This window comes from Pangasianodon hypophthalmus, chromosome 3, assembly GCF_027358585.1.
Source record: "Pangasianodon hypophthalmus isolate fPanHyp1 chromosome 3, fPanHyp1.pri, whole genome shotgun sequence".
Taxonomy (NCBI): Eukaryota; Metazoa; Chordata; class Actinopteri; order Siluriformes; family Pangasiidae; genus Pangasianodon; species Pangasianodon hypophthalmus.
Window position 1 is genome coordinate 31,067,334 of NC_069712.1, and position 62,395 is coordinate 31,129,728.

The window sequence follows — 62,395 nt, forward strand, 5'->3', positions numbered from 1 at the left end:
TCTGATTACAGAGTACTCGTGTGACAGAGACTCCGGGCGACCGGTGATGCAATCCCCGAAGAGAAAGCCACCATTCATTAGACAGGTCTAATGTGATTGAAAGCACTTGTGCAAATAAACAGGCCGCTTCGAGTCGACGGGGAGGAATCCCACAGTCCACAGGCCTGCACCAGACAGTGACTAATTCAGCTCAGCCCTTTTGTCGTATTAATCCCACGCAGCGGCGTTTGCTGGTCCTTATAAATTGCATCTAATAGGCTTCAAATCACGGCCTAATTAAAACTGCATTAACTGTAATGAATCGGAAAAACGGAGAGCCCAATTTATTGAAAGCTGTGTTTAGACAAGAGGGCGCTTCGATAATACATGACGCAATCCCGGCTCTTCGGGATCATCTCCTCTTTCTAATGCAAACCTCCTGTGTCTGTGTGTGTGTGTGTGTGTGTGTGAGAGAGAGAGAGAGAGAGAGAGAGAATTCAAGAGCCACAAAGAGGAAAAGAGAGAAAGAGTGTGTAAGTGTCATCCCCGTTCGGGCCCTAATCATTACAAGCTTTGTTAGAGGTCAACTTAGCAACATTAAGACATCTTTAGCATCAGGAAAACACAGATGGAGCTTGAGCGTGCCAATCAGCATCACAGGTGCTCATAATTGTCCGCCTAATTGCTTCATTATTCCTCTCAGGTCCCCGGTCTCGCCTCGGCATCTGCGGTTCCATCACATCAGCGTTCGGCGGATCCCTCAGCAGCGTCGATGAGACGCCTCTCCGGAGTTTTAACATGTATCTGCATGTTGCCCTTATTTCCCCCGAGGACCTCCCTTTTATTTATTCCTCTTGACTCGACTCAAATCGACTCGACTCTAAAACCCCCCCCAAAAGCCCCCCATACTTCTTTTCAGAAATTCCCATGGTGCAGGGAATGATCACGACGCTTAGGCCAAATTTGTTGTCGGATATCTTATTAGGAAAATAGAGAGCGCTGAGTATCAGAGACGGGAAAATCCCACATCAATTATATCCGTTAAAAGTGCTGCGTGGTGTAGTGTGTGTGAATTAGGGCAGGCGACAGCTCATGGAAAAGACCCGAGTCTTCCTAGGAGAGTTCCTAAACAGACCGAAGGTGGCAGGGAATCACACGTCTCAAGTGGGTTCAGCTCAGCAGAGATGGTGGAGAAGAAAAAAACATTGTGATTTTTGGTCAGTGAAGCAGCTGACAGGTAGCGAGGTGTGTGTTTCAACTGACTTTGTCATGTGGGTAGTAAAGCAGTCACTACTGAGCCTGGATAGTATTGAGTGCATTAAAAAGAACAACTCATTTTCCATCACTAACTTATAACAAAGGTAATAAGTCTCAGGATTAATATTTGGAAATTAAGAATAGACACGGGGAAAATAAAAGGAAAATAAAATCTATTATGAGGAAAGGTGATGCACTGAGCCAATAAATAAATAAATAAATAAATAAATAAATAAATAGAAATTAGATAATTGTTTTGGTTTGTTTATTTCTGGTCACCAGTGCTATGCTATTCTGTGCATTTGATAGGTGTTGTGCAAGATAAAGCTATGAACTGTCATGTACGATAAAGTTACAAACCACCTTGTATGATAAAGTTACAATCCGCTGTGTACGATCAACTTACGAACCATTTTCTACGATAACGTTACAAACCGTCTTGTATGATAATGTTACAATCCGCTGTGTGCGATAAAGTTATGAACTGTTGTCTATGCGAAAGTAACAAACCGCTGTGTACGATAAAGTTACGAACCGTTTTCTATGATAACGTTACAAACCACCTTGTATGATAATGTTACAATCCGCTGTGTACGATAAACTTACGAACCATTTTCTACGATAACGTTACAAACCATCTTGTATGATAATGTTACAATCCGCTGTGTGCGATAAAGTTATGAACTGTTGTCTATGCGAAAGTAACAAACCGCTGTGTACGATAAAGTTACGAACCATTTTCTACGATAACGTTACAAACCACCTTGTATGATAAAGTTACAATCTGCTGTGTACGATAAAGTTACGAACCATTTTCTACGATAACGTTACGAACCGTCTTGTATGATAATGTTACAATCCACTGTGTGCGATAAAGTTACGAACTGTTGTCTATGCTAAAGTAACAAACCACTGTGTACGATAAAGTTACGAACCGTTTTCTACGATAATGTTACAAACCGTCTTGTATGATAAAGTTACAATCTGCTGTGTGCGATAAAGTTATGAACTGTTGTCTATGCTAAAGTAACAAACCGCTGTGTACGATAAAGTTACGAACCGTTTTCTACGATAAAGTTACAAACCATCTTGTATGATAATGTTACAATCCGCTGTGTGCGATAAAGTTACGAACCATTTTCTATGCTAAAGTAACAAACCGATGTGTACGATAAAGTTACGAACCGTTTTCTACGATAACGTTACAAACCGTCTTGTATGATAAAGTTACAATTTGCTGTGTGCGATAAAGTTATGAACTGTTGTCTATGCTAAAGTAACAAACCGCTGTGTACGATAAAGTTACGAACCGTTTTCTACGATAAAGTTACAAACCGTCTTGTATGATAATGTTACAATCTGCTGTGTGCGATAAAGTTACGAACCATTTTCTATGCTAAAGTAACAAACCGCTGTGTACGATAAAGTTACGAACCGTTTTCTACGATAAAGTTACAAACCGTCTTGTATGATAAAGTTACAATCCGCTGTGTGCGATAAATTTACGAACTGTTGTCTATGCTAAAGTAACAAACCGCTGTGTACGATAAAGTTACGAACCGTTTTCTACGATAAAGTTACAAACCATCTTGTATGATAAAGTTACAATCCGCTGTGTACGATCAACTTACGAACCATTTTCTACGATAACGTTACAAACCATCTTGTATGATAAAGTTACAACTGCTGTGTACGTTAAAGTTACGAACTGTTGTCTATGATAAAGTAACAAACCGATGTGTACGATAAAGTTACGAACCGTTTTCTGTGATAAAGTTACAAACCGTCTTGTATGATAAAGTTATAACCACTGTGTACGATAAAGTTACAAACTGTTGTCTATGATTAAGTTACAAACTGCTGTGTACGATAAAGTTACAACCAATGTGTATGATAAAGTTACGAACCATCATGTACGATAGAGTTATGAACTGCTGTGTACGATAAGGCTACAAACAGTCATTAATGATAAAGTTACGAACCACTGTGTCTGATAAAGTTACGAACTGTTGTGTAGCTTCCGAATGTTTTTAAACATCACCACTCAAACCCAAAAGCCCAACTCATAGAAAGAAGTGTTTTCCAGCACTCTGCCTCACAAATCAGGCCTGTGAGCACCAGCTTTGCCTCCTGAGATCTTCCCTTATAACAACAGCATCCTGAGAAGATCTCAGCCCCAGAAATCAGGTGAGAAAAAAGGTGAAATAATACGAGGCGAGATCCCCGTGCAGCCCTAACTAACCTTCTGCCCACCCACAGAGTCAATGAGGCAGTCATGTATGCACGTTCATGCTCCTCAAGTCTGGGCTTGTGCAGTGCAGGACTGGACCAATTATCTCAGGCCGAGTGGGAATACACACACACACACACACACACACACCACAGATGTACACAGACTACACCCATGACCCATGAACCCCTGCTGAAAAACGCCTCCATGTATCAATCACATGCCTTTTGTTTGACTGCAGGATCAAAATATGGCTTGTTTGAGGTTTTTATACTTCACACACAGATGACAAACGCATTTTGGTTACTGAATGACTCCCTTATTGAGCAGAACCATTCAAGAATGACCCAAATTAAAAATCCATCCGCAGCAGGATAGTCAAGAGTATACTGTTTAACTTTTTTTTGAGCATGTCCAGCCTTCTTCTTCTTTCTTAAAGGATTACTGCCTTAAATTAGGGCTGTACGTTACCTTTTTAAGCATTGGTTTATGAAAATAAAATATTGTAGCACTGAGATAAAAAGTGCATAATAATATTAGTAAAGGGTGATAATCCTCACAAGTGGTAAATGGTACAAAAAAAAAAAAAAAATATATATATATATATATATATATATATATATATATATATATAAATAAATATATATATATATTAAATATATATTAATATATATATATATATATATATATATATATATATATATATATATATATATATATATATATATATATATATCCTACCCCAAATTGTTTTTATTGGGAAAAATATTTATGTCTCAGGATCAGCATTACCATGCCAAAGTGAATTATTTTCCTATAACACCATTTCCCAAAGTGTTTGATTCCTCTTATACCACAGCAATTTGCATTTTTAATTCATTAAAGAACAACACATTGCATGTTTTATCCATTTATACATATATTACATTTAATGATGTGGAATGTCTATGAAACAAGTTAGTTCCTGTTATTACTTATATTATAGCAGTTGTAAACAATCGTTCCATCATTTTCTCTCGAAATTAATAAAAAAAATAAAAATTATATATATATATATATATATATATATATATATATATATATATATGTATACATATACATATATATATATATATATATATATATATATATATATATATATATATATATATATAGAGAGAGAGAGAGAGAAAGAGAGAAACAATTATATAATAACATCTGCTAATCTGCTATCTATAGAAAATTAAACAACATCTTCTGACCAATCAGAATAGAGAATTCAGCAGCGCTGTTGATTTTTTAGCTATATATGATATGACACGATTGTTCCATGATTGTTGGTTTTTTAAAATTTTTTTATTTGACTTCAATGTTATAGATTTAGCTTTATCCAAAAATCTGAAAAATTGCAAGACCACGTTGAGATCATCTGACTTCCTTCAGGAGGGAAGCTCCTCAGGGAAGCTGTTCTGTTGTTGAACATGTTTATCCACGGATCAGTCAGGGTTAAACCATCCTGACGCTTGTTTTTATTTGTTCCCAGCAGTACTTTGACAAACCTGTTGCCTGTTCAAACCGTTAAACTCATCCTTAATCAATCCGACTCTCCTGTGAGGCCTAAGCGCACAAATCTGCTGTCCAATTTTGACGACACTGTCTCGTAAACAACGAGTTCCACTTCCTCATGCAGATCCAAATTAGCTACAGATGTGTGTGTTAGTGTGTGTGTTAGTGTGTGTGGGGATCATCCTGCGGGAAGGAAAGAGTTAATTAAATTACCGTCTGTTTTGAAAAAGCACTGGATGTTCGGCTCGCCTCGCCAGATGATGATGGGCATGTCTACACCTGTCCCAGCTTCCTTCTGGTGCACTGGAGCTAGCGAGTGTCACACACACTCAGGTGCGTTTCCACAGCGGGGCCCTTTCACACACATTTACCGTGACGGGGGACGCGCGATCACAACACGCCGAGCGTCATTTAGAGCAGCGAACATGACTGCTACTCCGGAAAGCTGCCAGAGGAACTGGAAAATCATTTAGTATGGTTACTGTATATTTTACTGGAAATTTTTAAATAAGGCCATCTGTGCTGATCTAAAGCTGTGACGTAAATTCTTAAATCAAATAAATATGCACCACACAAAAAGGGGAGGGGCTTGTAGCATATAATGGACAGATCCATCATTTTTTGTCTCAAACTGTTTTTGCCTCAAAACTGTAATTGTTAATGAACTGTACATAAAACAATGTATGAATGAATGCCATTAAATCGTCCTACTAGCAAGCAACAAGTTGCTCTTGTCTCTCGTGGGCGTGTACCAACCTCTACTGTTGTTGATTGTAGGCGTGGCCTGTCCAGATGTCTCTTGAGAAACTGTACTAGCCAAAATAGATAGCAGCTAACTACAGTATAAACGATTTCTACACACCACTTTTGTTTAAAATTGTTTAGGTTTGACTACATGCTAGGCTTCGTTCTATCTTTGTTGATAGATTAGCAAAGTTGGCTTAGCTACTACTACTACTAGCTACGTAATCTCACCAAAAGCACCAACAATCACAGCTACCTCCTTCCAAACACTATTTTTTGTTGTAATATCTCTATAAACATGATGTACAGGAACTGTTCATGGGCTGAGTTTAAGAAACAACCTCAAACACACAGGTTTTTGTATTGAAATTAGTGACCTCTGTCTTTCTGAGGTAGAACTGCACGCAGGATTCAAAATAAAGAAGTATTTCGTGAATGAGTCAGGCTAAATTACGAACAACTTTATATACTACTTTAGTGAAACAACAATCTTAAGATACAGTGAACCAATTTCTAAGCCTTATGTCACTCCTGATTGGTCAAGGTGTGGGTTTGGGGGCGGAGTTTTACCCACTGGACCTTGATTTAATGAGAAACGGAAGGAAAAGGAAGGTGATGTGGCTGAATTTTGTCAGATTTTAATGAAATGAAGTGTGTATGATTGATAATCTTGTCCTAAACAATAACAATAACCTTTAACAGATCAAATCAAATATTATCACTGTCTCTCCTAAGAATTTTTAGTGAGATATGGTACTCATAGAGGTTCTTCACTAAGAGCATGGTTTTATGGATGATTTACAAGTTATTTTAAACATTTTTTATTTGAAATAAAAATATTTCATCTTCCCTGCAACTTTTTTTTTGGGAAATGATTTGTTTTCATCGAGCAATTAAACGCCTATTTGATCTTTATTTTATTTTACGTTATTGCCCAAAGTGTTAGAACAAATTAAAGTAGCTCTCCATGAACAAACCCATCCTTGGGATTGGATGGAGATGTCACGTCCATAGCTAAGAAAAAATCCTTCATCCTGGGTTTGGAGGGAGGGAAGAGAGACAATTTGAAAAACTCTATTGACGCCAATTATTAATTTCAATTCATGTAACCCCACTTAGTCCCGCAGTTTAATTAATGAGCCTCGTTATCATGTGGGTTTAGACATAATGGACAATTGCTGAGTGTTTACCATGCAGGAGCCGAATCCCACCTCACCTCCTCGTTTTTTTTTTTTCCAATGTACTGCCAGCAAAGCGAGGGATTAACCGTGTTTGTCATTCTTCCCGCAGCTGTTTTCTAATGCAAAACATGGAGCTGAAGGAGGAAAAGTATTGTGTGGCGATAAAATTGGAAGCGCTGGTTTGAAACAGCTACCATGGTCAGAGGAACGGGCTAAGCTCAGCTTCACCTAATCCACGCTGTAATTCCTGATCTAATTAGTAAAGAGGGACGGTGAAAAGAGAGGGAAAGAGAGATTAGTTCTGTGAAAACACGGCTTGAGAAACTCCTGCAAACAGCGTGAGTGTTGTGTGAGAGACTTATATATTTATATGCATGATGCTTCACTCAGCTGTTGTTCTATACAGTTTTGTGTAATTTATATATAATCCGGCGAATTTGAAATAAATTGCACCATAAGAGCTTGAAATCCACTTTAGCAAAGCAGAAATTTTAATCCTTGATGAAGGCATCACTTCCACTTACGGTGACGAATCGTAAGATAAAAGCACGAGGAACAGACATCAGTTTTCATATTTCATTTCTGTTTGCATTTTTCTAGATTTTTAAATAACATAAATGATGTTACACTGATACCAGAATACTTGTAATAGACACAATGTTTCTCTTTGTTTCCTCAGCCACAGATGACCTAAGAATATTTCAGCCTTTTTTTTTTTTGAAGCAAGAAATAATCAGAAAAACAAACAAACAAACAAACAAAAAAAACAAACAAAAAATCCAGAAATGTGTGGAGGCTGTGATTACTAAGTGTGAAGAGTTGGGTGCACAAACTTTTGCACACACAACAGTGTGTTAAACTCAGTAAGTAGAAATTTTGATTTTGATATATATATGAAGATGAAGAATAATAAGAAGAAAGAAGAAGAAGAAAATAAATAAATTAATAAATGAACAACATTTAACAAAGTATCTATCCATCTACAATCTACAATAAATAAATCTACAATATTTTACGACCTAAATATGCATCTATGAGCTGAAATCCCATTCCCAGGGGTAAATAAACGATAATAAATGGTCTATAATGCTCAGGTTCTGTACTAGTGAAGGTTATGAGTTCAAATCCCAGGACTGAAATTGTAGATGTTATAAAATATCAGTGCAATGCAGTGAAAAATATACTTCAGACACCTTCCTGTGGGTTTTAGTACAAAGCCTCCATTTTGTATATGCTAAAATATAGTAAAATATTGAATATTTGGATCTGTCTAGCATCCAGTGTGTTTTATTCCAGCTGTATTAGTTGCTGTCTCTCACTGAATGGAGTATTGGAGTTCTATCAAACCTGGAATTAACATATTTCAAAGGCAGAGCTGGTTAAAATAAAGGAGAGTCACAAAAACAGGATTAATGCAACAGCTTAAAACACTTTACCGGAGCGTAATCATACGTTGACCCACTTAGCTCTGTGTAATGTTTTCTCTGGCATCAAACTCATTCTTTTTTCATGAAGCAATGCTCTACATGCACAAATACGATCATCAGTGTTCACAGGTTCATTACACTGAATGTGTGTATTTGTGCTGTGCTGTAGAAAAAGAGAGCCCTGTGTTTTTGGATGGATGATTTGTTTTCTGTAAGCGAACATTTGATGGAGAAATGCAGTTTTGTCAAAATAACGTGACAGGAAGAAACAGTGAGTCATTTCAGACGATGAGTCGAATTCTACGTTTGAGCTACTTAAAAATGATCCAATTCAACGTCATCCATCAGTTAGACAGGACAAATTTCTCACAATTCCAAAACCAGGGTTTTGACAGTAACGTGTTGGTTTGTGGAAACGAGTTCCTTCGCTCATCAGTGGACGTTTAATAACATTTAGCTTGCGGCAGTAACAGGAGGCCCTGGAGGGTCGGATGGACGCTTCTTGAACGTTCCAAACACTTGAGTGGAGAAGAGGAGGTGTGCTCAGAAGTGCCATGTGAAAGATTTCAATCCTACGCGCTTTGTACCGTCTCACTTTCCTCAAACATTTGAAGTGGAGAACGCTAATCCTGTCTTTGTCACCAAGGCTGACTCAGGTGCTCTTATCTTCGGATGTTTTCTGATGAACGCTTTCGTTCGGAACGGCTATTCAGTTCATAAAAGTGTGCTTGTGTTGTTTAAAAATGGTTCTGAAATAAATATTTATATGGGAAAAACCCACTTGTGTTTTAGAGCCATCTTATTTAAGAGATATTTCATTTTTTTAACATTTATGGAAGGAGTCTCCAGTGTCAGCACTTTGTAACAGTAAGTTTTCCACCACAGGAAAGTCTTCAGTGATAACCGGATGTTCCACAACAAAGTTTAAATGTAACTATAAATGGATAAAAACGTATGACACATTGCTCTTAAATAAACCAAAGTTGTAATCATTTGCAAATTGCTGTGGCATATAAGGAATGACGTGCTGTTATCATAAAATAATCAACAATCCGCTTCAACACACCACCCCGTCGTTGATTATTTTCCTATTACAGCATGCTCCCAGGTGATTTATTCCCTACTTTTTTATTGTAGTTTTAGTTATTTTAATTTAGTTTTATATTAGTAGATCTTTTTTGTTTTATTGTGTTTCTGATGAAGAAATGTTCCATCATATCAACATAATCTCATGATATTAAGAAGTATAGAGTGGCTTAGAGGAGAGAGGACAAAGTTAATAGTTTTAGCTTTTCTTATCAATTTATTCATATCAGAGCCAATAAAATTGCTTTGGCTTGTTAGAATTTCTTATGAATTTTGCAGAAAATGCAGAAAACGACGACATAAGAAAAGCCACGAATGTTAACCTCGACCGTAACCTTCATAATGATTCATAAGAACTGAGTAGCAATTTTTTCCCTAAAAAGTCCTAGAAAGGACATATCTGTTTAGATTACGTGTACTGAAACCCTGCAGCTTGCACAATAGGCTGAAACATTTATCTAAATGAAGACTGAAAGAAGAGTGTGTTAAGGTCGAGGTGGACCCGTGTGTGTGTGTTAATAACACATGCGAGGCACAGCGGCATTGTTCTTGCATGAGGATAACAGCAGATATTAACAGGACACACAGGAGTTCCTATCAGTAGAGCGAGAAGCCGGGACGCCACGGGGCGCACAGCCCATTTAGTCCACTTATCTAAAGTCTCTAATTACTGACGTTTATTTGATAAACAGAAAAGGAAGAATGCAGAAGATGGTTCAGCAGGAGCTGAAGGGGATTAATCTGAACTTCTTAAACAGAGAGAGAGAGAGGGAAACATCTTTACTGCAATCCCTGATGTGCTTCTTTAATCATGAAGTAATTAGGAGCAGTTTCATTTGGCACTTTCCGAGATTGGCAGGAATAAAAGGGGAAAGACTATCACTCTTTTACACAGATGTGATGTGTTATTGCACTTAAAGTATTGAGGGAATTAACTCTTTTTATCAGAGGCCAAAAAATGGAATTTGCGCCTGTTTTGGGGTGCCCGTGTTCAGCATCGAACTGATTTGTGACGTCACACTCCACAGTAGTGGTGAATGGCTCAAACGAAAGCAGATACTCAGGGTTTCACTGATTTGCAGTCTTACATAAGTATTTCTTTTTTTAACCTAACCTACTAGGTTTAAATATTATAATTTTATCATGGCAGTTGTATATGGTGTTTTACTATCAAAAAAAACTTTGTCCGTTTTAGCTCTGTACCAATGTTACTGTGGAGAGCTGTGAACTGTTTGCCCAGCAGGGGGCTCACACCCCTCCCATTTCCCATCGCCCTGCTCACCAGCAGCTAAACACAGAGTCACAATACTCTACACACAGAAACCCAACAGTGTCCTGACTAATCTTATACAGACTTGTGGTGAAAATGTCCGATAAGTCAATAAGTGGAACACCAGTGTACCACTAGAAAGTGTTAAAGAAAATGCCAGACTTTAAGGGCTGATTTATATGTATGGCTGTGTGCAGCTGTTGTGGCACATCTGTATACAGCTGTTAATGAACTTGTATGTAATGTGAATGTGTACACTAGGGGGCAGTGTCTCATGAATCAAACCAGGATCCTGTATTTGACTTACCTCAGAAGTAGGAAGTCGGAACTCTGAATTATTTTCGATCTCCTTGCGTTCAAGGTACAAAATGGGGAGCAAAACATGGATGTGTGTATATTTTGTGTATATTTTCCTCTTCAAAACAGTGAACTGTATAGTCAGTGTTATAGATTTAACAAGTGAATATATCTGTATGTTGATTGGTGTAAAGTAAATGCTTGATTTGACGTCACTTGCTGAACTCGGAGTTAAAGAGAGCAGGACCTCCGAGTTGAGGAGTTGCTTTTCCAAAACTAACAATTACCAGTTACGACCTCTAATAGAATGCAGCATAAAAATGAACAAAAACATCAATGTAGTTTAAATGTAGTTGAGAGATTTGAGAAGTAAAATTATGTTATGCTGAAATTTGTCTCACTTTGCCTGAACTCATGCACAGCACTCCTGAATTCTTGATTCTGATTGGTCAGAAGGTGTTGAGTAAATTTCTATAACAGCAGCTTTGTCAGTAGCACAGCTGTTTATAATATGTTATAGTTTTTTATATTAAGGATTAAGTTTTCTATAAGGAGACATTTATTTACCATTTATGGAAGGAGTCTCCAGTGTCCGTGCCTTGGTTCGACTGTTGATAGCTGCTGATAAGAGAAACAAACTTCCACAGCATTAAACTGAACTATAAACTGTTTAAAAGCATGCAGTGTCTTCCCTTAATAAAGAAAAGTAGTAATTGCTGCCAAATTACTGTGGTATGAGGAAAAAAATCAGTGCTGGGGTGGCAACAGTCACCCTGTCATTGATTATTTTCCTATAACAGCATAATGCCAAGTGTTGTATTCCTTTACTCGTCATGTCACACCTCTTCTAGCAACTGATCCTGACTTTTTTCCAGGCCATTTCCAGGCATTACAGGCCACAAGGATGTCAAAAAAAGAATATTCTATCAGCAAGCATTTTCAAATAAAATAATTCAAGAAAAAAGCGCACTTGCTCTTGTGTTTTGAAGTCATCATTCCCTCTTTCTCCATTCTCCTCCCCACCCCTCTCTCGTTCCGCAGCAGCTAAAATAAAGAGCCGGTTTCACAGGCAATCTCGGCCTTGTTTGTGTAAGGTAATTACTACTCGTCCTCCCGTCACGACGGTTCTGATGATGCATGAAAATAACCATTGCCCTACTTCAATCAGAGCCTAGAAAAGAAAAGAGAGAGAGAGAGACAGAGAGAAAGATGGGGGTTGGAAACAAGGGATGAAAGACGGAGAGAAAGAGAAGGAGAGAGAATCAGTCTCTGATTAATTAGCTGGAGTTTGGTAATCAGTTTAATAAGGCTGAAGTTGCCGGTGAGAGGTCCCCTTTGGCCTGGGCCTCACTAAGCTGAGCACGTTCTCCCATCGAGTAAACACACAGCACCCGATTTACATAAACAGTTGCTTTTTTTCCCTTTCTGTCTCTCGGTATGTGTGCGTTTGAGTGTCTCTACTTCACCGAGCCAGCCTTAAAGCCTCACGCCAACTCTTAAGTCGCTCGCAACGAGGGGGCAAGGCAAATTCATGAATTTTTCAGGGGATTTATAGACTAATTAAATCCGGGAATTGCTAGTGCTGCTGCCTGCATGCACAACAGCATGACGTCAGATAGTTAGCATTCAGCTAGCATTCAGCTCATTCAGATCATTAGCATTCAGTTGAACCTCTTGCTTCATGAGTTTAGCTTTGAACTGGTCATTTTTAACAGCAGGTTATTCTTAGCTATTAATATCTGTTCATACAGTCATATACAGTTTGTCAAGCTCAGAAAATTCATCAAAGGGTTTATTTCTCATGGTCCCTAACTTCTTATGGTATGCTGACTCATGAGTAAATTCTGAATGGTTAAAGTTAGGTCGAGGTGTGTATTCACTGTTTATAACTTTTCATAATTAGTATTATGAAATACACTTATAGCTTTATGTTACAATATATCTAAAATTTGCAATAAGGTAATAATCTAAATCAAAGGCAATATACTGTATGACAACTGCTAATAATATTTACAGTTACAATTCAAAAAGAATAAACGTGAATATTACTAAGAACTAAGAAAATCCAGACGCCGTTAGGATGTGAAAGAGGTTGAAAGCAGTAATAACGGTAAAAGGTGGCTACAAGAAACTATTAATGTCTTGACATACACTATTTAACTCTTTTGCTAATAAAGAAACATTTGTGAAATGTATTAGAACAAGCGCATTAATATAAGCCTGTGTTATTTGACTGCAATTTATTTTAAATAATTTAGTATATGATTATAACTCTTTCGCAATTGCATAATAGATGTCATTTATCATGCTAGTGAACCATAGTGACCATTTTCATTTGTTTAAAATATGTTAATATAGAACTAGAGTCAAACAAAGGGTGTAACACAGAAACATAATGATAGAGAGAGAGAGAGAGAGAGAGAGAGAGAGAGAATTTTTTAAAATAACTTTTGAGGCTCAAATAAAAAATCTGATCTCAATAAATATATTTTAATGCATGACTTCACGCAAATATTCATTTAAGCTATATATATATATTGTGTGTTGCCCATTTTTATACTTAAATTACTTAAATAAATTAATAAAAGACATAAACAGAATGATCCTGATATTGATTGAAGTGCATGGCCCACACCGGCCGACATGATATTATTTCATGCAAGTTATGAATTAACAACAGAGAGCGAGAGAGAAGAAGAAACTTCTTCCACAAACTTAAGGCGCTGAAGCTTCGATAAGCGTCTGCGTAACCAGCATGGCTCATGATGGTACACTGTTACAACACAGGGAAATAATTTAAGCTGTGTTAAGTGGCCTTTTGTAATTCAAATGATAAATTATGCCTGGCAGAGGGTTTAGAACGGCTTTGACAAAGCGATGCCATTGTTTGTGCCGGGACGAGGTTTTAGGCAGCCCCGAATTGAGGGAATTACTTTAGAGAGTTCCTCAAAGTTCCTCAGGGTTTTGGAGACAAATTGGTTCGGCGCTCGCTGAGCACGCTCGAAAAGTCAGCTCTGCCCTCCACATAAATGCTTCGACACACAGCTAATGCTCAAGATGTAGACCCTCATGCATAAAGTCTTGTCTTTCCTAGATTCCACTTTTTGGTTGAAGTTCGTTAAGGTTGTGACACTACAGTATAAGTGGCGTTTTTGGTTTAAGGTGAGGTCATACCAGGTTCATCCCACAATGTGGTTAACATTAGCTGATTTCTAATCAAGCTAATTCCTTGCCATACTAGGACGTCTTGTGTTCTTTGCTTATAAGTCAATAAATAAAGAAAAAAGGGGGTTACGTGTCATCCATCGCTCATGCGAGTGCACGCTCTTTTTACAGTATGACTAAGAAAACAAATCGAGTTAATGTTCATTACATCACCTAAAATCATTACGTGATGCAAATCCTGCTGCAGGCTGTTTGGAGTGTTCGGCGTTCGACGGCGAGACGAGGGCATCGTCTTGATGGGGTCGTGACCCCGGAGCTCTTGGTGAATCATCTGCCTCGGGTGTGTTTATACAGCCAGTGGGGTGCAGCGTCTCGGCCATTTGTTGTGATCAGTGAGCCATGCCTACGCTCGGAGTTTAAAGGAAAGTAGACGCTGGCCTTTCTGTGCACGCCGGTTTGTCTTGTGTGCAGTTAAAACCAAGTTCTGGAGACTAATTCTGAATGATGCTCCCTTACCATTAGGATGCTGTGTCCTGATCTTTGTTCCTACTTATTTAAGGGCTTCACATGATTCAGTATCACTTCCTCAGATCTTCAGTTCATTTTTTTCCCCTCTCACAGGTAAATCTGGAAAATGCGGACTCACATAATCATGGATAAATTGGCCAAGCAAAAAATGTCAGTAACTGAAATGGCACTCTCATTTTAAATGCTAATAATGAACTACTTGCTGGCTTTGCTCTTTCCAAGGATATGACTTTTGTAAGCCTTACCACACTGAACCATGTCTCCATGATGATGAGAAATGAAAGTGGATTAATTAATCATTCCTTTTGATAAAGTTTATTAAGCTGTCGCTCTATGAAGATGGGAAAGCTTTACGAGTGCACATTCGCCAATTTTGTTCTTCGAAACGTTTATTTTATTTAAAGATAAACTAGTTTTAATAGTTTTGAAAGTTCATTTTCTTCCAGTTATTTTTAGAAGAATAGTAAGTTCTGTCTGGAATGATGAACCATTATGTGGTATCTATCTAACTCGACCTCTTTAGATCGGAATAATGCTGACCAACAGGTGATCAATTAAAGAGAAACCCAAGTGTGTTACCACGACAAGCTACCAGAACTGTTCTTCTAAAAAATATTTCCTCAGTTGGTGTTTTGATGATGAAGGTAGAGAGCACTGTGTAACACATTGCTCCAAAATCCAAAAGCCTGAGAACTGCTACATCATTTTCATCTTAATCAAACCATTCAGTGTGCCCTGTTGTGTGGGCGGAGTCATCCTGTCAGAGACCACGCCCATCAGGATAGAAATGTTTCATCATCGGATAAAGGTGATCAGTCACTAAATTAATTTGCAGTGACTCTTGCCAAACTAAATTCTCTCCTGAACGTTCCACAACATTAAATGTAACTATAAACAGATCAAATCTGCAGTGTTGTTCTTTAATTAAGCAACACAACCGTACATTTCTATGTAACCATAATTAATAAGCCAGCCCAGTGTTTTCTTGACACAGTCGTAATGCAAAAAGACTCGGCACAGCGCGAGTGCATTAAATAGAAATAGCGCTAGCAACACTTCTATATAAAGCTCTGGCCTTTTGCAGCCTTTTTCACACATTTTCATCAATAACTTCTTCCATATGGATTCGTTTTCGCCACTTTGAAACCATGGAACGGCACCAACACAAATATTTAAACTGCATTTTCCTTAGAGGAGAGGGTAATTTGCGGGTGTAATGAATGTGCTTTATTTCGTCCAAGAATCTTTTGTCTTGATGCAATTATTTAATGAGCAGCTGGCGTCAGAATAAATGACGTTCCTGTTCTGCAGATCTTGACAAACAAGTCCTGTCTAGTGACCTGCTAGGCTTTCAAATCCAGTGGTTAGACGAATTAATTTGCAGAACATACACTGCCTTGCATAAGAATCGGTTGCTCCACTGACTAATCCCCTCTTTACCCGGTCACTGACTTCTGGTAGACGGTGTCCTCTATAGCAGTCGTGCCATTTTCTTTCCAGTTTTTAATAATGCATCTAATGGCACGCCACTGGATGTTCAAAGTTTGGAATATTTTTTATAATTCACTGATTGATACTTTTTCCAGAACTTCGTCCCAGACTTGTTTTGATAGCTCCTTGGTCTTCACGAAGCTATCTATCCTTCCAGAACAGGTGTATTTATATTGTGACACTATAATTGCACACAGTTGAACTCCATTCTACTAATGATGTGAATTCTGAATGCAACTGCTTGCAAAAGAACTAATTCAAAGCAAGGGCGTGAATACTTATGCAAACTTAATTTTTTTTTATTTGCAAACTATATTGATTTTTCTCCTTCATGTCAATATTATGGCATATTTTGTGTAGATCCATGAAATAATCCAAATGTATTCCATTTCAGATTGAATTCCAGGTTGTAACACTACAGAATGGGAAACGCTCAGGGGGGGTCGAATACTTACGCAAGCCACTGTATGGCAGAATGAAGAAAGTTGTTTAACAAGGCAAGGAAAATGCGAAAGTGCTTACAAACTCTCGTTTCCACTCATAGAGAGATTGACCATATGTGCAATATTCGAACCCAACTATGAAGTCATAGGTTTTCAGATACACTTTACAATTCCTGACTTTTCCATGTTTCACATGTTCACTTTACAAGACATTTGTATTTAAAATTTGGCAGACGCTTTTATCCAAATTAACTTATAAGCGATAAAGATTACAACCCAACCAGACTAAGAGCTTTGCTTTAAGGTCCAACTCTGGTTCTCTTGCAATCAAGGGATTTGAACTCCCAGCATTCCGGTCACTAGCACAGAAAGCTTAACTGCTGATAAGGCTCATGAGGTCTGGTTAAATTGTAATTTCACATGTTGAATTTATCGAGAACTCCCTCGGTTTGTTTTAATAATATCATGTACGGGTTTTATGTTATTATTCCTAACAACACCCACTTTTTCCCTTCTAAATGCTTCAGCATGTGCACAGGGAGTTGCTTGGGATCAGGCCTTCAGTTAAAAAAAAAAAAAAGCTATGGAGGACATTACTAAAAAAAAAAAAAAAAAAAAACACCTCATTAATACCACTCGGCTCGAAGTGCAGTCTCATTTAAACAAATGATATTAAGACACCTGAATCACCGAGGACGGCCGTGTTGTCTGGAATGTTCCACCAATGTGAAATGATTAATGTACGCCATCCTAGACAAATGTTTTGTAGATATTCATTCCTTCCATATACAGTAGCTCAGAAATTCTCCAGCTCCTATTTTACAGCAGAAATTACTGTAAATGATGAACAGGTTGGTTTTTTTCTTTTTTTTTAAAAAAAAAAAACAAACTTAAAAACCCAAGACAAGCTCGCTGCAATGAAAAGAAGTATCTCAGACATTATGTCTAGTCAAGAAAGTTGACATTAGCAGAGCAATTAGCTGTTAGAAATGCAAACAATTTGGATGATGTCATTCCAGTGGGAGTTTTAATACCATGCTAAACACATGGAAAAGCGTGTAATCCATGTAATTTGCCAATAATTGGGCTTCCACTCAAAAAAGAACAGACTGATGCTGTTATACGAGTATGAAATCTTACTAATCGGTCTAAATTCCATGAAAATCTGTAAGAGAAGTTTACAATTAGTGTAGACTGAACACTTTGTCTCAAGGGTGTTGTGAAATAGAGCATATGCAGCTAATGAGTGTTATTTTAAAAACACACTAGTTGCATAAGGATGAATTCTGAGGGTGGGGAGTCTGTCTTTCAACAGATGAAGCTGAAAAAGATGACAGAAATATAACTCACAGTAGGAAGATTTTCCAGTTCTGCATTCTGACTTGAAAGCATTTGCATGTTGTCTTTCCTGGCAAATAAGACGGCAGTCATTATTACCGCGCTCCTTCTTGTCAGCACCAGATGACATCTTTATTATGATTAATAGCCTGATAGTTTTAGCACAAATAGCAGCTTGTCTAAAATGTTCGAAATGACGCCAGTTTCTAGATTCTGCGTTTTACGTGCTTGGTTAGAGATATCTGAAAGTTCCACAAATTTCCATACAGACATTGACACAAATGCTTTTCAGTCAAGAGGTTAATTGGTTTGTGCATCTGGAGGAACATTTTGTTAAAACCCTACAACAGAGGGTTTGACCTTTTGCCAATTCCTACAAGACATGAATGCAGTATGAACCCCCCTTGCCCTCTACATTTTTAGGAAATAACGGTTCCTCAAGGGTTCCTTGGATGTGTAACTGTTCTTTGTTTCACAAAGGTGTTCTACTTGGAAACCTCATCGATACACTGTAGAAACCAACTAGTGTAGGGTTCTACATATACTATATACACCTGACCATCACACCCATATGTGCTTGTTGAACATCCCATTCCAGATTTATTCCCTCTTTGCTGTTATAATAACCTCCACTCTTCTAGGAAAGCTTTCCACTAGATGTTGGAGCGTAGATGTTGGGGATTTGCGCATTCAGCCACAAGAGCATTAGTGAGGTCAGGCGCTGATGTCAGACAAGAAGGTCTGGGGTGCCATCGGCGTTCCTGTTCATGCCACAGGTGTTCATTGGGCTTGAGGTCAGGGCTCTGTGCAGACCACTCGAGTTTTTCCACTCCAACCTTGGCAAACCTTGTATTCATGGAGCTTGCTTTGTGCACAGGGGCACTGTCATGTTGGAACCGGTTCAGCCTCTTAGTTCCAGGGAAGGGGAATTCTAATGCTACAGTTGTAATGTAGCTAGAATTGCAAAGTCTACAAAGACACCCTATACAATTACTATTGTGTACTTCCAACTTTGTGGCAACAGTTTGGAGAAGGCCCGTGAAAGGCTGTCATGGTCAGGTGTCCACAAATGTTTTACCATATAGTGTAGATGCTGAGTGACACAGTGGTACAGTGGACAGAGTTCCAGTTTCAAGTTAGCACCTGTGTGTAAGTTTGCATACTCTCCCCATATTCTATGATAAATTGCTCAAGGTGTGAATGTGTGTATGCATGGTGACCTACGATGGGTGTATCTAGGGTGTATTCCCACCTCATACCCAGCCACCCAGATCAGGATAAATGAATATATGAATGAATGAATATATACTGTAGAGTCATTTAAGGGTTTCACCAAAGAAACCTTTTGGACTCTAGAGATTATGATTTGACCGTTTTTTTAAGAGCATAGATGTTTTGGTGCTAAGGGTTGGTTCAGTTCTTTTAGAGACTAAAAAAGCTAGTTATCTTGGTAACAGTCACTAACAACTACTAAATATAAATTACACATTTAGCAAAAAAAAGGGTGTCTTTGACTTGTACCTCTGGGGAACCCTTAAGGATTCTATGCTAGGGTTTTCTTTTTACAGATGGTTCGAAGTAGAACCCCTTTAGGAAGCAAAGAACACCATCCAAAATCCCTGCCCTTTTCCAAAGAACCCTTGAGGAACCCAAGTATAGACTTCACTTTACAGTTAAATAGAACTTGCTGCCGTTATGTACCAAGATTTAATGCAAGCAGCTGACACATTAGCTGAGAAAAATAAACAGTGATTTACGTGTTGCGGCAACACTCAAGACGTGTCACGTACGTCTAAAACAGCGCTGCCAAGTTACCCTCTTATTAACAAACGCTAACGAAGCTTAATTAACCCATTTACACTGGCGCACTGACAGCTTTTCTAAAGTGCTGGCATGGATCCATATTAGTCGCAATCAAAACAGACCATCAGCGGCGCTTCCTCATATGATCTCTTCCCAAGACGCATTAAAGGAGCAAACGGGACAAGTCATCCCACCAGGATGCCAATTATGTTATACAAGATGGTCTGTCTGACAAGGAAAGCTTTTTCTCTCACATTCTTTTTCTCGCTTCTTTAGCGAGCTGTCTCTGGACCTGACAGAATGGTGCGTGTGGCTTCAGGCTAAACTGAGCGGTTTGTTCCACAGTTGTCAAACTGATCTCGCAGCATGGGGAGTTGAAAAACTTTAAAATTGCTGCGTGAAGTGTTATTTGAGACACTCCAACATTCGGACTTCCGCATATCCAAAGAGTATAATTGGATTAGCTTTCAGGATGGCCTTATTTCACCTCTCCTCTTGGTGAGTAGCAAAACACAAGCCATGCACGAGAATCTTTCTGTTCATAAAAAGCTAAACAGGACAGATAGAGATCTTCTCCTACCATGTTCAGCTGACCTATGAATAGCAGGTCAGAAAAGGTGCTGTGGCTTCATAGGTCTTGGGGAGATATAGTGGAAAGCTACCTTGTGGGTAAGTATTTGTATACATCTTCCAAGCATATTGTGGGCATTTTAAAAGTAAGGAATAAAACACTTGGGGCGTGCTCTTATATGAAAATAATCAATGATAGTAGTGTCATGTGGCCCAACGCAAAGCAGAACCCAAAGTTGATACCAGCACATCACAAATATGAATTTATAGCAGAGCAATTTCCCAACAATTACATTATTTATTTATTAAAGAACGATGTGCATTTTTTTATCCATTTATAGTTACATTTAATATTGCGGATACAAGTTAGTTCCTGTTCTCTCTTACATCATATGAACAGTCGTTTATTCACTTCCTCTCGAAGTCAGTGCATACTTTCCAATTATAAAAAAAGATAAGAGTCACTATGTTACCTCTGAAAGCGCTGACACTGGAGACTCCTTCCCAAAAATGCTACATAAATGCCTTCTCACAGAACGCGTAAATGTATACCATGAGATCATGCAGAATTTCAGAAGTACGGTCATTTTTTTTTTTTTTTTTTTGGAAAATGTTACCACCATTCAATCTCAAGCTGTCTACCTCAACCATCCCTCCTTTCGAGTTTAATCTTGGGTATCCGTTGCATCATGGGTAAAGGCCAGCTCTGTAAATGCAATCTCTATTTCTACAGACACGCACACATGTACACACACACACACACACACACACACACGCTTTGCACGCTCTCCCGCTACATAACCTCCCCGTTTATTCCTGCTCAAACCTCCTTACAGCCAACAAATTTCATTTTGCCCAGGCAAATCCTATTGCACATTATCCACTACATTGCATTAGGGCCCTAATCTCCTCTTTTTTTCCTCTTCCTCTGCTCCATACCGCCATGAAAGAACAGAGAGCTGCTGATTAACCCACTTATTATGGTAACTATACACGGCACACAGACTTAATTAGGAAGAAAACAGTATAACGGAAGTCAAAATGAACATTTAGACCACAATGCTAATGTTAAGGTTAAGTCGTTTATTTAACTAACCATGTACAGGTTTTCACTGCCATTGGAAATACCATAGAAAAGCAAATTAATTCAAATATATTTAAAAAAAATTCTTATTTCTCCTGAAACATCACATGTAGCCCATGTTGCTTTTGGTTTCCCACCTTTTCTTTGCTTCAAAGCTGGAACGAAAACAAGAAATATTTTAATAAATTTATGAAACACATACACATTCTCTTTAAAACTCTACTTAATGGTGCAGAGGATTTCATCATCATAGTTTAAAACCCAATCAATTTGTCTAGAAATTTGGTTAAATAATACATTTTTTAAATATTTTGTAGCTAAAATGATATAGAAGTATAGAGTCAGATATTAATTTAATTCTTACATTAAACAGAAAAGTTAAAAGAACAAAAAAACAAGATGAAAGTGCTAAATGAGAACTGCTTGGGTGTGGCCTAATATTCTAATCAGGATGTTTGATTGACATTCTTCTTGACATCTGAGATTCCCACACAAGCATAAATTAAATTAAACATAATAACAAAAACTGGGGATCTGGGATTATTCAATCCTTTTGAATTATAGAATATGAATATGAATATGAACACTTGCTTGCTGGGTTAAATTTTGCTTACTAGCTACTTCCGCTTATTAGGTGACTCGAAGAGACTGTTTAAGCGTGAAGGAAGGAAACATATAGTTTTGATAAAAGCTAGACATTAGGGAAGAGTGAAATTATCCTTGTGATTGGTTTACACAACTTCAAGTTTACGAAACAAAGATTAGCCCCGCCTACTTTATATGGAAAAGGGGAGAAATTGGAAAGTTGCCACACAAATAGGACGAACATAAATGGCCATAAAGTGACAGACCCCCATGCGATCTGTTTCCTCTTTTTCCGTGCTGCCCGTGAATCCTCCTCTTCCCGTCTGGCTCGGGCGAAGTCGCGGCAGTCGGCAGCTTGAGCGATTTTCACAGCCAGCTGTTGAACGGGACAGAAGACGAACTCCATTAGCGCCTCGACCCTCTCCTGTTTCACCTCAAACCATACTGGATCCAGTGTGTAAATAAATCCTTACAGATATTGCTCATATGGCTGACGCAAAAGCTCTGCCTTTCGTCTTAGCTGTGCATAATTATCGTCTCGTCCCTATAATCACTTCATCTAAAGAAGTGCAGGGTGTGAAATTAGAAAAAAAATGAAAGTGACAGTGTGTATAGAGTATACTAAAGAGACAGAGAGGGAAAAATAAAAACCCACAAGGTTTCGGAAACAAAAGGAGAATCACGCCCTGTTCCGTCTTCTGAAATGGGCTTATTATTGAACCCTGAGGAACTTTGATAAACACGTTGAATAAATCGCAAAACCTTTTTCCCTTCGCTCTTTATTTCTCTTTTTTCCCTTGGAAAGGGTGGAGAGCGTGTGTGACGGGAGGGAGGTAATTCCTTCTAATACTGCTGAACACCATCAGCGAGAACGAAAAAAAAAAATAAAGAATTTCTAGAGTTGAAAAACCTGGAGAGAGGACACGAGAAACAGAAAGAGAGAGAGAGAGAGAGAAAGAGAGAGAGAGAAATGTTTTAATTATAATTAAGTGGGATAAACTTTATTAGAAAGCCTGAAAGTAAAATATCTCCTAATGCATGCCGGGATTAGGAAGGTCAGAGCGAGCAGGCAGGAGAAATTAAACTCTAAAGGCTTTTTATCGCCACATTTCAGGAACCAAGGGTGTAAAATGTTCTAATTTGGGATACATTAAAAGCCATAAAGGTCTTTCAAAAAGATTAATGCTACTTTGCTCGGATTTAAGATAAGGCCTTTAGCGGGCTGAGAGAGCGCCGCTCTAGCTGGGCCCTTGAGCCATTCATCTATACAGTCGCTTGGAAGATTTGTTTAAAAAAAAAAAAAACGCACCCGCAGAACCTGAAGCTAACACACTATGACAGTTTTTTAATTCCTTGCCATCTTTTTTTTCTCTCCTCGAGGTTTTAAGAGGCATAAATCATGTTTTCTAGTCGTGCTAAGCCATAACGGGCGATCGGGCTCGCGTGTACGAGAGATCCAGCAGGAGATAACTTACACCAGGGTGAGTGCGATCGGGACGGTATTAAATTGTCTAGCTTTCAAATTGGTGGAAAAGAAAAATAAAGCTGTAGGGTAAGAGATAGAAATGGGACAAGGGTTCTGAAAAAAAAAAGAAAGAAAAAAAAAAACAACATGAAAACCATCACCAATTCCTCTGGACCTGTCCTATTTCACACACTCAGCCACATTGGTGACTATGTTTAAGGCACTAGGATTACCAAGGAGACAAAGCTGATCAAAGACACACACAAAAAAGGCCCTCAAATGTCTGATTAATCAAGCTTCGCAAACAGCTTATTTCTTTTTAGCCCCGCATGCACGTAGGAAAATGAGATTGGGTGAGCGGCACATTGTGCAGATTTGTTCATTCTTATCGGGACAAAGCCGGCGGCGGCTTATTTCATGGATCGCTGGAGCAGGTGTCGCCTCCTCTTGCAGACGAAATTAGCAAAAAAAAAAAAAAAAAAAAAAAAAGTCGCCTCAAATTAGCCTCTCGTATTTGCAGTAATGTGACATTATTTTGATCCACTTTTGAGGATTTCCCGGCGTCTCTGAGCACCAAATCCTTTCACATGAGGGAGAACGCCAGTGCCAGAAATGTAAATAATTAAATAAATAAGAGCGTAAAAAAAGGAGGAAAAGGAATAATATACATGACACAAACACTCGTGCTCTTTGTTCTATCCTTCATTTCTGTGCGAATGGCGTTCAGGGAACACTTCCCGTCTCATTCCTTTCTTCTCCCCGTCTTTAAGGCATTGTGCCGTGTGTGCAGCAAAACCCGCCGCCGCCTTTATTCACTGCCGGGTTTATTTAGAGGGATTAGTGACGTGACCTTTGAAAGGCCTGAGAAGAGCAGGTTCCTGCCGTTCTGCCAAGCAGCTGCAGTCTAACACACGCCACTAGGTGGGTTTATGGAGAAAAGGGACTTCCAGTGAGGCTTCTATCCATTTTCATTTCAAGAAACCGTGAATAAAAAAAATGGCAGAAATTCAATACTATGCCTCACGATCTTCTCAAATAGTAAATAAAATAAAATAAATAAATAAATAATCGCAGAAATAGTACAAGTTCAACGTAGTACACAATGTTTGAGATGAAATGAGTAGATATTCTAAATTATTTAAAGATTTTCTACTGTAATGTTTTTCTAGGTTTATAATATATTTCTATATTCTTCTGATTCCTTTGTCATCAAGACCTAAATAAATAAATAAATCCCCCCAATCATTTAGCTCCATTTTCGAGGCTGCTGTATGCTAAAGATGCCCAAACAAAGCCCAAAACACTGCAATACACTCCTTAGGGTACCATTATAATGCAAATAAAAATCCTGACTGTTTGGAAATGCTGCCAAACACACACACACACACACACACACACGCGCTTATAAAGCAAGTGTTGAACACTGCATAAATCTTCTAAAAAGGATGTTTTTAGAGGAAAATGGTCTAAAATCCATTCATAAATTTACTCCCCTCTGTGAAGCACCTTCCAATTAAAGCGTGTGAGAGGTGGATTAGCGAGACTAGCATGGCTCCAGGTGGCTGAATCGGTGGGCTGAGCCGCTCGGCTGCGCTTGACGTGTGGGCGATTAATGACCGGACTAATTCCCTTATCACGCCACCTTAATGCCGAAATAATATGACTTTAGTCGACTCTGGAAAACAGGAGCGTTCAGAACCGGCATGAATCTCAGATCAGCCTGCTCGCTTGGCCTTTTCTAGAGCTGGTGAGATTATGGTGAAAAGTTGTTTTATGGAGGAAAAGTCAAGCACTGTGGAAAGAAATGCTGCTTAGATATAGAAGAAACGTATAAACAGTATAGCCATAGAAATTTCCTCAAGGCCCTCTGACCAATCAGAAGGGAGAATTCAACAGCACTGTGGTAGAAGAAAGTGTCACAGAGAGCCGACATTATTTTATAATAACGTACTAAACCTGTCTTGCGTCTCAGTCTGTTATAATAAATGTTGTCATTATAATAAATGTTGCTTTTGTAGACAGAGAGGCGAAATCACTGGTCGAAACCTCATCTTTATGAACATTACATTATTCTGTATTATCCTGCACTCCTCTACTGAAACGTAAGACTCGATGTCGACCCCTCCGGCGATGATCAAACCGCTAAAAAGTCTCATCTTTGTTCCCAATTTATCATCAAATGAACTTTTATTATATCTCGGGAAGACTCGCGTTACATTTCAGCCCATTAATTTTTGAAAGCAGGTTTAAAAACCCCGGCCCTAAGCTTTTATCAAATTGCTACGGAATCTCATTTGGATTATTGTATCTTATTAATTACTCCATAGACAAAGCATACTTTTCAATGTAGAATTTTTTTCTGTGCTGTTTAATTAATTAGCATGTTTTCTCTATTAATTAAAGCTTTTTTTTAAATTAAAGCCCACAGCAAAACACATATATAATTTGTTTGTAATTAGCCCTTAATTGGTGGTAGTGGAAGCTTAGCACCCTCGGTTTCTTTCTTTCCTTTTTTTTCCCTTCCTCCTTTCCTGATGTGCCATTTTATTGCCAGTCAGTCATTAATTAAACTGTTTTTTCTAATTAGCTTATAAAACTGTTGATGGCACATTATTGTAAGTGCGAGTTCAAAGCTCGCTAATAAGCCTCGCCTAGTCAGAAGAGGGAAGATAATGGGATGCGTACGAAGCAGAGGAACTTTCAGACTTTTTTTTTTCTCGCCAGTTCCCTGAAGATGACAGCCTTGTGTATCTGGAATCAGATTATTGAGCCTGAAACACAGACAAGAGCGTTACAACCATGGCTTTTTTTTTTTTTTCGTCCTCCAGATCCCCCTCTGAGAGACTTCCTCTTTTCTTGTAATGCTGTTTGTCAAGTTGGTGTTGAGATTATATGAATCCCTCATCTCCTCCTCCTCCAGGGCTCATATTGTGGATCGTTCGACGTGCCCAAGAACATGAGATTGGATTTTCAAAAATACTGGCACACTTTTGTAAAAAAAAAACTCCAACACAATCTCGTGATCTCTGATGATACATTAATGCATCCCTTCAAATATGTTATCGTTTCCACGGTAACAGCTCATGCATAACAACTTGTATTGTGGACACTCCATGTAATCTACTATAAAAAACTGTGTTGTTAAACAAAGGAAATCATATATTCATTGATTTGATGAAAATTGCTGTTACGAGATGCTTATGGTTTATGAAATATTTAAGGAAGGAGTCTCCAGTGCTAGTGTTTCTTAATGGCTAAAAAAAGTTTTCCATGCACACATTTTTTTTCTGGTTTCTCAGTAACATGACAAGCTGCGTTTATTTTATTTATGTTTTTTGTCATTATCTTTAAGAGGGAGCAAAAAAGAAAGGCTTTCTCTATGAGTGTTTATAGCTACAATAATGTATGTAAGAACAGGAAGTCTCATGGATGTTCCAGAACATTAAAATATAACTATAATCATTTATAAAGTGCAACATTTCATTCCTTAAAAAATGAAAAATTGGTGGAATTTGCAAATTGCAGTGTTATAAGTGGATCACATTGAGCCATATCACAATACCCTGTTGTTGATTATTTTACTACACTATTACTACACTATATGGCCAAAAGTTTGTGGACACCTGACACGGACTGTTGCGTGCTATTCCTTACTTCTCATGTCGTCTCACTCACTGATTTGTTGGCTCTGCTATCAGCTTGAGTAGAGGTGGAATGGGAAAATTTGCCATTTGGATCAAGAACGAAGATCAGCTTCTGCTTCATTTAAGTCACTTTGATTAAAAATGTTGACTGAGGTTAAGTGAAACCTCTCAGACGCAGTGGAACATCATACATTCATTCGGCTTTCTTTCGGATCCTTGACAGAACACTTCCTGCTCAAACAGCAACTATAAAAGCCGTGTAGTACCACACGGTTAAACCACAGGAAGTGCATTGATCCCAAACTGTTTCTCATTGTCAAGAATTCTGATAATCCTGATCACGTTTGCGATAAGACAGATTTTAACTTATATCAGTAAGTGAACAGGTTTTACGTCAATAACCGTGGAAAAGATGCAGATATTAAAAACACAAGCATGTCCTAGCCTGAAAATCTGCTTTTTTTTAGTACTGAAGCTGCATCACATGAAGTCTCTTGACACTGGGTGAGCTAGTTATATTTAGCAGCCACTTAATGTTATGCTAATTAGTGAAATTAATTGCTCTTTATGAAACTTAAAGCTGTGTCACAGAATGTGCAGTAATGAAAGAATGGAGACACGTGTGTTCCTTAATTGGAACGAGCGCAGCGCTTAATCTAGCAAACTAATACAGCTGAGTGAATTAAGGGCTGGGAGCTATTCTCACAACGCCACGACTCAGGAGGATTCACACGAGGGAAAAACATCAACAACGGAACAACTTGCTGCTGAACTTCTGCATGCACTGCAGAATATGTAACACAACAGGGAATGCAGGTATAGGAAAATAATCAACAGCTGGGAGGAGTGAAGTGGTTAGTGTCCAAAAACAGCATGTCCCAAAGTGTTTTATTCCTCTTATACACATACAGCAATTTCCCAATATTATAATTTATTATTAACTAAACAACATCATACTGTTTATCCATTTATAGTTACATTTAATGGCGTGAAAGAACAACATTTAGTTTTGATCTGTTTATAGTTACATGTAATGCTGTAAAAGAATAATGTGGTACTTTTTAGCCGTTTAGAGTTACATTTAATATTGTGGAAGAATGACATCTTTTCATCAGTTTCTAACAATGTAATATTGTGGAAGAATGACGTGGTACTTTTTATCCATTTATAGTCACATGTAATATTATAAAAGAATAACATGTGGTACTTTTTATCCATTTACAGTTACATTTAATGTTGTGGAAGAATGGCATCTTTTCATTGGTTTACAGTAATGTAATATTGTGGAAGAATGACGTGGTACTTTTTATCCATTTACAGTTACATTTAATGTTGTGGAAGAATGACATGTACCTTTTATCCATTTATAGCTATGTTTAAGAATGACTTGGTACTTTTTATCCATTTATAGATATATTAAATGTTGTGGATGAATGACGTGGTACTTTTTATCCATTTATAGATATATTTAATGCTGTGGATGAATGACATGGTACTTTTTATCCATTTACAGTTACATTTAATGTTGTGGAAGAATGACATGTACCTTTTATCCATTTATTGTTATGTTTAAGAATGTCGTTTGGTACATTTTATCCATTTATAGATATATTTAATGCTGTGGATGGAGCTGAATGGAGCATTCACTATCACTGCCGTATAGCTGCTTATTATATAACCTGTAAACCTTTTGTACATTCATAGAGGTTTTGTGTGATGAATTTTAACATTCAAAAGGAAACAAGACTTTAGGACTTAAAGCTCTTCCATGAACAGTCTCAAAGAAACCTGCCTTATGTCTTTTTATACTTGGACAAAGATGAAAGAACCATGAGAAATTTGAAAAAGGCTTCACACAGACAGATTAAAGACACAGAACGTTATTAATTGACTAAAGAGGCTACACAAGAGTTCGGAAATTTCAATCATCTCTTCAAAGTGCACTAAGATATACAGGCTTGTTTGAGGATGAACAGGTTGTGTTTGAAATTGCACCAGGAATAATCCGTATATAAATATATAATCCAACAATAAAACACCACGAGACTTCAGCTATCTCTGTGTTTCACTCACGGCTAAGCACCTTATTGTCATGGTATAGAAATATAATACAGAATGCATGATACCTCAGATACATACATTATTAAGACCTTGAAATGGAGACTCGCCTCAGTCGGGATTAGTGATTATTTCGTGTCACTGAGGTGTTTGGAGGACTGTTTAGGCTCGACGACAAAGTGCACAGAGAGCTGTGATAATCGACGCTAGCCGGATTAGAAATTAATGCGTAAAATGCTTCACTAACGCCCACACCGGCCCCGAGGACCAGACAACACATTTCTCTTTGTTTATCTCTGGCTCATGGCTGGGCGTGACGCTGGACTGAACCATCGTAAACAAAAGAGTAGAAGAATCCACAAAGGTTCAGATTAAACCATTAGCCACAATGGATACGCTCTTAGCATAAAAAGGTTCTTCAATGGTTCTTTAGGGCAGTGCTGGAAACCACAACCCAGCATTTTCAAAATGATGTTCATTGGATTTCTTATAGTTAGTAGCCTATTTTACTAGAACCAAATGGCTTTAATCCGAATCTCAGTAACTCAAAAACAAGCAGTCTATACATACCGTCAATGACCTAATGTGTTCTGGAGGTGGAAAGCTCTCTGGCTCCAACAAATAGCTAGAAAATGATTCTACACATTTGAGCCTAATATTTGAATAGCTCATAAAATAAATCTGTACTGACAGAGTACATGGAATACAGCTAAAGGGGTTCGTGTTTGCAAAAAAGGGGTCTGAGAGTCCCTGCTTTAAGGGCTTGTGGGATAACTTCTTATAAGTTCTTAGCTTCCTAAAAAGGTTCTACTTCAAATCTGTCCTGATACAGAAACACTCTGTTAAAGAATTCTACATAGAACCTTTGAAGAACTGAAGAACCCTTCATGGTTCAACATTTAGTGATATAGCGATCGGTACACAGTCAACATTGCTGTAATATTTACAGCAAAATGTTTTTTCAATTAATTTACAACAAAGTAGTTTAATCATTTAAAATAAATGGTGAGTATTCTTGGATGTTCTTGCAAATTTCTGGAAATCTGCCTTTCCTAAAGATTTTCAACTGCTGCTGAACAGGATATAGTAATAATAATTATTATTCATGGTACTTTTACGATATTATTTATGTTATTGAAGAGCTAGGCCACTTGTTACAATAGGATATGCTGTATGTTAACATGAAGGTGAGATCATCACCTAAATTAGCTCGTCTGCTGCATAAGATGGTGAAGATTTCACTGAAAAATACGTCAGGTTTTATTATTCTGTTCACTGCGCCAAGATGACGTGATCCACTTGACACATGCGTAACAAGAAAATGCTATTTTATTTAATGTTCTCTAAAATAACATAAAAAATAACAAAAATCAAATATATTCAGTAATTTTTGGTATATTGTTTTGTATTTTATTTTTCAAAACAGAAATGTTTTTCTTAAGAATTTTATTGTTTCGCTACTATAAATAATACTGTTATAATTATTTATTTTACGGTAATTTACTAGGAACTGTACTGTCACTGATTGCTGTGAAGATTATAGATAGATTTACAATAAGGAATTGAAGTTACTGTAAAACAAACGGTCGTGCGGTAGCTTTCTTGCCCTGGAAATTTATAGGAGGTGAATTTTGCAATTTGTAGCATGTAATTTTTACAGTATTTTACCTATTTTTCAACACTAGAAAAAATTGTCAGTTTGGTACACACAACTTTGACCCTACAAAGTTATAAAATACTGATTTAAAAAGATGATATTTAATACTAAGCTACCAGTTTAACTGGTCATTTTGAAACTGAGGAGTACTAGTCATAGCTGGAGCTCAAGGCTCGAAAAATGTCCTTGTATTCCTATAGCCTTGAATATAAATTAGGTTCGGCTAGCGTGGCTAACAGCGTTATTCATGTAAAATTCATCAAATTAGCGTTTTAAAACTGCTGTGAATTTTAGTCGAGCTAGCAGTAACCCAGATGAGCGCAGTGCATGCCAGGCTGCTGTCAGGACCAGGACTCGAGAGTGTGTGAAAGTCTGCTCGAATCTAAACGTGCTGTAAGAAGCTTTCAGAGGTAGCGTAGTTGTGGTGTGTCAATCGCATGAGAAAAGCCACTTACTTTGGCTTGCATGTCTTACACACCAATTTTTGCCGTGTTAACTAATACTGTAAGAGAATACCAGATTTACAGCTTACAATTATGCCTAGGTTAGTGATGAAGATGATTCTATCAACCAAACTGTCATACAAATCCAACAAAATGGTTATTTTTATAATACAGGTGAAAAAAATTTCACATTTCAGCCTGATAAGGTTTGATGAGGAAATTGGTCTGTGGTTAAGGTCGTGAGTTCAAATCCCAGGACTGCCCGAGAGCCATGCTGACTCCTTGAACAAAACCCTTCACCCGCAACTCCGCGGCAACATGATTGGACTGTATCGTGCCTAAAGCTCAAACCAAATGAATAAATGTAAATATAGACCAGATACACTTCTGCACTTTGGTATTTCAATGACAATATTACGAACCTGAAGACAGCACTTTCTCTAGGTGATTACTCTGTACTTGCGATGCTTTCCATGTAAACATTAATGTCTAGATCTAGTTTGAAAAGAATAGATAAGACCTTCCGTGATACGCTGGAGATAAGCTTAAGCAGTAACGCTAGGGATTATTCTCATAAACAGCACCTGAGAGGAAAATTGCCCGAATCGTGAACATGTTGTCTGCATTCTGGAGTTATTTAATGCTTGTTCTCACGGTAGCATGGCTGTTAGGGGCATATTTATCACATCGCTTTGAACAAAAATAAACCGCAATGGGAATTTATTCATGCGGAGCAAATAGTGGCATTTTCACTCTTTACTGGAGGAAACACAAGCTGTAATTGATTACGGGTGAACTTCCTATTCAAGGTTAACGAGATTAGCGCTGCTCCGCCCAATTAAGCTGGTTAAATTCTTAGTGTATGGGAGCGTGATCTGAGATTGTCGCAGCCAAAAACTGGAGCAAATTTGGCTTAGTTAGTAAATTGTCCTCAGAAAGCTGAAGAAAAGTGACATTAGGATGCATTAGATTGGGGCAACGTGTATCACCAGTGCAACCGATCAAAAATACTGATACCGATTCAGCGTTTAAGGTCAGCATTGGTCCTAATATCAGTACATCTCTAATAGTTCAACCTCAGCATGGCCACTAAACGTCTGCACATAGTTAGAGACTTTTATTCTGAAATTGAATCGCTACATCCGCGACGGAATCAAAGCCTTAACGTACAAAACAGAACATTGCATTTTGAGACGCATCTGAATCAAAAGTTCTGAGACATAAAACTACTTCTTACTCCGAGTACAGAGTCCAGGAGCGAAGAACATCTTTTTAACTGCAATTACACGTATGCGAGTGTTACATTTTCTGCCAAATTAGCTCCGAACCGCTTGATCCCGCTCACCTTCCCTAAGAGGTGCCGTTTTCAAAACTGCAGGCGGTGTGTTAAGTTCTGAGCGCACTTCAAAGGCGCAAACTCGCACCTCAAATATTAAAAAAATTTAAAGAGAGCATTGTTACTGCTGTTAAAAAGACAAACCGAAAGTGCTGTAGACTTCAAAAAAAAAAAACTGGGAGAGGGCTTTCTATTAACTCCAATAGAAAAGGGCTTCAGGACGTCCGGCCCACGTACAAAAGGGAGTGTATGGTGTGTGTATGTGTGTGTGTGTGTGTGAGGTTGTTTCTTCTGTGTCTTTGCGGGCAAAATGGCCGCCGACCCATTAGCTCAATTCGTCGCGCTCAGAGCGATGTCTTATCGGCGTGACGTACCTCACGAGTAGCCAGCCGGTCGCTCAGCTCCTCCGCCTTCCCATAATCCCCTTCGGCGATGGCTCGCTCCATGTTCTTTTCCAGGCCTGACTGGAGATGAGAAAAGCATGGAGGGGGTGAAGGAAAATGAAGTTATTTTCAAATAGAAATAGAAGAGGAGAAAGCGCAGAGGAAAAAAAATATCAAAGACTAACTTAAAAAGCGCCTCAGGCTCTTTTTTTTTAATAGGACTTCCATTACAACAAATATGGAGATTTTTCGTCTCACAAATGAAAATTGTTACTCGATTAAATGCAGAATCCTTCAGAAACGCTACAGATTATCAGCGGCATACACTGGTCTTTAATTACGCATTTCCATTCCACATCAAACACAGAAGTATCTTTGATGAAAAAAAACTGAAAGGCAGTAAATAAACTAAACATCTGCAAAAAACCTTTTTTCAGAGAGAGCTTATAATTCCATACTGCAATTTAAATCAAACCAAATACTCATAGTTGTTGTTGGAATGGAAATGTTTAAGAACGTATTTCCTTCATGAATATGCAAAAAAAAAAGAGGAAAAACCCGCAGAACACCTCACAATTTAATTATACAAGATATTTACATTTTTACAGAATTCCAACTCGGCTTCAAACATTATCACTCTGCTTAGGTGACAAATTTAAAATGAACCAAATTGAGAAAAATACATTGCCCAAAACGTTTGCCCAATTGTACCTTTGGCGAAGGCCGGCTACTGGCAGGGGGCTGGAATCTATCATTGGTGCCGAAATACTGGGTCAGTTCTTCCCATTGCTTCACCCGAACCTCCTCACCATCCCTGAGAAACGACACCAGAATGACAACTTAATGGTTTTCACTCATCTTTCTTCATTACTGTTCAGCAAAATAGCTTTGTTCGATGACAATGCTGAACTGGTTATGTAAGGGTAACACTTAATGTTAAGGATTATTCATAAATAACAAGGTTTATGCTTTAAAGTTAAGTACATTTATACCCTTTTTATAGTAACAACTTACACAAGAACTTGTGGACGCCCCACAAAGTCTAATGCTAATAATACCTGAAGTGATTTGAGTTTCTGTCTAAGCTGTGTTTTTTTCCCACTTCAAAAGTACATAAGTACTAAATCCAATCTCTTGAACTTTAAATCTAACATCAGTGCACATGTATTTTATAGTCAGGTATACGGCTGGAGGTCAGGGCAAACTCTTTAACAGGTCAGCGAACCTGCCCATGATCTCACACCTGCATCAGGAGGTACAGGGCGAGCAGTTCACACACATATCACGTCAGCATGGTGCTTAAGTTTGCTACTGTAGCTACATCCTGGTGTTGTGGCTCTTCGTTAGCACTTGGTTGGTGTGTTTTTTTTAGAAGTGGAGGGACGAGGTGACCGCTAGATCACGCTCATGTTCAACGTGCTTTATTGAAGTGACAAACAGCATTACAGTCATTTTGCCGAAAGACCATCCAAACCAAACATGGAAAACGGCTTAGCCAGGATGCGATATTATTCAGAACGTGAATGTTAATGTGGCACAAATGAGCATTTACTCAACCTTTTCTCTTCTGCATCACTCGCCTGCTTCAGAGTGCCACCTGTTCACATGAAAGAAAAATAAAACAACACTTCATATAGTACATCACAGTGCATATTCTATCAAGATTTATCACACGTGTATTGCCATCATGTCCTTTTATAATCTGATGTTGAACTGGATTCTAGTAAATCCATGAAGAAAATCTAAAAGGAAAATGAGCATTACCTTTTCTGTGCCGTTTTTTCCCTCGTTTTCTTGTTGGGGGTTGATCCATTTTCTGAATCACTCTTTCCTTCTGCAGGTCTTTAAATTTCTTCAATAAAATATATGTGTTGAGATACAGAAACATACAGAGTTGAACTCTTTTATTTGCTCAGTATACAAAAATATTAAGAGTTTGTGTCAGATATTTTAAATCTCTACTACTGACCTAATGAGCACCTTCAATCAGTGGTACCCTCACTATACAGAAATTGGGAGAAAGCTTCGAAATGATTTATGCCTGCCTTCTCTAACTCTTCAAGACTCTTAAAGATCATAACATCATCTTTATAACATAATAATTAGCTTGATTCTGAAAAAAAAAATTATATAAAAGTAATAGGCAAATGAAAGCCAATATTTAAGATTATCAAACACTCATTAAAAAAATAAATAAATAAAAAATTGCATGAATGTCACCCAGTCTGCAATGTGACTCCTCCTCCTGCTGAACTGCTATAAAATCAGCAAGCATTTTGCATATTGAACCTGATTGGCTCTTAGATTTTATGATGTAATAACACTTGCTTGTAGTTTGCTTAAATTTGTCATTTTCAAGAGTCAGAACACTCATTAATTTAAAGAATTAGGCTAAATCATAAAAACAGTGGTTTAATGAAGTTTAGAGTGACTGTCAGCTTTTGTTTTCAGGACTTTTTCAAAAATTATTATTATTTTTTAAAAAACGTATCATCCAGCCCTAGTTTTAGCACCTGTAAATCAGGATTTAAGACTTAATATGTGTATGATGCCTCTTGCAGATAAGTCAACATAAACATTTATTTATGCTTTCAAAAAATAAACATTATGCTGTAGATATAAATGTGATGTGAGTTATATAGATCAGTACACACTTGCCACAGATCTTGAGACACTCCTGGCAAACAGCTGTCAGGAGGAGATGATGACGATGATGATGATGATGATGATGATAAGTCATTCTGTACATTCTGCTCGCTCTCAGCAGGACATTTCTCAGTTTCAGTGGCAATTAGTTTGTTCTGCTTCTCCTGAGTGTTCTCTTCTTCCTCATCAGGACTCAAATCAGCCTCACTGAGTCCCTTCGGAAGGAAACCGCTATACATGCCACGCTCTGTCTAGCTCTAAGCTTTATTTTCAGTTGTTTTGATTAATTTCACTTTACATAAGATTATTTTCGGGTTTATAAATATATCCGGTTTCAGTTTACATGACTAACATCATCTATTTTGGCAATATTTTGACATAAAGTTAATATTTAGTATAGTCATGATGCGGCTTTAGAAATAGCCATTGTTATTGTTCATACTTCCGCATTTGGCGAAAGAGGCTGACGTTGATTGGCCCAGCTTGCTGCAGCAACAACAAAGCTGATTGGTCAGATAGAGTTTCCATCGCGACAAGCACCTCCTTAACGGCGGAAGCTCAAATGGCTTCTTATTGGATATGTAGTGCATTAGTTAAGTCGTAGAAGCCATTATTTCATGCGCTACGTAGTGCACTTTTATAGGGAGTTAAGCAGACATTTGGGATTTAGCCAATATTTATTAATATTAATTTGACATGCTGATCTTAAACTAGTTCAGCCTTTTCTTTTCTTACTTACAGGCAGCAGTACGCTTCTAAATCAGACTGTTAAGCGAATTAAAATGTAATAAAAAACTTTGCATAAAAATAACTGAATTAAAATATATAATAAACATAAATAAAAATAAAAATAACTGAATTAAAATATATAATAAACATAAACCTGGAGAGTGAACAGCAAACTACTTAAAATAATAATAAAAATGTTCAAGATTAAATTAAACCATCAAAAGTGACCTGTTGATAATTAGTTCACAAATATATGCTCTATATATTATGTATATTAAACATTATTATGATAAATAAATAAATAAATAAATAAAACACCTTTGCATTTTTAAACTAATTTAATCTAAACTAATAAATTAAATTAGTTTACCTGTGAACAAATTATTTATATATATATATATATATATATATATATATATATATATATATATATATATATATATATATATAAACTTTTCAAAATTAAACACATCACATTAGACCTATAGACCTTATTATGATTATACTTTTTTCCAAAAGGATTTTATTTATATTAACAATACAAAAGTAATAATAATAAAAATAATAATAATAAAACACTATAAGTCATATATATATATATATATATATATATATATATATATATATATATATATATATATATATATATATATATATACACAACAAGATATATATATAGTGTGTGTGTGTGTGTGTATATATATCTTGTTGAAAGCATGTGTAGGTCTTTTCTAGCCCTTCATAATGAAAATAGATGCTGAAGTAAAACTCATCCGTCCCTGTGTGTGTTGACTGGTTGGGTTTATTCCCCCAGCTGAGTGTCGCTCATTATCATTCCCATGATTAGCATGTTAATCTTTTATGGCCTGTGGCGCTGCAAGCTGAAAACAGCTGCTTAAATTGCTTATTTATATCAAATGACATCAGTGTTGTTTTTTCCCTCTCGCTAAATGGGTTGTGGGCTTTGTGCCTAATTGCAAAACCTATTGACTTAAACGATTTGTTTACCCTGCTCTGATACAGGAATAAAATACCCATGTGTATTGTTTTGTAGTAATGTAGACAGTTTATAGACAATATAGACAAGGAGACATCATGCATCAGCTCTACTTACAGCAAATTAATGGTATGATTAAACTGTACAACCTAATATTGCAGTTTTTAAACATATAAACAACCTCTTGTTTTGAATCTGTGTACCTACTTTTAATCTGTGTATAGATTTGTCTAAATGACGCTTGTTCTCGGAAGGTAAAGCATCACCTACACCAAAGATGAGCAGGAGCAAAGCACTATTTTGCTTCAGAGCTGGTTGGTTGCCCATGGGCACTGTGGATTTGACACTAGAGTGCTGATGAATCTCATCTATTTAATGTGTTTATGCCCACTAAGCCTACAAAGCTTATTGCTGCTCAATGGAGTGTCGCAAATGTCCCTAACCGCTCTCTCTCTCTCTCTCTCTCTCTCTTATCATTCATGATGTTGGTTAGGATTTTTTTTATCCATGTAGGAAACAGACAAGCAGATTTTCTTTGCAAAAACACAATAAATCACAACTAAAATCAGTAACAAGGCTGATATGTGTGATTCTTAAATTATAGTAAGCAAAAGCACCCTTGAGTTTGGCCTGCTTTATCCGAATAGCAGCACTAGTGACTTCAAACGGCACGTACGAATTAAATCATCAAGTCATTAAAGTATAATGGCTCCAAAACCGCTCGACATGACTGCCTTGATAAGTAGTCAGCTCTGACAGGTGAGTCTGGAAAATAAATAACACGAGAATGGCATGATGGAATTATGCGCCTCACTATTAACATGGACTATTAAAATGTATGAGAGGCCTCGTCTCACACAATTCCAAATTATCCACACTGTCAGAGCAAAGCCACAAGCCAGTGCTCTCATGCCAGAGCAAGATCTCAGCTTCGAATCATAGAACTGCTCGTATTTCAGCTTGGGTTGCTGCTGGTTTTGGACCTTCTGGCTCGATGTGACCAGGAGTGGACAAATCAGTAACAAAGGGAGTCTAGGATAAGCAGTCTACGTGTCTGGTCTACTAGTTTTTCATTCGTAATTGCAAGTAGGTTCTATAGGCTGCTGATCTAAATATCATCAGTGTTTTCTTTCGATCTCTCAATATTTCACCTACTAGAGAAAAAAAACCCTTCTGACTGTTGACTTTTGCAATGTAACTATCATACACTTCCGAATCCCGCCACCTGCTGCACTACACACATCAGCTGTGCCGTGCTCTGTACAACATTAATATATTTACTATAGAAAATTTACAGACTTGTAATTCAAACATTCACTCATTTTCCTTAGCACTTAATTAGCTAACTAGCTGTTAAATTTCATTAGCTACCATGCTATCCTAGAGGAAAATGGGACAAGGACATTCGAGCTTTCACTTAGCTGGAAGTCTAGCTGGTAAATGGATTTATTTGTTCACCCCGACAAGAATTTTTCAAATGACACGCAGGTCATTTACCTTATTTTTTCCTTTATTTGCCAGACTTACTAACAGACACACATGGTTAGCGTAGAAGTGTAACGATACACCAGCCTGAGCTGAGCAGATTTCTTGGAGTATGCAGATTTTTAAAGAATAAAAGTATAGAGCAAAATTGAAGAAAAAGTAAGGCCTATTTCTGCATTGTTTTTGATAAGCTGAAACTACAAAAAAAAACAGTTTCATCATAAGTGTAATTTATATAATTATTCTCTTTGTACGTAGTTGAACAGCTAAACTGGAGGCTGTAAACTTCTATTCCTGTTAGCAATAGTGCCTTGTTGTTCCAGGGATAATCTAAAGAAGACAACTCCAGACATTCAGTATATATATATATATATCTCACCTCTATATTAATATGGCGTTTGAGGTTTACTGACAGGCATGAAGGCTTTTGTGTTCATGTAGAATGTAAAAGAAAAACCGTCCCCAATTCACTCTGAACACCGGCCACAATGTGACACTCTGTCAGAGTAAATATGGTCTAATAAATGAATTAGCTCCATAAATAATGCCTGTAATGACATTTTAACGGACAATAAGTCTGAGCGTTGTCAGGAAAAAAAGCGTGTTGATGTATGAGTTTCATGCCTCAGCAGTTCCTCAAAATGAATCGGCTCGGGAAGATAGCGGGGGCCATCGCGACGAGCCCATTTCCCTGGAATTATCGACTTGTTGTCAATTTGCACAGCGGAATTACACATGCAAATTGCGCTGCCTGCACAAACACCACTTTGCCGATGATAAAAACAAATTAACAGAGGCTATAGAACGAGGATTTATTTCACTCACGCGCCCGGGTCAAGCAAGACACGCGTTTGACGATTGTGTGTACCCAATTTTGGTGTAATTATATCTGCAAATTATTCTTTGTAATCTTATTATTTCTTGCCCCAACCTTCTCCTTATGCTCATAATTAGCATCATGCGCTTCCCGCTTTAAAAACAATCCAACCGTCTGGATCGGCCTTGCCTGGCTAATCTGATTTGTGTTGTTCTCCTTGCTCTGATGCTGAAGTGCATAGCTCAAAGGGCCAAAGGTCAAGGGTTATTAAAAGATGTAGAACACCAGAGTCCAATGCAGTCAAACCACAATGGCCTTGTAATACGCTTCATCATATTCAGAAGCCAAACGAAGAGTCCGTCGCCCTCCGAGTCGGCCATTAGATATCTCATTTACTTTGTACACACTTGGCTAATCTGCTCTAATGAATTCTGCCACCCCGAGCCAGATCCAGATGACTTAAAAAATTATTACCCTTCCCTCGGATGTGCCGTTTTTTTTTTTTTTTCTCATTTCGAGGCTCCACTCCGCCGCCTGTCACACTGAGATACTCATAATTAGGGGTTTAAGATGATTAGTTTATCGCGCCGCACTTACCGCCTCTTATCCGCCAAGGCCCCAAAAACTTAATAAGCGGCTCTGAGTTTTAAACTCGGAAATGACCAAGAAATGGCAGGAAAGAATGAACTGGAGCCCGAGCCAAAGAAAAGGGCCTCTGCAAGACAACAGTAATTCAACTGTGAAATAGAAACGCAGCAGCTGGTAATCAATAAGGAAAATAATTTGCTATAAAAGGCAGAGGAGGTGATGTAGCATGCACAATGTCATCTCTGAACCTTAAACGTTCATGCATGCTGTCATCCAGTTGTCCAGATGTTACACGTGTAATTAAATTGGTATTAAGTGTAGTGGGCAGTGGTATCAGTCTGCGAAATGTAGCAATATAGGCAGGATTTAAAGCACTTAAGCAAATTTAACTTAGATCAGAAATGAAGCTGACATTTTTTATATCAAATGTTATATATATTTATACCCAGCCCTGTATTTCAGCAACTCAGTAAATACAAATCACAGTTTTAATTAATGTGCTCCTTTTAAGACATTATTGTTTCCATAGTAACAGCGTCACATTATCACAAGCCTAATAATAAACAGATTAAAAACACATTATTTAACAAAGAAACGTATAATCATGGATGAAGAAGCTTTCTGTAAGGACATGTTTATTCATCATTTAGGGAAGGAGTCTCCAGTGTAAGAGCTTCGGAATACTCAGTTAAGTTTTATAACACAGGATAAGGAAAGTCTTCAGGACCAAATGTCTACATTTTCCAGTCTCTGCGTAACATTTTTATTAAAAAGAAGGCTGATAAGGGAACGACTGTTTAAAGCTTATATAAGTGATAAAAGGATCTAAGTTGTTTCCACAACATTAAGTATAATGATAAATGGAAACGGTATGAAGCGTTGTTCATTAATTAATAAAAAATATTGTTAGCGTTATCAAGCTGCTATGGTATAAGAGGAGTAAAACACTTCGGGATGTGCTGTTATTGGAAAATAATCATCTTCAGGGTGGTAACAGTAAATCCGCTTGACATTGGGCCACAAAACACCACTCCATTATTGATTATTTTCCTACAACGGTACACCACAAAGTGTTTTATTCTTTACATAAACAAGTCTCAGTATTAATTAGCATTTATCCACCGAGTCATTATGCAGTATACAGTGTGTTAAACTTTATATGTCGTTGTCAGTTTGGCGAAGTTCTCCAACTGTCTGTAAGTAACTGTAATCACAGCTGGATGGATATTGTAATTAGTAATACCTTTAAATTGACACATTTATTCTCTTTTAGGTGCAGGACTCCAGCATGCTCTGTCCCCAATTATCTGTTTTTGCTCCTTTATTTTAATCTTGTTAGTTTCGTCTTTCGGACCTTCTTCCTGGAGGCTGGTAGATGAGTGTGAAATTTAGCTCGGCCTGAATTTAGCTCATTTCCGATCAGACAAGAGCAGGTTTTAATTGCTTGATGGCCAGTGGAGATGAAACACACCTCACACTTCCAACTCCACTTCCAGACCTTAATTTTAAACCAGGTGACAGCAGGTAGCCATTCTTTTAGTCCCTTTAACTTTCACACTATTTTTTCCACACCGTTCATCTGAAGAATTTTTAAATATTAATAGCACGGCCCCGCCTTAAATGAAAATATGAACAGCAGGAGATAGGTATCATTAAAGATGAAAGAGGATCGCAAATTGAATTGGCCTCCGAGACTTCGCTTAATACATGACATGTGGAAGTCCACACCAACTTTAAAAGGAGTTTTTATAAGACTCTTCCTCACCTTAAATTTCTCATTTTCACAGAGGGAATGCTTTGCGTCTGGCTGTTAATTTGTGTGCACGGCCCTGTAATCATTCCATTACCTTCCCTGGCATAAAATGATGCCTTTGAATAATGGGAAATATTACCTGATGAATTCATTTAGGAGATAAGATCGGGGGTAAGGGGCTTAAATGCCATCTTAAATTACATGCAGGCATCAGGAAACTTTCAGCTCGTCTCATTTGCATTAGCAAAGCGTCGGGTTCTCCTCCGTTTGAGAGTCACACACCTTTCCTCAGAAGATTGGATGAGCACTTCCAATAAATCTAATACTGTGTAAATTGTGCAACTAGAAGGCATTCGCACCCAGAGTAATTTTGTTGTCCATGACTTCTATGCAGTACTCATTGCTTTTTATTAGTGACAACGTGGCACACTGAAATGCAATCACTGTCCAGTCACTGTGGTTGTGAGAAGGAAATTACTGCATCTTGGATCTTAATCTTAAGCAAAAGAAGAAAAAAAGGATAAATTGATGTACATAATACATGCACTTGCTTTCAAGAGTTTCAAGCATTTCACATTTTTTCAACCCATTGAATCCAGCTACTATTTTTTAAAATACAAATATTAACACTGGTTTAATATACTATGGCCTTTTTTTTAGTTATTTTTTTCCCCTTAGTTTTGTTTTTTCTGTGGCATTTAGATGAAAAACCCCTTGAACTGTTGGTACAGCTTTATTTTATTAATAGTAGCTCTTATTTTCAGTCTAAAGGCACCTTCAAAGCCTTCATTTCTGTTAGGCAGTTAAAGTTGCGTGGACTTTTTGTTGCATTGATTGTCTTTGGTGAATAAAATTGAAAGCTTTTGCACTTTAGATGTGGTCAAAGCGGAGTTACTTTTTAAAAGAGTCAGACGAATGGGCTACAATAATGGACCGTCATTCATTAAAATGTTTTAATTAGATTCAATGGAAAGTCCAGTAATTAGTGTCAGGAAACAGAAATGAATTGGCTAATGTGCTGCTTTGCACACACTGCTTCTGATGAATGTCAAGCACCGAAATGCTGCTCATTACGCAAAGCCAGATGTAATTTACATTTACATTCATTCGTTTGGCAAAAAGCATTTGTACAAAGTGACAAGCGAAGGAGGATCGAGCCCAAGCACCGAACTGTTAAAGAAGCTGACAGAGATATGAGTTCTGCAAGACATAGTGTTTATCAGATGATCAGAAATAAGTGCAACTTGTTGACCAATGACCAATTTCCTGTTACTCTATATTTGATTTGTAGATGATTTTGTTGTAAGCTTGTGTATTGAATAACACACTCGGGGGTGTGCCGTTATAGGAAGATAATCAACGACGGGATAGTGTGATGGTGTTACTGTTACCATTCCACAGTTGATTATTTTCCAATATAGCTTGTCACGAAAGGGTTTTATTTCTCTTATACCTCAGCAATTTGCCAATTTACGATTTTTTAGCAATTAAAGAACAATGTCATACTTTTAATCTGTCTATAATTACATTTAATATTGTGGAACGTTCTCAAAACAAGTTATTTCCTGTTATCACTTATGTTACAGCAGCTGTAAACAGCCATCCCTTCACCAGCCTCTGTTTTTTCTCTGGAATGTTATAAGATAGAAAAAACAAAGACTTCTCTTTTGGACTTCTTCTTCTTCTTCTTCTTTTTTTAACAAACAATAATGTATTAGAACGAGTGCATTAATATTAACCTGTGATTTGTGGCTAGAACTACCGTCAGAGCTGCTGTTATAGAAAATTAATCACCACCTTCTGACCAATCAGAATTGAGACTTCAACAACACTGTGGTATAAGGTTGTTTAATGCATTGGTATGTCATAATTATTGTGGATTTGATCTATTTGAAATCATATTGTTTGCTGTTTCTTATTAATAAAATGGAAATTCATTGAACCCTAACTTCATTTTCCACAGTGTAAAAAATTTAAAGCCATTTTCATGGCCTTAACTCCCATTAGTGAAATACTCTTATGAAACTTATGAAAGATTCATCAGCTAATTGAACTCGTCTGCTTTAAAACGCCAAGGTAAGCCCACCATCATGGTTCAGGAGTGGAGAGAAATAAGAAGGAGACTCCCAAATTGTGGAAAATCTCCTGCCTAGAGAGAGAAAGAGGGAGGGAAAGAGAGAGAGAGAGAAGGCTTCCTCATTACACTCCTGTCATTTACTCTTCATCCCTCGTCCTCTTTAGCGGCATTAAGATGGGATGTAAATTTGACAGTTAGCGCTGTTAGAAAATGGCTAGTTCAAGAAGGGCAGGAATTAGAGATGGGCATTAGGCGCCGATAAGCTCCTTCCCTCCGCCGTGCCAGCTGCTTAACATTCATAGGAAAGTCATCATCAAACAACGTTATCGCCGCTCTGTTGACGGCCGAGGAACATCATCACTATGATAATTTTTTTTGCCATAGCTGTGAGCCAGAGAAGCTCTCTTTTATTTCAGCGGTGTGTTAATGAGATAGGGCAATGCAAACTTGCTGCTGAGTCGCTGTGCCTCCAACGCTTCTCCTCTCTCTCTCTCTCTCTCTCTCTCTCTCTCTCCTTCCTTCCCTCTTTCATGTTGCACAGATAGGTATTTTATATTCAGAAAGAAGTGCATTTAGTGTTTAGAGCATCGTTATATCAGGACTCTCAGTCACATTGTCAGATTACACTTTACTGTTCATAAAGTGTGTTTACACATTAGAGAGCACTGATTATTCTGGCCAATACACCTGCGCTGCATTTTATCATTAATACATGATATTTTTCCTGTGGAATCATGATTTTTTCCCCTATAGTGCTCCATATATCATCAAGTTTCAGATTGTCCATATTGTCCAGATTCTGCTGCTATATTACTGTATCTGTGCTCTTCATTTTTTCCATTTATGAGAGTTCAACAATCTAATTTTCTCTCATCTTTTTGACCTTCTTCATCCAAAATCTTAGATCTTCCTTTTCTTCTTTTCTCACTCTCTGTCTGATCTTAAAGATCGAGCTTTTCCTGTCATAGCGTTTGTCATGGTTGTCTTCCCCAATACCACATTATGATGTGACGTTGTTGCTGCATTCTCTGTGCTTGGACCCACTAGTCGCTGCTGGCCGCTGGATTTGAGTTTGTGTCCTTGTTTATTTTATTTTTGGCCTATATAAAATTATTATCATTCATCTTTCTTCAAAATATGTTCAGAGTCTGGCTCTTTATGTAGTAACTTTGCTACTGATAATTTTTTTTTAATCAGTAGCAAAACACCATATGAAGGCTAGTCATTTTGCCTAGCGCTAATGTGTGTCACTATATAAAATTTACACCATAAACGCTGTAACCTTTTTCACAAATTCATGCTGTGCTTTGAAAGCATTTTCCTCATTTATAATATATTAAGCCTTTTCCTATGTTCCATGTTCCTGAGCTAACATGGGTTTACTTCAGCACTAATCATGATCGTTTTGTAAAAATTAAGCCACTTTGAGTGTGTATTAGTTCTTATATCCAGACAGATACCAAGGCACAATGGTGATCACACACTACTTGCTGCAGATACCAGAATCAGATGTAGGATTTATTCCTTAGCTTTTGTTTGCCTGGTGGTTTGGGAGAGATTTAGGCTCCTCAGATCTTCCTGACAAGATACGACGCATGTAGAATTTAGAAATCGAGAGGGTTTAATGAGTTTCCAAACTTTGCTAACTCATAGAGCTTTGTGGTTTTCATCGCTGAACAGGAAGGAAGCGGATAAAATATTATTTCTGCAGAAATTCAGATGTCAAAGTAAAAGTCTGGCATTTTGACAAGCATGACAAGTATAATGCTGAGATTTGACGACTGTGACGTGGGATTTAAGTGACGGGAAGAAAACATCATCAGTGACTTAAAACTGAGGATCAAATTCAAGAGAAATGTGTACAGCACACACTAATAGTGTCTTTAATCATAAATTTGTGCACTGCTACAATTGCTGTTGCTCTGTAGAGGAAGTCACACACTTTATAAAGTCACTATGCATACATGTGCATATTACTACATCTATCTGTCTATCTATCTATCTATCTATCTAACAACAGTGCTAGATGTATTATATGAGGATGTTCATATAGTTTTTCATATAACTTCTTATATTTCATATTCATATAACATCTATAAAATTAATGTAATAATAAAGGACTTTTATCAAAAACTCACATGAGTACACTGTGTGTGGTGAATCAACCGAGTTTGTCGTGATTTAATGATGCATTTTGAGTTTCTGTATAAAATATGCTGAAATGTGCAGAGAGGTAAGAACACAAAGCAAACACTTGCAGCAGCACTAAAAGACTTCCTCTCATGGGTGACTGAGTAAATGATTGGCTGCTTAAAGCACTTGTTTGTTTTTTCACCTCCTCCCATGAGCATCTTATTTTTACTCATCTTTTTAAATTTTTTTTTAAGACCCGGAGCCTGAGAATAAGAGGCCTACTGCGCTGCGTATTGGACTCCAAAGCCACTTAAGGATTTGGACATGAAAGACGCATCAGTCAGCTCCTGAAATGAAGTTTATTTTTCCAACCTTCCTGATTAACTGAAAGCGGCACCTCTGAGCTAAAAAAGAAAATTGGATTGGTGTTTTCCTTTTGCTCAATGCGTACATTAAGAACAAAGCATGCTGACAATCTGGGACAGGTACAGTATGTGGAGTGCTCTGGATATTTATGGTGGGTAAGTATGCTAGATAAAAGTGTAGTATACGTGTACTGAATAAGGATAAGTATACTAGATACATGACCTGAACTAAGGGACAGCTCAACTGGAACAAGTTGTTCATCTGTCAAGCCAAAAGACTAAAAAAACTTAAACCTTAAACCTAAAGACTGTTGAAGAGTGCTAGCTAATGCATTTGTTTTGTCAAATTAGACAAGATGAAGTTCAAATTTCATTATGTAAGAAGTAAAATATCTATAGCAGAATAATCAATGACAGTGTTGTGTGATAATGCAGAGTTAGTGTTACCACCCCAAAATGTTTTTTTCCTCTTATACCACAGCAATTTACCAATTATTACAATTTTTTTCTGAATTAAAGAATGTTGTGATCTACGTTTATGCATTAATTAGTATGTATAGTGTTGTGGAAGTTAGCTCTTGTTATCACTTACGTTATAGCAGCTATAAACAGTTGTTTCATTCACTGTTGGCCATCCGGTCATTTCTCGACTGCTGATTGGCTGAAAGGGCAACAACTGGATCTCAGCTGGAACGATAACATATTAGAATGAGTGCATTAATATAATATAAACTGTCAGAGCTGCTGTTATAGAAAATGAATCAACACCTTGTGACCAATCAGAGTCGAGAATTCAACGGTGCTGTTTTATAAACAGTTTCAGCAGTGAAATATATTCCCAGTAATACATTCTTATAGATTCTCATCATTGTGGTAATTTATTTTTCCAGAACATTTCCTCTCCTAAGTGTCGATGTGTGTGAGGGCAGCTCTTTTTTCTCCAAGACAACGGAGGGCTGTATTAGCAACGTGGGGCTTCAATTGGTCTCCGAGAACCCTCGTTAAGTTTCTTTAATAACCCCGTGTAAACTTAAACCCCTCTCTCATTAAGAGCGAGTCAGGAGTAATGCTCTCCTGATTGCTCGGTGGCACAGCGAGAGGGAAAAACCAACAGGGGTCACTCTTCTACATTCCACTGAGCCATTACAGGGTGAAGCGTTTCCACCTGGGCCTGATGGAGCCTGTGTGTGTGTGTGTGTGTGTATGAGTGTGTGTATGTGCACAGTAACTTATCGCAGGCCAAAAACAGAGCTCTCATTGTTGCAGAAGGTGGTGAGCACCAAATCAGGCCTCAACGAACGCAATGAGTCTCGTATCTACAGACCGACTCGAGCCACTGACCTTCAGGGATGAGAGTGGAAATTCCCCATTTTTTTCTCTTTTTTTTGCTTTTCCTCACACACTTCACATGAGCTGCCGAAGCATTACTTTGAGCCCATTACTTTCCTAATCACATTGTAAAAAATCCTCACCGCCTTTCATGCATCCCACCCTCCTTCTTTTTGCTCTCACTCGCTCCCCTCTGCGTCGGTGTTCGCATTCTCCAACTGTGAATGGATTACGCCGAAATAGCTGTTACTCAAATTTGAGGTCAGCTCCCAAATCCATTTGTGAATGTGAGTGTGTGTGTGTGTCTGTGTGTGTGTATGTGTGTGCGTGAGAGAGAGAGAGAGAGAGAGAAAGACATACAAATAGCATTGCTGCATTCCAGCTGTAGTGACCTGCTTTCCAGCAGTTCCTCTTTATTTTGGAACTGAGGCTTAGTTCCTCATTGAAGACACAATTTCTGTTGTAATATATAAAAAAGAAAAGAAAAAAAGATGCCAGATGACCCAAAAAGCAATATCATTGATTTGTTTATTTGTTTGATTTGAGATGTTACTAATTATGACTTCATTGATCAATTCATCAAAATTAAATTAAGTACCTCGATAGCACTAACAGATGCTGAAACCTTACTTTAGCTTCATCTTAAAGAACTACTGGTAGTCTCTTTGTTCTACAAAGATGGGGTGTGTGTGTGTGCGTGTGTGTGCGGTAACTCGGTCACGGCCAGCGGTAAAGCCGCTCTCAGCTTGCCTGCCGTCATGGAAACGAGTTATAATCTGGAAAATGAGGCAAGCGGAGAGGCAAACTGACCTCGTGTGTATCGGCAGGTTATCCTGTCTCGCAAATATTAAACTAAGAATGGCTACTCAGGCCAGGAGGCACCGCACAATAGCTACGTTTGTAGAAGGGGAAACTGGATCCTCGGGAAGGGAAAGCGTAAAGTGACTTGGCAAACGCACACAACAACTGGATGTCATTGAGAGGAGAGGACCTCTGAACGTGTGTGTATGTGTGTGTGTGTGTGTGTGTGTACGCCATCTTTGCTGTACGCTGTGATAAATTAAAGATTAAAGCTCTATTAAGTGTTTGGGGCCTGTGGAGCGAGTGTAAAAACCTCACGATGATTCAGATAAAGAAGGAAGAACATAGTAGCTTGAGTTAGGAAGTTACTTCATTCTATGAATATATGATACTCAAAGACATTTCCTGATATGTATCATGATATTTTGCTTTGCTTAGGTTGTGCTACAAAAGTACCATATTACGAGCCATTCCAAAAAAATGTAAATATATAACAATGCTAACAGTTGAACTAGAAACAGTTGTTAAATAAATGTTAATATTTATTGATATGAATATCATCCCATCATATCATCCGGGTCTAATACATAACACAGCCCTGTTGGATTCTCAAATCTGATTGGTCAGAAGCTCTGACAGTAGTTCAGGCTACAAGGCAATTCACAGGCTTATATTAAAGTGCTTGTTCTAATACATTATCGTTTCTATAGTAAAATCTTCCACAGGGACTTGTATGATGGATGCTCTGCATTAACAGATTTAAAAATGTGTGTAATCGGTTATATAAAGAAGTATTTTCTTAGCAGATGTGTATTTAACATTTATGGAAGGAGTCTCCAGTGTCAGCACTTTGTAACAGTCAGAGGTAAAGTTGTAGCTTGAAGTTTTCCAACATGAGAAAGTCTTCAGGACAGAGGAGTTTATACTTTGCAGTTTCTTGGTAACACAACTGTTTATATCTATTATAATGTAAGTGATAACAGGAACCAAGTAATTTCGTGGCTTTTCTACAACATTAAAATAATATAATCATAATGGAAAAAATCAGTCAGCTCTGGTGTGGTAACAGCAGCTTCCACTTCGCATCAGACCAGCTCACCACCCAGTTGTTGATTAATTTCCTATAACAGCATGCCCCCAAGTGTTTTCTTATCTACATATTGCCCACACCTACCACACCTACATTTGTATCCTTTTATGTAAATTAATTGAAGATGAATGTGAAAAATGTGAGAGCATGTTGGTTACTTGCTCAGATCCTCATTTCTTTTATATTATTCTTAACAATGCATGTCACAATTTTACAGCCATTTCACCCATTTCACAAAGTTCCCTACCAATAGAACCCTGGCTGGGCATAAGCTTAATTAGTGAAGCGATGGAAAGTGTGTGTTAATTTCATTAATTTCAAGCTTTGTTAAGACTACTTACAGTGCACCTTGTCCCTGTTTCATTTATTAAATCCCAATTAGTAAATGCTTCTCCTTAATGATGCTCATACTCATTTTATTATTATAAAGAAACAAATCCTGTCGTTCAACTAAATATGAAATGTGTCTAATGTGAAAAGTGCTGTCGTTAAAGAAAAAAAAGCAAAGTGCATTGAAGCCAGCCAAGTGCATTACACACATATTAAAGTCATTTTCGCTTTGCCTGCCAGAATTGGCCTCGGTAGGGGGAAAAAAAGAAAATCAATTTGAACTTCTCATTGTAGTTTCAGGTATATAGGCTCCTTTCACAGCTTAACTTTGAAGTAAAAAAGTGTAGGTGGCGTTGTGTGGGCGTGGGCATGTTTTTCTATCTTCGCGGGGACCAGATGTCCCCATAAGGGTAGGAACATTTGACAGGTTTGTACTCGTGGGGACATTTGGCTGGTCCTTTAAAAGAGTGAAAAGGTTTCATTTTGGGTACTGAAGTTGAGGTAAAGGTTAGATTTAGGTGTAGGCATGGCATTAATAACTATGTCAATGGAAGGTCCTCACAAGGATAGTAAGACAAACGTGTGTGTGTTTGTGGTGCTGATGGTAGTGGTGTGGGTGTTGGGCGTAGAGGAGTGACATCTCATCATCAGCAACTTCAAAAAGCACGCTGCCACTTAGCACTCAGCAAGCTAATGTCCCCGAGCCATTGGGAATGTAAATTATTCAAACTCATTTAGCGCCGGCAAATTGGCCTAAGTTCAATCAAGAAAAAGCAGGCACGAGAAGCGCGGCCTAATTGTGCTTGTTTGTCAAATGAAAAATTTCATTTGGCTGTGGAATGGAAGCTGCCAGCGGAAATTCTTTTTTTAAGGTGAGCTCCTAGCTGTATTATCACCTAAACGCAGTAAAATCCATAATCACGCGGTGATAATGAAAATGGAGCCGACGTTAACATTCAGGCTTTCGTGGCCCCTGGGGCGGCCGACGATAAAAAATTAAGTACCATGCTCCTCGTGCCTGGCACAGTGACACCCGGGCTGCTCTCGAACCGCAGAAAGCTTTTTTTGCATTTAAAATAAACTTTATCAAAGCGCCATTGCAATGTGGAAAATGTCAACGCGGGATGCTCTGAAGGCAAATTGGATTTCCATTAATTGTAAAATTATTGCTTTTGACTGATGTATTGCTATGCTTGTTAAGAGCTGCCCGTGGAACGAGTCCCTGTCTCCAATCTTTTTTTCTGCTTCTCTGAAAAAAAAAAAAAAAAAAGACTGGACAGCCAAGTTGAAGTGAAATCACCTATAAGTTAACCACTGGTCAAGTTTGTCCCTCTATAATTTTCTTGTCTTTTCAACATCTGTTATATATATTTTAACATGAAGTCACATATCTCAAAGCACAATCCGATTCAAAAATCCATATTTTTTGAATAAATGATCATGTGATCATGTTTTTTACTTCTACTTCTAGCAGCAGTACATAAAATGGTCATTAGAATAGTTAAAAGTTGTTGAGAATAATCTCTTTCTCTTATACTGCTGAGAGTAATACAGTACATAAAATACACAAACCTTCTATTAAAGTGGCATCTGTGTGGCATGTTAGCTCATCTTTTAGCTACTTTGGCATTTTCAAGGCTAAATATCAAATGATACAGCAGCACAGTGGTATTTCAGATAAGAAAAATCTGAAATAGTTAAGCGCTATTGCTAGGTTCTTTTGATATAGATAAAAACTGAGCAACAAAACATCATTTCAAGGTATGGAAATTCAATTGAAATACACTTCAATGCTTTAAATCCTTTTACAGAACAAACCAAAATCCATTTCTACAAGACTTTTACACCTGAGATTGTTTCATCTAAACCTCTTTACATATATTTATGTCTGTAAAATATAACCGCGTAACTGAACTCTGAAAGGAAAATTCAGTGGTACTGTTCTTACTCTTAATGGAAATAGGAATGCAAGCTTTTTTAGTTTGTATTTTGAGAATCTAACTAAATTCTCATCATTTATGTTAACACTGTGTTAATAGTTATGGGCAAAATCCCATAAGAATAAAATTGACACCTATATTTTCATTAAAATCTTCTGAGAGCATGACCTCATCACTTTCACCCTGTTATTGATTCAACTCTGAGCTAATCCTGAGCCTATCATTTGCAAGCTTTCTAAACACCACTCCATCGACAGACGCCACAAAGGAAGCTCATGATATTTCAAAAGCTTGGTTTTCTTATCCTGGAAACAAAGGAAGAATACTCTAGAGAGCTTGTTCTTGACCTCTAATACTCAGCCCTTCATCTCACTATTATTTTACTTTATGCAGGTGATTCCACGAATGCGGTGCTATTTAACCCTTGTTACTCTTAACAATGAAACTTAATTTAAAAAAATGTTTTAAATCGGTTTTTTTTGCTAACACACGCTGCGTTTTGCTCTTAAACCAGTAATGGGCATGAAGTTTTTAGTGTAGCTTCAGCAAATACAAAATCTATGCTAATGATTTGAGAGACTGACATTAAGGACTTTCTAATGATTTACTTTTTGAAATTAATAACCTCATGTGTACCACACTATCATTGAAAATAATAGAAACTTGAAAAGACTTTTCTTCTTTCCATTGACTTTAAAAATTTGAAGGCTGTATTACACAGAGTTGAATGTGTTCAGGTAACAAGGTTCAGTGATTGTTAAACATGTGTAAAAACTTTATATATTGTATATAATTAATTTTAAAATTTGATATTTTATTAATTTAATATAAACAAAGTGTATTTTCTGTGTGTGTTCTGCTGTTCATTCAGATCAATGCCTATTATTCTGCATCTTAAAACCTACATGTACAGCAAAAATATCATTAATACTGATTTTTTAGATTTAGAATTGTACTCTAAAGACTCATTCATCAAGGCCATGTTGTCTAGTCTTTCTTTAATTGCAATACAACAAGCTTAATTTTCTCTCTGTAACTGTAATTTGGCATTTAGTGTGCACCTAAAATACTGCTTAGACAGTCATCAGTCACTTATAATAAAGAAAATTACACAAGGAATTGGAGTGGTATTCTATCAATTAAATGGCCAAACACATCACAGTTGGTATCGTGGGTTATTAATATTGAGGCTGTTTGGAAATAATTTAAGCTGTATTGTTCTATCACTCATCTGGATTCATCTAGATATTTAGATTAATGGGATTTTATAATGGCTTTTTAAAGCGAACTTATTTCTCTGTAAGTCTGGCCTGGCTTTGGTGCTCCTGATAAGCTGCTATATTTAAAACCTGACATGCATAGATGAGAAGGATTGTATGGATATTTGTAGTCGAGTTCTGCCCTTTAGTGGTTGCTGTACAGAATTACAAGTGGCTGAGAGGTGGAAATGGAGGATAAGTATATGATGGGTTTCTCCTACTGCAGTTCAGTCTTATTAATTTCAGCATTTTCTGAAGGTGAACACAAGCAAATATAACTTAAGTACCTTGACTGACAATCACCTTGTGTATACACTGTACACAAATTCTCGAATCTGATTGGTCGGAAGGTGTTGATTCATTTCCATTTGCCGCTCTGACAGTAGTTCTGGATGCAAAGTTTATATTAATGAGCTCTTTTGAATACATTATCATTTGTGTAGTAACAGCTTACACAAGGACTTGTACAGCAAATGATCCACATATAAAAATTTTAAAAAACATTGACACGGTGAAGTTTTCTGTATGGAGATGTTTATTTAACATTTATGGAAGGAGTCTCCAGTGTCAGTGCTTTGTAACACTCAGAGGTAAAGCTGTAACTTTAAGTTTACGACACAGGAGAGTCTTCAGGAAGGAGGAATTTTAACTTATTAAATTCAAGAGAAAAAAAAAGATGGCTGCTGAAGGAACATTTATAGTTGCTATAGTATAACAGGAACTTGTTTCGCAGACGTTCCATAACATTAAATGTAAGTATAACCAGATAAAAACGAACACGTGTTGTTCTTTAATGAATAAAAAAATATTGTTTCTGTTGGCAAATTGCTGTAGTGTAAAGAAGAATAAAACACTCAGGAACATTTATTTTACTGTTATTGGAAACTAATCAACTTTGGGGTGGGAACAGTAACTCTTCTTTCTGTCAGGCCACATCACACTACTCTGGCGTTTATTATTTTCTTATAACAGCACGCCATCAAGTGTTTTATTCCTTACTTAATATATATAAATATATACATATATATATATATATATATATATATAATACCATATATAGACTATTTCCATGTTATATAGGCATAATGTATGTAACATGGTGCTAAATAATAAACATTATATGTGTGTAAAGCATTTTTAATCCTTTATAACGCATTAAAACATACTATTTTTGTGACTTTATAGGGACAATTAAAAGAAAAGTTCATTCTGTTCTTATTGTTATTTTCTTTAGCCCAGTCCTGATGGAGTGCTATTGTATAACTAATATGGTAGATTATTTTAAAGAGCATAAGGTCTGACTACAAGCTGAATCTGACTGTTCACTCTGTTCTCCACTCATGCTCACTCTCTCGCTGTAAAAATACTTGCAATATGTCCGAGCGATCAGTGCCGTCTTTGTGCAAGCAGCCTCCGATCAGGCAGGCACGCGACCCCGGCCCTTGACCTGCTCTAATTAAATACTGGATTAAGCAGGAGGAAGCAGGCCGCCTATATTTCAGGCAAACGACCGTCCGCTCAAAGCCCTTTAAAATGAGCTAAGCGATGCGTTTAACTTTAGGAAGCTTACCTCCTCCACGTTGGGTGTCATGTTAGGCCCGATACAAAGACACTGTTTGTTCGGGCTCTTAAGCGTTCGTACGGCACCGAGGATTCCGCTCAGGACCGGAGAACATGAAAAAAAGACAGCTATATGAATCCACTGATGCTGGTAGCGTTTCAAGGGATCTGCTCAATCTTACTGCTGCCCGTACTCTAGAATGAGGTAATTACTTACTGGACATCAGTATAATCACATTATTGTTCATTATCATTGTAAATGAGAGCATGATTAAGCTAAAAAAAAGAATGTGATAGCAGACTTAGAGTGAGGGTTATACACTTTCTGTAGCTTAATTCTCGTTAGGCCTAAATCTCTTTGCTTCTAATGATAAGAAAGTAAAGCAGTGTGCAGGCTGTGTCGTAGACAAATACAAGAACCACATTTTTGCAGTGTGTGTGGACCGTGAAATTATAATTAAACCACCCAAAATAAAGATATTGCATATCTAAGTGGGACCTGAGATTGAGTTTTGAGATCCTCTTTTTGGCATTATGGAATTAATAGCATTTTATTTGCACAAACAAGACAGCCTCGAGACATCCACAGCACATTTATAAACAGTGGGTAAGAATCAGACCGTGTGATTGATTATGGGAAAACATTATCTACAGAATTAGGGCTGGGACAAAATAGTGGTATATAACGATATGTGATTTTTAATGTTATGCTATACCAGTAATGATAATGACAAAAACAATTATTATTTTTTTTTTTATCAGAAGTGAAACATTGCTTAAAGTCCCTCAGTCTGTGATGGTATGTAAAATTCACAGTATTATCTGAAGTGTTACAGCTAAGTATCTTGTTTTTTGCTATATCATGGTACAAGCACCAAACACAGATACCATAATAAAAAATAATAAAAATAATAATCAACCAATCACAGGCATGTAGCAAGTTATATGTTGTGTTAGATTAGCCCACAGGAATATTAGCAATCCAGCTAGTCATACAGGGTGATCACCAAGCAAAGCTATTTAGCTAATATTAAATGGCCTTCAAACTAGCTAATAAAACAATTTAGCCAGCATTAAAGAACTTGCTCAAAGCTACATAGCTGGTTATCTGTGTTTGGGTAACATTTCTAATAAAATTACTTAGCTAACAAAATTTCTAAAAATACCTAACTAACAAAGCTGTTTAGATAATGTTAAAGGACATCCTGAAAGAAGCTAATAATAGAGAAAATCTCCACACAACGCTAGCTAACTGTATTTTGGAAATTTACTAACATTAACTACATACTAAAGCTAATAATAGAGAAACTTCCCTCACAAAGCTAACCAACTGTGTTTGGGAAATGATCTAATATTAGCTAGCTAGCTTTGGGTGGGGATTTTCTATATTATTTGCTTTTGTTTGACATTTAATATTCACTAATTAGCTTTACTTGATGACAGACCTGCATGACTAACTGGCTTGCTAATGTTCTTGGGAGCTAACAAAACTATTTAGCTAATATTAAAGAACCTCAAAAAGCTAAAACAAAAGCATAAACAAAAGGTAAAAGAGGAAATCCCACACACAAAGCTAGTTAGCTGTGTTTGGGTAATTTTCTAACATTAGCTAACTAACAAGGCTTTTTAGCAATGTTAAAGAACATGACAAACAAAGCTGGAAAACTGTGACTGGGAGATATTCTAATATTAGCTAGGTAGCAAAGATGTTTACATATTGTTAAAGGACATCCTAAAAGAAGATAATAATAGAGAAAATTCCCACATATGGGACATATTAGCTAGGTAGCAAAGCTGCTTTGCTAATATTAAAGAACATCCTCAAACAAGAACTCATAAAGTGGAAATTTCCACACAAATCTAGCCAGCTGTGCTTAGGAAATTATCTAATATTAGCTAGCTAGCCTTGTGTGGGAATTCTCTCTATTAGTTGCTTTTGTTTGCTGTTATTTTATATTAGCTAATTAGCTTTGCTTGATGACAAAACCTGTATGACTAGCTGGCTTGCTATTGTTCTTGGGAGCTAATTTAAGGCAAAATAGACTTATGAAAACAATATAATATTATAAATAATATGTGCGCGTGTGTGTGTTAATTCTATATAAAATTAAGTACCTGTCTGTGATTAACTATTGTGATTATCAATTAGCTTTTATTTGTTTATGATTTGGGGTTTGGTGCTTGTACCATGATATAGCAAAAACCAGGATACTGAGTTGTACAACTGGTTAGTTAAGGAATAAACCACTTGGGGGCATGCTGTTGTAGGAAAATAATCCATGATGTGAACCAGAGTTACTGCTACCACCTTGAAGTTGGTTATATTCCTATAACAGCACATCCAATTCCTCTTATACACCAATGATACTAATTTTTAATTTATTAATGAACAACACGTCATGCTCTTTAACCGTTTATAGTTATATTTAATATTGTGGAATGTCCACAAGCCCTATAACATATTATGATGCAATTTGAATGCATTATTACATGTTATGAATGTATGCCTATGGCATTCATAGAGAATTTTACCCTACTATTTCTTTTGTGTTCAAAAAAATCATATCTAAAAATACGCTAAAGCTGAGCTGGCAATGTTTATTTATTTTTGCTAATCAATTTGGCCTGAAAAAGGCATTTAAATTAAGAACGATATGCCAACTTTCCATGACAAGATTACCTCAACCCACACACAGTCCACGTACAGATAAATAAGTGCATAAACTCTACACTCAGCTCTTATCATGTCCATGTGATTTCAGCAGCACGCACATGGCCGATGAAAGCAAAATCATCTTTAAATAGTGGCTTAAGATTATAACTTTCGATAAGTCGGGCTACAACAGGTTTGATCAATGAAGCATGCATTCGTCGTATTGCCTATTTAGATCACGCCGATTAGCAGAACTGGACGTTTAAAGCCACTTAAATTATAACAGCAAAACTTTTTTTTCTGAATTATTAATCTGTGTGATGGAGGTGGGACTCAACATGTTTATAATGGGCCACATAAAGCTGGAAAGGAGATAAAAGATCAGAATACTGATTTAGGTATTCTGAAGTAGGTATTTGATAAGAAGAGAGGTGTGAATGTGAAGTATTTTATCCCCCTACTCATATTTCCTCTAGTGACAATATCATTCTATGTTTTATTTATTTATTTATTTTCTAAAACCCCTAAAGCCTTTGGTATCAACCTGACATTAGACTCCCGTAAGTACCCCATTTCGTCAGTTTACCAAGCACTTGAGCACTCTTGTATCTGCCAGCGCTTACACACATACACACACACACCTCTTGCCATTCCCCTCCACCGAGGCTCCTTATCATCACAAGACAGTCTCAATGCTAATTTTCCGTTTACCAGGCAGTCCAGCGCCTGTCCAAATAACGATAGGAATCTCCCTGTGCTGTTTGCACGTCATTTCACGTGTGCCATCTTTTCCGAGACTAAACTCCATTTAAGTTTTTAATAACATTTTATGATGGTCCACATCCAGGTAAACACAATCTGATTACCTAGAGGAATTGAAAAATGCGGGGCTGACAGCAATTGGTTTGATGTTTTTTCTTTAAGGACTGGGGAACAGAAGAATCGTTTTATTACATGTCACACATTTTTAGGCCTGTGTGTGTGTATATGTGTGTGTGTTTAGGTGTGTGGGCATGTTTCTATATCTTGGTAGGGACCAAGTTGTATACGAATATCTGAGAATTTTGACATCTTGGTAACATTTGTCTGGTTCATAAATTCATATCTTGACAGTATGTATATATGTATTTTTAATAATAAATGAAATAACATAATGTAAAAGTTTATTTTCATTTTTAAATTAACTCATCACCCATCTCAGGTTTCTTTGCTGACAATGGCTGCAGTTTTTAAACATAAAATTAGCAAATACATAACATGTGGTTGACTAGTATCCATGCTAGTGGCGTGAAGATATTAAGGATGTACAATCTATAATTTGTTTAACAATACACAATTCACACGATGTACTTTGAAAGTGACTTCATCAGTCAGTATCACAATATAACTGAAAATGAAGTAAAAAGAATGAGAGATCTTACTTTTCTTCTTCCCATGAACTTCAGGAAATTTGGATGATGTTCAACATGTGAATTTTGAAACGTGAGTTGGGACAGGCAAAATGTTGTAGAGGTTTTATTAATGTTATTGTGAAGGACACTTTAAAAAAAAAAGTCTTTTACCTTTACTCTACATACATATTTGTAACTGTAATATCAGTGGGATACAAATGGCACCCCGGTTATGCAATCAATCAAATCACATTTTGACACCCTTACTTTTCAATTTCAATTAAGTATAATAATTCTCTGTACTTTCCAGCCCTGCCTGTGACATGAGAAACTTTTTAGCTGTTCATTCAGATATTCCAGTCCAGTAATTTGTAGACAACATATCTGAGAAAGTTCCACTTTTCACTGTTCTTGTCTGATTCGCCACACAATATGGATTTTTGTTACACCATTAAGTACTGAAAAGTACGAGCGGATCATTTGTGTTTTGCACAAAAGAACATCGCTTCCCCAAATTATTTCAGTGTCTGTTCCAGGCGTCTAAAGTTCAGCGTCTCAAGCAATTCGTTGATCGTTTTAGATTTCCCCACCAATAAACGCCTCTTTGTGTTTGACCGAGCTGCTTTGGACAAGTGCTGGCCCACTGCTGCCTAAATGGGCCGATTCTGTTTCCCCTTACTCACTGTAAATTTCAATAATTTGTTTGACTGGCTTCTCTCCCTGTCACTTTTTATCATATTATCAATGACCACTAAATTTCTCCCTCGCCTGCTCCAGTAGCAGCGCTGACCCCGCTCCCTATTACAGTTCTGTAATGAAGTGCAATGGACTGGTAATTGGTTCACATTATACCAGATCAGGTAACATTAGCCTTATTTCCTTATCGCAACGAGTCCTGCTGCTGCCTTCTCAATGAGAAACTCAACACAGCCTTTCCCTCGCTTTAATGCACGGGGTGTCATCCAAATAACATTTCAGCTCATCCAGGCAATCCCCCCATTCCAGTTTTCTATTTCAAGATTGCGCTCTGCGTTTAGCTAAGCGATTTCTGCTTGTCTGCTGGTTCCTTTTGCTTGAAAACTCCCGAAAAGGCGGCAGCCATTAGGCACGGAGATATAAGCGGATAGCATTCCCCATCCAGAGGGAAGTACAGTATGCAAGATGGTAACCTAAGTGAATGGGTGAAATGCGAGCAGGCGGTACAGTGGCCTCCTGCCCCTTTTTTTTCATTCGAGTGGCCCAGACGGCTGCTGCCTTTTGTTCAAGCACTGCGAGCAACAGGAGCCAGAGCGCAGTCATGTTTATTTCAGCTCAGATGAGTTCCCTGGCCATGTGCATAGCCAAAGTATTAGCCGTGACCATTGTTTTGTCTGCTGGCCGTTTACTGTTTCATGCATCTAGGCCACTTAGCAAACGAAGTTTGGTCCTGCCAAATGTGGTTACATACATGGTAACTTTGTAACGTTAGAACTTCATAAACTGAGGTTTGTTTCTTATAAGATGCCTGAATATTACATTCATAAGCTGAGAGATTAGTACTCTCCTCAGAGCGTCTTGAAGCTAGTAGGCAGCCTTTTATCATTATTATGTGCTGATATCAATAATCATAAAGGAGTGCATCCACCTTCCTTCTAACTCTTTCATTTGCCTTGCAATCTCTGATGTTAAAATTTATAGCTGCACTAGTCAGTATTTGTATTGTTGCCCTTTTATGAATAACATGGAAATATATTTGAAGTAAATAATGCAACATGTCTATCATACACATGAGAGGAAGACAGCTGAAAAACAGTCATTTGTGTTTACAACCCACATGTCAGTCATGTTATAGACACTCCCCCAATGGACCTTCAGTCCACCCCATTTTTAGTACAGAGAAACCAAAATATAACAGATTCCAGTGCTTAAACCATGATTGGCAGCACAAGGCATAATTACAGGAAAAAAGTCTGAATCTGAAATCTGGAAGTCTTATAAAACCAGATTATACCAGTTATGTTATTATTCCAGTTATAAACTGGTAAACTGTTTGGATCAATGACAACAACTCAGTTTATTACTTGACATGTCAGTATTTTGTAGATTTATAGCTAACTTGGTCATAATTAGCTAGGTAGAAGGAGAAAAGCAGTGCTTGTAAACTATTTTCCATGGGACTTCCAGGGGAAATCTTGGGTAGTTGCCCCAGGCCCAGGGAATCCAATAGGCCTCTTTGATCAAATTATGTTGTTTAGGTAGATTATGTAGGTACTGTTCTGGGGCCAAGCATTTTTCCTTTCCAGGAACTTTACTTATCATTAGGACTTCATGTATATGGGCATCAAGATAATAATAATAATTAAATAGATGGCTTTTTAAGTATGTGAAAACAGTATTCTTAAAGGGGTGTTTGGCAAAACCCAGGATGACACCCTTCTTTTCTCTTGTTACACTAATAGCCTTGTTTTGGGATGCCTCCAAAGGTTCATTCCCCATTTAGCCCTGGCCTGTGCTATTACACACCATCTATACATATTTAATGGAGTGGTAGTCTTTTAGTCTGGCACAGACAGGTGTCATGCCTAATGTGATGCTCAGGTAAATGTTAATGGTTAATGTTGCAAATGACATGTGACATGTCAAAAACTTCCGGTTACTTTCACCATAAAGTAAATGCTTAGATATTTCTAACTAAAACAAAGTTGGAGTGTTACAGCTCCCAGGTCTGTAACTGCAGTTAATCTGCACACTGAACATCGATAGCAGACTATGGAGCAAGATGTTGGATAACAACGTTAAAATATTGGAGCAGTACTGCCTTATTAAAGTCAGCTCACTGGGAGTCCGGCAGAAAGGTAAAGATACGGTCATGCACCTGATGCCTGAGTGTGGACTTGAGAGGAATTAAGGGGCTTCTTCTACAGGAAATTATCCTTCAAGACAGTTTGGATCAGTGGTCCTTCCTAAACTCCCTGGAAATCCAAAAATGTAATCGGGCTTGTACTGATTATAGCCAGCCATGGTTTATTGTTTGGCTGGGAGCAAGACAAGGACAAAGGGGCACTACAAGGTCAGGAGACGACCATATGGTACATTTATTCATTATATATAGTTATCGCACAAGTTATATAGCATGGTGCACATAAGGGCGTGACCTGAAATAGGTAAACCTAATATATGAATACTGCATGGGTTTACTGGAAATATGAAAAGTATGATTTTGTTTTAATAATGATTCAGAATTCAGAATAGCATATATCTAACTAATTTAACTGTTGGCAGAACTGAGAGAATAGTTGTGGAGAAGTCATAGAGGGAAAAAATAATTATAGTATACTATATTATAGTATAGTAATATTATTAGTAATTTTTCTTTCTTATTTTTAATTTTTTTTAACTTTTGTAATCAGTAACCAAACTGTAACTCATGTAAAATTACCTGCACTCCAACCAAACTAATGTAA

General features: G+C 37.4%; 1 protein-coding gene across 1 annotated transcript; it reads right to left on the reverse strand.

The window, feature by feature from the left end:
• Positions 1-21,417: 21,417 nt before the first annotated feature.
• fam204a (family with sequence similarity 204 member A) lies at positions 21,418-36,127 on the reverse strand. Its single transcript, XM_026939200.3, has 7 exons — positions 35,664-36,127; positions 34,774-34,861; positions 34,567-34,606; positions 33,721-33,823; positions 33,001-33,090; positions 22,290-22,399; positions 21,418-21,593 (listed from the first exon to the last, which is right to left on the reverse strand). The coding sequence occupies exons 1-7, from the start codon at positions 35,892-35,894 to the stop codon at positions 21,542-21,544; spliced, it is 714 nt and encodes a 237-aa protein (XP_026795001.3). The 5' UTR covers positions 35,895-36,127; the 3' UTR covers positions 21,418-21,541.
• Positions 36,128-62,395: the final 26,268 nt, after the last annotated feature.

Bases quoted from the DNA above. Each gene is read 5' to 3' on its own strand.
- fam204a (XM_026939200.3), bottom strand. From the start codon at position 35,894: ATGTATAGCGGTTTCCTTCCGAAGGGACTCAGTGAGGCTGATTTGAGT. The intron at 34,607-34,773 runs GTAATGCTCATT...TCATGTGAACAG, and splicing joins GAAAAAACGGCACAGAAAAG to GTGGCACTCTGAAGCAGGCG. The intron at 21,594-22,289 runs GTCTGTCACTTT...TTTTCGTTCCAG, and splicing joins AGGAAACAGATCGCATGGGG to CTTTGAAGCAAAGAAAAGGT.